This window comes from Lithobates pipiens, unplaced genomic scaffold, assembly GCF_037356315.1.
Source record: "Lithobates pipiens isolate NorthernLeopardFrog02 unplaced genomic scaffold, aLitPip1_a1.2 Scaffold_1, whole genome shotgun sequence".
NCBI classification, from domain to species: Eukaryota; Metazoa; Chordata; class Amphibia; order Anura; family Ranidae; genus Lithobates; species Lithobates pipiens.
In genome coordinates, this window is record NW_027507685.1 from 238,544,317 (window position 1) to 238,616,405 (window position 72,089).

Below are 72,089 nucleotides of genomic sequence, written 5' to 3' on the forward strand. Positions count from 1 at the left end.
AGGCGTAGCAGCTGGGCACACCAGAACGAATCGGTGCATAAAAGAATGCGACAGGATTCGAATTGGAGCTTAATAAGTGACAGAAATGATATGCCATGACAGAGACAAGATTCAACGACTGGACCGATGGTTACAACAAAGAATCCGTCTCTGGAGCATGTACTGAAATGAGGCGTAGCAGCTGGGCACACCAGAACGAATCGGTGCATAAAAGAATGCGACAGGATTCGAATTGGAGCGTAATAAGTGACAGAAATGATATGCCATGACAGAGACAAAATTCAAGGACTGGACTGATGGTTACAACAAAGAATCCGTCTCTGGAGCATGTACTGAAATGAGGCGTAGCAGCTGGGCACACCAGAACGAATCGGTGCATAAAAGAATGCGACAGGATTCGAATTGGAGCGTAATAAGTGACAGAAATGGTATGCCATGACAAAGACTAGAATCAAGGACCGTGCCTGAACCTGCGAGTGATTCAGTCTCTGGAGCATGTACAGAAATGAGGCCGAACCCTGGGGCACTTCGAAGCGAATCGGTGCATCAGAGATGCGACAGGATTCGCACCGGAGCGCGGTAAGTGACAGAAATGATGAAATGATTTAGAATGGTAGAAATGAATTGATCTGACATAACAGACTGAAATGATTTGAAATGAGATGAAAATGACAGACATAACTCAAACAGCATAAAATGATTGAAATGGCATGCAATCATTTGAATTTGGAACGGTCCGACCGGTTTACGGCTTGAAAACAACGTGAAATTGCCATTGTCCGGACTGCTTGATTTAACGTAACGAGCAGTCGGCTGTGATTACGAAACGATTCGATCGATTCGAATATATAGAAATGATCGGGGAGTCGTTCGGCTTAGACCTACGAAACGAAGTGCATGATGTGGCACGATTGACATGTCCCGAAAAGGTGAAAACGACTTCTTTCGAAAGAAGGGGTAGTGACATGAGGTAACGCGTACGAGTGCCACGGCTTAAAACGTTCGTGAAATGAAAGTGAGAGGTTCGTGAGTTCAGGGTATCTCGTTTACGCAACATTGTAACACGTGAAATGAAAAGGGTGCCGAAGCCCTACCTGCGACAGCCGGCCCAGACGTGTTGTACGACAACAGAAAATTAGTTGAGTATAGCGACACTCGGACGGCAAACACACGGACGCTGACGAACGACAAGGCGACTTGACAACACGAACACGACCGGGACAACACGGGAACTCACGAACACGACTCACTACGTTTGGTCTCGAGGATGGTCGGCCCTTGATTTCTGACGTAACAGATATCGCGCACCGGAACCGACGAGGAAGATAGGCGAACGGGCTGGTTATATACTCCACCGGGCTCCTCCCATAATTTCAGGCCACCATACTGGCCTTTCTATATATATATATATATATATATATATATATATATATATATATATATATATATATATACAGTTTCTCACATTCTCACATAAGTAAGTACACCCCTCACATTTTTGTAAATATTTGATTCTATCTTTTCATGTGACAACACTGGAGAAATGACACTTTGCTACAATGTAAAGTAGTGAGTGTACAGCTTGTATAACAGTGTAAATTTCCTGTCCCCTCAAAATAACTCAACACACATCCATTAATGTCTAAACCACTGGCAACAAAAGTGAGCAATATACTGCCATTAGTTATTAGATTAAAATCAGAGTAAAGCCAGGATTAAGAACCATTTTATGTGATAGTAATTAATCAAAATTATACTGAGCGTATTTTATATTAGTCCGGTTACCAGAATACTTAAAGATATATATTCTTCTCACCCAAAATACAAATAAATACACATTATGAAAATTGAATGTCTTATTTAAGGCTGAATATATATTTTATTAACCATTTTGCAATAAAAGTAATTGGGGGTACAGAATAGAGAAAAAAAGGGGGGGAAGTGGGGGGTAGTAGTAAACAATTACAACCACTCAAATAGTACATGTCGTATGAACAATCAAATGCAATTAACAATGCAGAAAGGTGCAATCGTTATCCTGAACCTGTAACATATCCAAGTAATTGGACATAGTATGCTGTATAACCCAGAGATATGGGGAGGGAGGGAGGGGAAGAGGGTATGAGGGAGGGTAAGGTTGCAAAGTTAGGATTGAAAACATGTTCATAACCATAGGCCAGGTAGAATAGCATAACGTTCCTGACAATGAGTAGGTATACAGCTCATGTAACCAATAACAACCAGTAAAGCACATTGTTAGGCCCTAAAGAACAAGGGAGGGGGGGAGAAGGTAAGTACTGTGGGGAAAGGGGGGGCGGAAGAGGGGAAAGAAAAGAAGAAAGATGAGGGGGGAAGGGGAGGTGCACAGTAGATTCAGCTAGTGAACACGAGATGAGCAACACATGTCTCAGAACAGTCGGTATATATAAAGGATAAGGGCACCACGATCGCCCGGCTCAGATGTGGAGACGATTACGTATGTTCTCCCAATGTTACCTGTAGCCCACACGACGTCACCACTCTCCGCCCAATCGTGGCGAAAGGATTGTTCAAGGGATCTTAAGATTGTTAAGAAATAATTCCGTCTGAGAGTGGTGCCGCCAAACAGACCACAACATAGTAAACTTATCATAAGTATCGTCCGCCTTCGCCTGCAACTCCTCCATGAGCATGATGTCATTAAGGTTATCCACCCAAATTGAAATAGATGGAGCAGAATCTCTCTTCCAGCACAAGGAAATGGTGTGGCGAGCTGCTGAAAGAAAGAATCTCAAAAGACTCCCTTTCTGGGACCGAATTGTCCCTGGAAGAATGGACAGGAGAGCAGACAAAGGCGAAGGAGGCAGCGAGGTCTGGTATACTTCATTATAAATTTCGTATATTTTATTCCAAAATGGGCGAACCTTTTCACAGTCCCACCATGTGTGAATATAAGAACCTTGTGCTCCATGGCAGCGCCAACACATGTTTGAGGTTAAAGGGAACATCCTGTGTACCGAGACTGGGACCCTGTACCACCTCGAAAGCAATTTATAGTTCTTCTCTTGGGAAAACCCTGACCTGGAGGAGTGATGAGTGTGAGTAAAGGAGGTGGTCCACTGTGTTGGAGAAATCTCTAAATTTAGGTCTCTAGACCATTTACTCGTATAGGCAGGGAGGGCGTCATATGAGCGAGATTGAACATCTTTGTAAATTAATGATAGAGTGTGTCTAGGGGTTTGAGCTATTTTGCAGAGATCCTCAAACAACGTTAGAGGTCTGTGTGTTCTGCCCGAAAGGTGAAGGTCTCTGCAGAGCTGATTTAGTGAAATCGTGGTCAGCCAGTCCGAAGGGGTAGCTGTCCGTGAGTCAGGAGGGGGACGGAAATGTCCAGTGGTAGGATGGACAAATTGGTTAGCTGTCGGCCAGCTGTCACGCTCGTAGTTCCCGCAGGACGTCTTGGCTGCCATAGAGGAGAGGGCCAGATTATCAAACAGGGGCGTTAACGGGCTGGGATCTGTGGATAAGGCATAAGGAGTAGCTTTAGTGTACCACAGCGCAAGGGCCGCCCTCGTTAGAGGGGAGAGCCCCTGCATCATGCGATACCTGGTGTTATACCCCCATAGCAAGGCACGGAGGTCCACCCCCGCCATATCCTGCTCAACTGAGGTGGAAGGTTTGATGCTCGATCTCGGAAACCAGTCTAGAAGGCGGGAAAATACCGCCGATGTATGATACAATTGGAAGTCCGGGAGGCCCGTACCCCCCCTAAGTTTAGGGGCACATAAAGTCTTGTGCTTAAGTCTGGGAGGGTGGTGTTGCCAAAGGAACTTGCTCACTAACGCCCGCAGTGTCCGGAAAAAAGACGCCGGTAAAAGGATGGGAAGAGTTTGAAACAAATATAATGCCTTCGGGAGGATATCCATTTTAATAACATTCATTCTCCCCCACCAGGAGAGCTTGAGGTTGTGCCAGCCCTCAAGGGAACGTCTAATAGAGGTCAGCAATGGGCTAAAATTCAGGGTATATACGTCATGATCGGCTGAAGGAATCTCTGTCCCAAGATATTTGATCGAGCGCGGCTGCCATTTAAAGGAGAACCGCTCCCGAACAAAGTTCAGATCTATTTAAAGCTTCCGTCTTGTTTAGGTTTAATTTAAAGTTACTATGAGTGCCAAACCGGGCAAGCTCCTCCAGAATGGCTGGGAGACTAATACGGGGCCGAGTGACATATAAGAGCAGATCATCTGCATAGAGTGACAGCTTACGGGGAGCCGAGGGGGTGTTGATCCCATGAATGGAGGGATTGTTTCGGATGGCTTGAGCCAAGTGTTCTACAGTAATTGCGAACAAAAGAGGCGACAGCGGGCATCCCTGCCTGGTGCCGTTCCGGATCCCGAAAGCCACCGACGATTCCCCATTAGCTAAGACCTTGGCAGACGGGCTCGTATATAGAGCCATGATTTTAGAGAGCATTCGTGGGCCTAAGCCTAGCTGTTGCAGGGAGGCCTGGAGGAATTTCCAGCTCACCCTGTCAAACGCCTTCTCGGCATCGCAGGCTAGAAGGCAGGCAGGGATATTGTGAAATTTAGCGTATGAAATAAGATGTAAAGTCTTAGTGGTGTTATCCCTAGCCTCTCGGCCCGGGATAAAGCCCACTTGGTCACTATGAATAATGGAAGGAAGCAGGGGAGCGAGGCGCGTTGCTAAAATTTTGGAGTAAAGCTTGAGGTCTGCGTTCAATAGGGATATGGGCCTATAGTTTCCACATTGCATGTGGTCCTTACCTGGTTTGGGTATGACAACTATCTGTGCCTGGAGAATTTGTAGTGAGAGGGGATGTGCGTCGTCTATGTCCTCAAATGTCTTGGCCAAAATCGGAGCTAGTTGGTGTGCGAATGTTTTATAGAACTGCGGGGAGTAACCGTCAGGGCCAGGGCTCTTGCCATTCTTCAGACCTTTAATCGCTGTTAGAAAATCAGATGTAGACAAAGGTAGTTCCAAATCTGCCCTATCAGTCAAAGAAATGGTGGGCAAGGCAGTGTCTTGAACATAACCGTTTAAATCGGACGAGGAGGTGGAGCACGGGGCACCCGAGGGGGGAAGATTATAGAGGGAGGAATAGAAGTCCCTGAACTCCGAGACAATCTCGGAGTTCCTGAACTTTTTCTGCTGAGCAGCCGATAAGATGCAAGGGATGGTTTGCTTCTGTGGTCTAGGATGGATAACTCGTGCTAAGTGCTTTCCGCATTTGTTAGCCTGTGAGTAGTGGGTATGGCGGCCCTTGTGGTATGCAGTGAGTGATCTATCCGAGAATATCTGAAGCAATTCCCGCCGTGCGTTAGAGAGCTCTGCTAAAGTCCGAGTGTCTAAAGAACGTTTATGGGAGGCCTCCAGGAGAGCTATCTGAGAGAAAAGCCGGCGGATCCCCTCTGTACGAGCTCGCTTCAATCTAGCACCGTGTTGGATAAAAATCCCGCGAATAACACATTTCAGGGCTTCCCACTTAGTCATACTACTAGTCTCGTCTTGGGCATGGTCTTTGGTGAAATCTGTGATTGCTTGAGAAATTGCCGCAACACATACCGTGTCAGTCAGTAAGTTGTCATTCAGCCTCCACGTACCACGACGGGGGCAGCGAGGGAGCTTCCCAAGTGTCAGGTGTACTGGAGCATGATCTGACCATAGTCGCATCCCAATCTCGCACTGAGGCTCAAAGTCCAGTAGGTTTTGGCTTAGGAGGATGTAATCAATCCTGCTATACGAGTTATGTGCAGGGGAGAAATAGGTATAGTCCCTGTCCGAAGGGTGCAACAATCTCCATGTATCTACCAAAGACATGTCAGCTAGGGCGGCCCTGATTTTGGTAAGTGAAGTGGGTGATAGGTGGGACTTACCGGTGGAGGAGTCCAGTCTCGGCACAAGGGGGACATTTAAGTCACCTCCCAGGATCAGGTTGGGAGTCCGGAAAGACTTAAGGCGCGCAGTCACGGAGCAGAGGAACTGAAGTTGGTTCTGATTGGGAAGATAAATATTGGCAACAGTGAGCACATTTTGTAAATACTGCAATTTCAAAAATAAAAACCGCCCTTTTGGGTCTATGTCGCTTTCGAGTACTTGTGGTGTAAAGGAACGATGAAAAGCAATCGAAACCCCTTTGGAACTTGCCAGGGGGTTAGTGCTATGGAACCAGGTTGTGTAATGTCTATCTGGAATGGATGGAACCTTATCAGATCGAAAATGAGTTTCTTGTAGTAAGAGAACTTGCGATCCAGCCTTGTGAAAGTGGTGTAGAATCTGTCTACGCTTTTCTGGGGTGTTAAAGCCTCTACAATTAAGAGAGGAAAACTTAAGGTCTAGAGCTGCGGCCATTGGGAGGAGAGGTGGGAGGAATGTGCCTGGGTGCTACTGAATGCAACTGAGCAGGTGAGTGTACTGATAAACTGTGCAACAGAGGTGAGGAAGAAAAGAGAAGAGGGAGAAGTCAAGAAGGGATAGGAGAGAAGAAGGTCAGAGCGCTGAGGCAGGAAAGTTCGTATGTGCTCCCCCAGAGGAGCCAGGGGTGCGAAGTGCAGAAGGGAGTGGGAGCCTAATTCCTGTAACAGCATGATACAATGCTTTCTAGGAAGCTGAGGATGCAAACTTATAGGGAGAGAACTCCCTCTAGTGTCCATAAGGGGGTAGAATCTATGAACACTACAGTGAAAAACTAACAAGTACAATAGTAACAAAGTCACAAAACGACTCTGTACACCCTAACGTGGGGATACGCAGTCAAACTGAACTCAAGGGCTCTGCCCCAACTGTAATTAACTGTGAAACTGGATGAGCTGATGTGTAGCACACAGCGCCTATAAATGCATGAATCAAATGATGGTCTGTGCAGAGGTAAACAGTAGGCTAGCCAACAAGGCAGCCTTCTTCCTGGAAGGACATAAAAAGTGCACGGCATCTATAACAATAGAGAGCAGGTGGATCTATCAAATACTCATTTACCATTAACCATAAGAAATCCAAATAGAGTAAAAAATTTAGTAAACGACATAAAGGTCCATTTAAGCTGTTCATAGACCCATTTAACCATCCCCCCACCCTCCCCCCCCCGCAGCTGTATAGTGTAACACAATATAGACCCAAGACAATAAGAGCCCAAGGCAATTGGAGAGGCTCGTAAGAGTTATAGCCGGGGGGGGGAGCGGCGGGGATTGATCCACACCAAAAAAGAAACAAAAAAGAAAAAAGAAAAAATGGGGAAAAAAGCAGGGAAGGAGTCAAATGAAGGACTTTCAAGTCTCGAAGTGCAGGGGAACAACCTGAGGCAAAGGTCTCCAGAGAGACATAGAAACAAAAATGTGGAAGTCAGACAACCACTTTACAGTGGGACTCAATGTGTTCAACCCGGAGGGGAGTTGGTGGTACGGGAGCGGGACCTCTTCTGCTTGGTTTGCGTTACCCAGGCTGAGGTGGTAGGTAGGCCAGGAGTGACGGCCGTCAGCGGCCAGTCCGGAATCCTGATCTGAGGTAGTTCAAAGGTGCCAAGAAAATTGGGTAGGTCTCCTAATGTGCGAAAGGTGGCAGATTTACCATCGTGGGATGCAAAAAGGTGGAACGGGAACCCCCAGCGAAACTTGACCTGTTTAGCATGCAAAGCGTCCGTTACTGGTTTCAGGGCTTTCCTCATTAGCAGCGTCTGCTTTGAGAGATCCGTCAGGAGCATAACCGGAGACCCCTTGAACAGAATGGAGTCCTGTGTGCGGGCAGCATGCATTATTTCAGCTTTGACGTTAAAGAAATGGACGCGGCAAATGACGTCTCTTGGGTGTGCAGGATTAGGATTGCGAGGGCCGAGGGATCTGTGAATCCTATCGATTTCGATCGGAGATTCCTTGGGTTTGTTCAGCAACTGATTAAACATGGCGGAGGCGGCCGACATTAGGTCTTTGTTTTCAATCGCCTCTGGGATACCGCGGATGCGGATATTGTTGCGGCGACTTCTGTTCTCCTGGTCATCAAGACCATAGAGCAAGTGCTGAATTTGATTGGTATGCTGCTGCAGGACATGGTCATGCTCTTTGAGTCTAAGTGCTGATTCTTCAACATGAATCTCAATGTCCTCTATGCGATGGCCTATGTCCTGGCGCAAATCCTTAATCTCCCTCTGATATGACCTCTCTAGTCTGCTGATGTATGCTTCAATGTCTCTTTTAGTAGGGAGAGCTTTAATGTAACTCTCCATGTCCCATCCTCTATGTTGTGTGCCAGGGGCCGGGGAAGGGCTCCTTGAATGTGCTGGGCTGTCAGGGCTCCCACTATGCCGCTCCGGGGACCCGGGAGAGGACTGGGGCGAGGAGGGCCGAGAGGCCTGTACCTTAGATGCGGCGTGCGCCGCGTGTGCTGCCGCCGAGCGGGTCGCCGCCATCTTGGATTCCGGCGCGGCCTTGCTGTTCGGTCCCCTCGCAGGGAAAAAACTGCCGATGTCCCCGGTTTTCTGGGACCCCGAGGTGCGGGGGGTGTTGGTGCCTCCCCTCCTGCTCATGGGGATGTTCGGTGTGGCGCGGTCTGGCGGCGCTATGTGCCGGATGGTGCGATGGAGCGGGAGCTGAGCTCTCACACGTCCTTCTCCTCCATGCGCTTGGCCACGCCCCCCGAATGTCTTATTTAAAAGATAGTTCAGAACACATTTTTCTGCTCTCAGACATGCCTAGTGGGTGATATTACCGTAAACTCACTAAAAAGTCAATCATTAGATTTTTCTTAAACCAATAGATAAGAAGCCATACCTTTTGGGCTAAGCCTATTATAATTTGATGATCTTATTGTCTGAGATAGTATATAGAAGAAGAAAGATACCATGAAGGGAGACTCAAGAACATTCCGAAACACCTGATTACCATCAATCATACACGCAGACACATACACCATTCATCTACTCACACTTGTACATTCATGAAGATTCCTGAACACCTTATGCTTTGGAACTAGGAGGTCACAAGAAGTAATTCCTCTTTGCTCCCGTACACACGCTCGGAGAATCCGTCGGAATGTGTCCTATCGGACCGTGTTGTCGGATAATCCGACTGTGTGTGGTATGCATTGGACTGTTTCCGTCGGAATATCCGTCGGACCAAATTTTCCAACTTGTTGGAAATATTTTCCGACCAACTGGTCCGATTGGACATACTCCGATCATGTGTAGAGAATTCCAATTGGACAAAGTGCCACGCATGCTCAGATCAAATTCCTACATCAAAACTATTGGCTACTAGCCTGAACGTAGTCCCATCGTAACGAAATTACGTCATCACGTTCTGAAAGATCGGATTTTTCGACAACTTTGTCCGACCGTGTCTATGCAACAGTTTCGGACACAATCCGACGGACAAAATCCAACGGATTTGGTTGGCAGAATGTCTGACCGTGTGTACGGGGGCTTTAAGAGTATTCATCTGTATCCAAACTGCTGGTTGTAAGCTGAATAGTGGAGCCTTGAGTGGAGTGTAAATATAAGTATTGCTTTTTGACTGCTGGGTTGCATTTTTAGGTTATTTTGGGGCTTTTCCTTGTAGCTTTTTAATACCCTTTTCTGACATTTTTTAAATAATGGGATTTTTATATACAGCTTACCTGTAAAATCCTTTTCTTGAGAGTACATCACGGGACACAGGAGCTTCATTACATAGTGGGTTATATAGGCACCTCTGGTGATTGGACACTGGTTGACCCTAATTAAGGAGAATTCCTCCCCTATATAACCCCTCCCATTTGGGAGGCACCTTAGTTTTGTAGCAAAGCAATAAGAAACCACGTAAAACCCAAGAGGGGCGGGAGCCCTGTGTCCCGTGATGTACTCTCAAGAAAAGTATATAAAAATCCCATTTTCTTGATCATACATCACGGGACACAGGAGCTTCATTACATAGTGGGATGTCCCATAGCAATGCTCAGATTGAGGGGAGGGAGACACAGATCATAAATATAGACCGCCAGGGACCTGAGGACCTAAACTGCAGCCTGCAGTACACTGCGCCCGAAGGCGATATCCTCTTGCCCTCTGACATCCACCTGATAGAATCTGGGGAATGTGTGGACTGATGACCAAGTCGCAGCCTTACAGATCTGAGCCAGGGAGGCCTGGGGATGCACTGCCCAAGAAGCACTGACAGCCCTAGTAGAGTGCGCTTTCACCTGAAAAGGAGGAATCTTCCCCTTTAAGCCATAGGCCTGAGAAATAACTTGTCTGATCCACCTTGAGAGAGTGGACTTTGACGCTGCCTGGCCCTTTCTAGGGCCTTCCGGCAGAATAAATAAACAATCAGTTTTCCTTATCTGAGAAGTTGCTTGAAGATAAACACTGATTGCTCTAACCACATCCAAAGTGTGTAAAGACTCTTCCTCTGTGGACTGAGGGTCCGGAAAAAAGGATGGTAGGATTACATCCTGATTCAAATGGAAACCCGAAACCACCTTAGGTAGAAAGGACCTGTTGGGACGCATGACCACCCGGTCCTTATGGATAATTAAATACGGCTCTTTACTGGAAAGAGCTGCCAACTCTGATACTCTTCTAGCCGTAGATATGGCTACTAAGAAGACCAGCTTTTTAGTCAGGAGAGCTAAAGAAGCCAGATGCAAAGGTTCAAATGGTTGCCCCTGTAAGGCTGAGAGAACCAAGTTCAGATCTCATGGGCATACCGGAGGTTTAACTGGCGGTTTTGTCCGCATAGCCCCCTGGATAAAAGCCCGTACCAGGGAATGTGATGCAAGCGGTTTTTGAAAAAATACCGACAGGGCCGAAACCTGCACTTTAATAGTGCTTATGGCCAAATTCATTTCTAGGCCTGACTGGAGAAAGGCCAAGATTCTGTTAATGACATACTTTCTAGGATGCCACTTCCTGAGTTCACACCAGGAAACATATGTCCTCCAGATTTTGTAATAAATAAGCCTGGAGGCCGGCTTTCTGGCATTGACCAGAGTAGAAAGGACTGGCCCCGAAATGCCACGGTCTCTCAGAATGTGGGTCCCAGCAGCCAAACCGTCAAATTCAGACTGCGTAAAGCAGGATGGTAGATTGGACCCTGTGAGAGCAGATCTGGCCGGAGAGGGAGGGTCCATGGCCTGCCTACTGCCAACTTCATGATTTCTGCATACCATGGTCGCCTGGGCCAAGCCGAGGCCACCAAAAGGACCGACTTCGTCTCCCTCTTGACCCTTCCCAGGAACCGCGACAGCAGCGGGCTCGGGGGGAAGGCATAGATCAGATTGTACTGATCCCAGGGAACCGTCAAAGCATCTGACCCCTGAGCAAGTGCATCTCTTGTCCTTGACACAAATTTGTCCAGTTTCCTGTTGAACCTGGACGCAAACAGATCTACGTCTGGGGTACCCCACTTGTGACATATGTTCTGAAACACATCGGGGTGCAGAGCCCATTCTCCTGGGCACAACTGCTGGCGGCTGAGAAAATCCGCCTGCCAATTCTCCACTCCTGGGATGAAGACTGCAGAAAGACACGGAACATGCTTTTCTGCCCAGACAAGTATGCGATCCACCTCCTTTTGGGCCACCAGACTTCTGGTACCGCCCTGGTGATTGATGTAAGCCACTGCGGTGGCATTGTCGGACTGAACCCGATCCGGGAAACCTTGCAGTCTGTAAAACCACTCTATGAGTGCCATGTAAACTGCCCGAATCTCCAAGATATTTATGGGCAGTAGACTTTCGGTCGCAGACCATTTCCCCTGCGAGCACGTTCCCTCCAATACAGCTCCCCAGCCTGTCAGGCTGGCATCTGTTGTGATAATCTTCCATGAGAGAGGAAGAAAAGTTTTGCCCTTCAGCAAATTCCTGGTTTGTAACCACCAGACAAGACTTTTGCGTGTCCCGGGGGATAGACGCATAGGAAGATCCAGGGATTGGGGCTTCCTGTTCCAAGCCGCAAGGATGCATCCTTGCAGAGGCCTTGAGTGGAACTGGGCGAATGGGACGGCCTCGAAGGAGGCGACCATCTTCCGTAATAGTCTCATGCACAACCGAATGGAGGAAGATCTTCTGCCCAGAATCAGGCGCACCAGATCTCCAATGGCCAAGGCCTTTAGCCTCGGAAGAAACACCCTGCCTTGAGCGGTGTCGATAATCATACCTAGGTATTCCAACCTGGTAGTCGGTTGTAGGGATGACTTTTCTAGGTTTATGATCCAACCTAGGCGTTCTAGATGTTCTAGCGTTTTGGTGATGCTGCGACATAGGAACGCTGCAGTTTTCTCCATGAGAAGCAAGTCGTCTAGATAAGCCATGACGGCTATGCCCTGAACTCTTAAGATTGCTAAGAGAGGGTCCAGAATCTTTGTGAAGACTCGAGGGGCTGTAGCAAACCTGAACGGCAAGGCCACAAATTGAAAATGGCGCCGCTCTACCGCGAACCTTAGAAATCTTTGGTGTGTGGGAAAAATTGGCACATGGAGATATGCATCCTTGATATCTAATGATGCCATGAATTCTCCCCCTTGCAGGGAGGAGACCACAGTGCGGATTGACTGCATTCGGAAGGTCTGGATGTGTAAAAACCGGTTTAGGTCTTTCAGATCCAGGATAGGTCTGACACTTCCATTTGGTTTTGGAACGGTGAAGAGATTTGAGTAAAACCCTGAACCCTGATCTTTCGGGCTCACTTCTACTATCACACCCTGGGATAGTAACTGATCAAAGGCCAGAAATAGCGGTTTTTGCTTTACTGGATGCTTTACTGGATCCCTGGGGATCCTTGACCTTAGGAAACGAGAAGGTGGAATCTCCTGAAACTCTAGCTTGTAGCCCAGAGATACTGAAGAGATCACCCACTTGTCCTGGATCTCTTCCTGCCAGGCGCCTGCAAACTGCAGGAGCCTTCCCCCCACTCTGCTGAGCGGGGGCGCCCCTTCACAAGGAAGTTTTGGGGCTCTGCTTGGCAGCCCCCAAGTCTTTTTCTGTCCCTGGGCTCGGCCTTGAGCCTTTCTAGCAGCGGAGGACTGAGAAGGCCGTCGCCACTGTTTAGAGCTTGATGCTTAGGGAGAAAGAGCACGCCTAAATGAAGGACGCTTGCTCTTTTTGACTGGAAGGAGAGTAGATTTTTGGACGAATTTATCTAATTCTTCCCCAAACGCTCCCCTTTAAACGGGAACCCAGTCGAATGCTTTTTGCATGACAGCTCAGCAGCCCAATTCTTTAGCCATAGGGCCCTTCGCATGTGGACCAACATGAGAGACAAACGTGATGCTTGTTGGACGGAATCCAAAATCGCATCAATTATGAAACACAGGATGTGAGGCAATTCTGCATAATTTCCTACTTCCTCACTGGGAAGGAGCCCAAGCATCTGTTTAACTTGTTCCTTGAGGAACTGACACAACCCCACGGCTGCGACTGTAGGTTGCACCACAGTGCCAGCCATGGAAAAGGAGGCTTTTAATAAGGTTTCCAGCTTTTTATCAGTTGGATCCTTGAATACCTGCGCATTATCCAAAGGACAAGTTAGGTTCTTATTCACACAAGAAACAGCCGCATCGACAGATGGGACCCCCCACTTCTTGGTGAAACTTTCCTCCACAGGATAATGTATGGAAAACCTCTTGGGAGGAGTAAACAGTTTATCGGGATGTCCCCAATCCTCATACATCAATTTATCCATTAAAGGATGAATTGGGAAGGAATAAGCAGTCTGTGGGGCTTTCCTGACTCCCAGGGAAGAAACAGAGGATGTAGCGACTTCAGCAGCAGGCATTCTGAATGTGGTACGCACCAATTCAGTATAATACTGCACCTGCTTTCTGAGTGCCTGGGAGGAGGGAACTATCTCCTCTTCCTCTGACTCGTCCGACTGCTCATGATCCCTATCCAAAGATAGGGATCCCTCCCCATTTTCAGAAGAACCATCCAAGAGAGGGATTTCAGCAGAGGGAGGGGATCTACCCCTTTTCCTGCTATCTTTTAGGGAAGCAGAAATAAAATTCATGATTCTCCCTTCAAAACCCTCCAATGTAGCCCTAAGGGAGTCCTCAGTGACATAAACCGGGGCTGCGACATTAGGAAAGGCTGCAAAACCTGACCTGACCTTATTACCTCCCCCTGAGACCCTCTTACGAGGAGACATAGTACTAGGCTACAAAGCAGAGGTACTAGTACAAGTGCGATCACTGTTGCGCTTAAAGTCTCACAATAATAAATATATGCTTAAACTGCACAACCTGATGCTGAGTAGGTGTCTTAAGGTTTGCCTGGATCCAATCCCCACGGATGCTTACTGCCCACAGCTCCTGTGTCTCCAATTACAGTCCCCTGATGCTCTGGGCTTTTAAAAACTGCCGCCTGGCGTCTGAGCAGTACAGCGCCATGCACACTGACGTGCACGGCTTGCAACCACACCCCCCTCCTCCATTAGGCCGGGAGCGCGCCCGGCACGCGTGCACGCGCCCGCGCGCGTGCACGAGGACCGCGGAATCCGGGGGGGAGAGGAGAACCCAAAATGGAGCAGCGTGGGACCCCTGAACTGCGTGGGACCCCTGTTTACCTTCTTTGTGGCAGGGACTGCAATGGAGACGTGAGTTAGCTGGAGAAACAGGCTTTCACTTGAGCGTGTGTATTGAAAGGCATGTAAGTATGCATCAGGCTGCTCTTACTCCCTCTAGTGGTGGAAACCAGGTAAGACATACAACTACTCACAATGAAGATTCATATATTAAATATACAGGATGACTTCCCTTACCTGTCCCCGCCGCAGGAATTGCTGAACCAGACAAATTCCAGCCTTCACCCATTGTTAGGGTTAATCCTGTGTCTAGGGTGATCCTTTCAACCTCTCAGACCTTAGATCCAATGTATTGTATAAATTCAGAGTACTCTGGAATCAATTCTCAAAGGACAAATAAAATCACACACACACCATGGCGTCCTTCGAGAACTAATTGTATTGGGATATTACAAAGCAAATAATATAGAGTATTTTACGTCATACAGAATAAGACATGCGCAGTAGACATCAAGACGATTACAGCTGGTCAAGACAACAACGCTATTGTTCTTTGTTCTAAGCTAGCTGAATTAATAAAAGAAAAGATACATCATTTCTTTTGTAGCAAAAAGATGCTGAGAAACAGTGTGAAGGTTATAGATAAGTGTGTGAGAACACACGGGTTAGAAGAATCTCATGTTGAGACAGTTATCTGAGAAGTTAAAGGGGTGTTCAAACTGTACATATTGTGAAATGGAAACTTGTGAATATTAAGATGGCTGACAGAAACAAGATGGATGCTTAGCATAACCTTTCAACCCCCTCTTTAAGTCATGAAATGACTTCTACAGATCCGCAGCCTCCTGAAATTTACGGTTCTTGCTACGTTTGTTATATTCTTTTACATAAAGCTGCAGATATTGTGTATATGCGTGAGAAGGTTCGTCTGGTGTAGTACACTTGCTAATACAAAGTATAATAAGCTTGAAAATCAAGTAGCCTATCAATCCTAACAATAGTACTATGATAATCATAATCACTATGTCCTTTAACCATGAAAACATTCCACCTAAACCCAAACTAGAAAAGGGGTTCCATCCATAATTACCTATGTCCCTTGCTTGTTTCATTAATTCATTTACCTGTGTTCGGTGTTGATTAATAACATCATAGTAGTCTGGGATTTCCAGGCTGGTATTGTGAAACCATGTACAGCATTCATAATCTTGGGTCATTTCGCATAAACCTGTCAGAGCTGCACTCATGCTTTCAATAGCTAATTCGTGTAACTCTAGTTGTCTTCTAATTGCTTTGAGCTCGACATTGAGTAGTCCTATATCTTGGGAGTTTTTTTCCATAACATCATTTATTAAACTAGTGTAGTTATTTAATTTGTCCATCATGGTTATGCCCCATCCTGTCCAGGATGGAAACCATGTCCATAATTTATCTGAAGTAGAAAACATAGGTGGGGCTTCTCTCTTGTATTTATAAGTTAACCTATGTACTGGACTTGAAGTAACTTGTATGTGATGTTCCTGATTCTGGCCTAGGGCTGACATGACTGGTACCAACTGTGCTAAATAACACCATCCTTTCACTCCTGCGGGGATCCATGGGTAACAAATTTTAGCACAGCATACATATGTATTGTTTCCCAATGAAAAACTTCTTAGAGAACGACGTTGGGGCTCAGTTCCAGCCTCAAATGCAGCACAAACAAGTTTACTCACAAGTATCCCAGAGGTTGTGTTCCTGTATGTAGTAAGTTCACTAATGGTGTTGTTAAGGGATTGATTTTTGTAACTACACATATGACCTATGATAATGTTACTGGTGTGGAAGGGAATACCCTTTGAAATGTTAAATACAGACTTGGAACACATACCTATTCCGTTGGATGTATTGCCTAACTGAACACACCACTCAGGTTCATGTGTCTTTCCTAAAGTGTAAAACATAATACTCTGATTGCGGTACCCTTCCGAGACATTCTTAATACTTAAGACTAGAGTATTTTCCAATAATGACTTGAGGTTCAGAGGGACAGCTAAGAGTGGGATTTTAGCAGTTTCTGGGTGCAACTTACTACAAATCCAGCATTTTTCATATCCTGACTTTCTAGCGTAAGCATATTTAAATTTTAACAGTAACATTTTTCCAGAAAAACTTGTTTCTTTGATCAATTCATTAGAGACATCTCTTTTACTGCGATTTCTGAGGTGAAAGTCAGTATGGTTGGTGTGTATTTCGCTTTTACCACATATGAGTTTCAAGGCACCTAAGTCTTCAGGATGAAAAATACAGTTAGTTATTATCCACACTGGGACAAAGATCAGAAGTAGAAACATCACCAGAAGGCAAAAGGCCTTCCCAGAAGTCTGTGGTGAAATGAGTGACATCACTGTCCTTTATGTCTGTGCTTGTCTTTTGAGGACTTAAAACACCTGCTTCACCTCTTTTCAGCCTTTCTTGAATTCCTGGGCTTAGATCAACCTTCTTTACTCTGCTGGCATGGATCCAAGTAGGACTTTCCTCTGTAAGGATGGCGGTCCTGGTGACGGCTACCACTTTGGTCACTGGTCCGAATGGAACCTCTTGCGGCTTTCGACCTTTCTGAAGCCTCTGGACCACAACTTGATCACCGACCTGGAACGGGTGGGTTGGTATCTGTGAAGAAGAAGGAGAGGTGCGAGCAACTCTTCTTTCAACAATATCAAGAGTTTCAATCAGTTTTTTTACATATTCCTCCTGTATTTGCTCCAAATCACCTTTCTCTACCATCAAGGGATGATTAGCCCACGGTGTGGGGAATGGCCTACCCATGAGTACCTCAAAGGGGGAATAACCCGTCACACTGTGAGGGGTCATTCTGATTTCAGCTAATACAGCTGGGAGAACTTTTTTCCACTTGCCAAAATTCCCACCCGTAGCTTTCCTTATCCTGTCTTTAATTGTTCTATTCATTCTTTCTACAATTCCTGAACTCTGTGGATGGTAGGGGAGGTGAAATTTCCAGTCTATTTTTAGTACTTTTACAAGATCTTGGCATATTTTAGCTGTGAACGCTGGGCCATTGTCTGAATTTATTTGCAATGGACATCCCCATCTAGGAATAATTTCCTGTGTGAGGATCTTCACTACAGTTTGTGCGTTTTCATTGTTGGTGACAAAAATTTCGGGCCAGCGTGACATTATGTCCACGATAACCAAAAGATATTGTTGTTTCTTTCCTTCTTTGGGCATATGTGTAAAGTCTATCTGTAAATGGGTAAACGGTGTTGTTGGGTACTCAAGATGTTTATGCTTTGATTTCTTTGGGTTTGTTGGATTGTTCCTAATGCAAGTGACACATCTCCTTACAAAAGCTTTGACTAGATTAGGTAATCCTGCAATGAAAAAATCTGCATCTAGAAGTTCACATGTGGCATGCCATCCCTTGTGACCCAGTCCATGGTATTGTGCAATGAACAGGGGGGCGCTAGCAACAGGAATACACGGCTTCCCCTCTTTGAAGATTAATCCTGTTTTAGGATCCTTTTGTATCATCCCATCACAGTTCCATTGCGCAATATCATCAGGGGTGGCAAAAGCCTGCAGTTCTGTGAGCCAATGTGTCTCTTTCAGGGAACATGGCTGAGGTGTCAGCATGGGCATTTGAATGTTTGCCTTTTGTGTAGATGCAGCTTCTTTAGCTATTCTGTCAGCTAGTGCATTACCTTTGGCTATATCAGTCATTTGGCCTGTATGTGTCTTACAGTGCATGATAGCTAGTTTTGAAGGCAACTGAATTGCATCTAGCAATGCTGTGACTAGGTCAGAGTGTGAGATGCTCTTTCTATCTGCTGCCACATATCCTCTGCGAAGCCATATCACACCATGGTCCCAAACCACACCATGAGCATACCTGGAATCAGTGTAAATGTTTACCTCTTTTCCTGCAAACAGCTGGCATGCACGGGTTAATGCTATCAATTCAGCAGCTTGTGCAGACTGATAGGGTATTGGATTGGCCTCGAGGACAGTATCAGGCAGTTGGACAACAGCATATCCTGCATGATAGACATTATCACTCGGTCTGCTGCAAGAGCCATCAACAAAAACTGTTTGTGCAGTAGGAATTGGTACTGAAAGCATATCTGCTCTAGGTGAAGTGTCCTGATGTATTGATTGTGTACAGTCATGAGGTGGTGGTAAGTCATCCTGTTCTCCTTTAAGACCTAATAAGGCATTCAAAATTGGAGCTGGGCCAGAGTTTATGTTTGAACTTTTTATTTTCAGGTTTGGATTGGACAGGAGGATGACTTCATACCCACTCAATCTTTGTGCTGACATATGCTGAGTATGTAAAGTTTTGAGGAGTGTGGTAACGCTGTGTGAGGTGTATAAAGTAGTGTTATGGCCCAAGGTAAATGGTGCTGCCAACTCTGCGACCATAGAACAAGAAGCCAACGCTCTGAGGCAAGCAGGCATGCCTTGCACCTGTACTGGAACCACCTTTGAGAAAAAAGCTACAGGGCGCAGTCTCCCACCATGTTCCTGGGCCAGTACTCCCGCCATGGTTCTGCAATTTTCCCTAGCAAACAAGTGAAACATTTTGCTAAAATCAGGGAGGCCGAGGCTCGGGCTGGTAACCATTGCACTTTTCAACATGGTAAAAGCATTTAACATTTCATCAGACCATTTTACAATATCAGACATTTCAGAGAGGGTTGCTTGTCTCAATATATTGTCATAGAAAGAACAGTCAGGTATCCATTGGCGGCAGTAACCAATCATTCCAAGAAAGGTTAGCAGGTCTTTCTTGGTAAGTGGGCGGGGCAGACCCACTATAGCAACAATTCTTTTGTGACTGACTTTCCTAACTCCCGGAGACAGCACAAACCCTAGGTACTCAACCTCCTGTTTACACCATTGTAATTTTTTCTTAGACACTTTGTGACCACACGTATGTAACCATTTCAATAAGGATAGGCTATCAGCTCGGCAGTCCTCCTCTGAAGAACTACAAATCAAAAGATCATCAACATATTGCAACAGTACAGAACCATGAGGGGCAGTCCAAGGCCTGAGGGTGGCTTGGAGTACTATAGAATAGACCACAGGTGAGTCTATATATCCCTGGGGCATTCTACACCAGGTAAACTGGCGATTGTGTTGGTCAATCGACACAGTAAAAGCAAAGAGTGGCCTTGTCTCCTTGTCTACAAGGACAGAGAAAAAAGCATTCTTTAAATCAATCACAGTAAAACATTTGGCTGTTGCTGGAATGGAGGACAGCAGAGATGGAACATCAGGTACAATGGGTGCTATTGGGACTATGAGGTCATTTATGGCCCTCAAGTCCTGTACAAATCTGAAGGAGCCATCCGGCTTCTTTACAGGGTTAACAGGTGTGTTGTATGGAGAAATAATTTCCTCCAGGATTCCATCCTGCAGAAACTTTTTCACCATTGGCACTATGCCATCCATCTTTTCTTTAGAGAGTGGATACTGTTTGTGATAGATAGGAAATGCACCTTCTTTGAGAGTGGCCTTGTATGGTGTGCATGAAATAAGTCCTACATCCAGATCTGATGTAGACCAGACCTGGGGGTCTATATCCTCAAAATCTTCTTCACTATTTTGTTGTGACAGCATCAATGAACCTGGTTTGCATGCTACTATAGTGATTTTATCTGAGGAAATGTCTAGACCTCCTTCTGAGTTGGTTCTAATTGTGATTCCTAGTGGCCCAAACAAGTCTCTTCCCAACAAATTTACAGGACACCTTGGTATTATCCTGAAAGAATGTGTGCATATGGTGTACCCTTCATCATCTTCTATTGGTAGGGGTGGAGTCCTATATGTTTTTGTCAGTATCCCATTAATTCCCAAAGAGGGTTCCGCTGGTTCCCATTTGCCTCTGAAATGATCTTCACAAATAGTACTCCTAGTGGCCCCGCTATCAACAAGATAGGGGAGGAGTCTCCCATTTATTGAAATAGCAACCATTGGACTGTCAGTGAAATCATCTGAGACAAAAGGAAAAGCTGGGACACTACCCTCCGGGCAACATCATTGTTGTTGATTTCCCCATTTGATTGGAAATGTTGGACCTTGTTGGATGGATGCCTGTGGTTGTTGTGTCTGGTTAGGGACAGAACTGGAATCGGGAGTCTGAGAAGGGGTGGGGTGAGGACACTGACTTACCCAGTGATCCTCAGCACCGCAATTGAAACATCCATTGTTTCTAGAGCGACTCATCCCTCTTCCATTTCTGCCTCTAAATCTGCCTCTAAAATTTCCTCTGCCTCTAAAGTTCCCCTTATTCCCTTGGAAATTTTGTGAGGCAGGAGACGGCTTTGGTATTTCAAAACAGCCCGCTGCATCTTTCTGTGAAAGCGCTTCACCAAAGTTAGTTCTAGAAAGTGTTGACCATTCAGTAATCATTTGTTTGACTGGGACCACTAAATGGGGTTTGAGATTACCCAGGAAAGTCTGGATCAATAATGGATCCATAGTTGGCACAACACCCAAACCGGCTTCTTGTATCCACACATCATTGAATCTTTTCCAAAATTCAAGAACTGATTCTCCTGTCTTCTGTTTGCATGATATGGCGATGGGCAATGAAGATTTTGTTTTAAAAACTTCTAGCATGTGAGTTGTTATTTCAGCCCACATATCATCTCTCCCTTGTTCTGTGTTAAGCTTGTAATCGGATGCAGCTGTTCCTGCCGGTTCTATAGTAGATATAGTTCCGACCTTGGCCCAATTCCAAGCTGTATCTGTCCCCACAACACCCTCAATAATTAACCTCATATCTTCCTGTGTGTAGTTTCTGCCTTTACAAGCCCTTTTTAGGTAAGCAAGAGTGGCTGGTGCAGAGACAGTGGGTTTAGGACAGTTCTTAACTATGCGATTTATGTCTTCAATTTCTATAACCTTTTTTAATAGGCTGTTACCTACAGTCATGAAGGGCAGCTGCTGAGTTGCAGTAGCCGCTTCTTGCTGTTTTCGCTGTATCCTTTGAGTTCTAGTCTCGATTTGTTTTCCTGATGGACTTATTATGTCAGTTGTATCAGATCTGTCAGTAACGCTAGTAATAAGGGACCTTCCCGTTGCTTCATTATCCTTACCTTCCTCATCCGATTTTTCCTCTGCATCTCGTACTGTGGATGTAACTACGGCTGCTCTGTCCTGTTGCTGTGATTGTTGTGGAGGTGGTGCCTGTGGTCTTTGGGGAGGACTATGTCTGGGGTTGTTGGTTTGTGTAACATGGTAACCTGCTAACAAATCTAAGTCCTCAGGTCTCAGACTTGGGTATAAACCTTTCGGGGCATTGGTGGTTGTGGTAACATTATAGGGCAGGGGCAGGGTGATGGCGAAGTGTCCATGATTCAGAGATTTCTCTAACTCATGTTTCTTCTCCGAAGCTGGATCTTTATCCTGCATTTTGGGAGGTTTAGTATTCTTATTTGTTCTATCATACCAATAAGGAGCGTATGTCAACCAGTTTTCCCCTCCCTTTCGCATATAGTCCTTGTCCCATTGGGGATCCGGACCATAATATGGCCATGCGTCTCTGTCATTTAGACAGAGGCCTTTAATCATGTCCATATGAAAGGGGTCATTTGCGCCATCCCGGGGAAAGGGACTGCAACTGCCTAGACCCTCTGTCCATCCTGCCAAATTATCTACCCAAGGGTTAATTAGGTAGTGTTCTGTACCACACACTCTGGCAACAAAATCTTTACAGCTTTCACCTACATTTGGCAATGGAATTTTCCCTTGTGTTTTTCCCATTATTGACTACCACCTAGTGGTGTAAGTTAGACAATACCTCAATTATTTACACAATAAAGAAAATAGATTTGGAACAAGCTCGAGAGTTTTTGGACATACAATAAACAAACAATCTTGCTCATGGACCTGCTGTCTTGCCTCAGACAAGCTTAATCCTTCTATGAAATTAACTTTGCAATGTAGATTAATTCTTAAAACTTCGATTTTTGGATTACCTTCCCTAAAATATGGACCTCTGCCCAAATTGTGCCAGTACCCTCCAGGAACACTACTAATCAAGTATTCCCTTTGGTTCCTGAAGCAAAACAGCAGTCCACATACACACTCGGGGCACTTCATTCAGCGTGATACTTTTAAAGCAAAGCAGTTATACAATCATACACAAAGTTTACACAATACTTTGATCGTCAGTCACCAGTTCTGTACCGAACAGAACGAAAACTCTAGAGTACTCTGTAAATTTTCCTAGGTCCCCAAAACCTATTCTTTTAAGGTCACCAAAACCTTTTCTTTTAAGGTCACCAAAACCTTTACAAGTGTCCCCAAAACACTATATGACCTCCAAGGTCATGACCGGTCAACTTATGTATACTTATGAGAGGTTCTATAACCCAACAGCAATCTCTGTGGGATGGAAGCCAAGTCACACACCTGACACCTGGACTGCGGCAAGTCAATTTCACTCAATAAGAATAGAATTCACTTACCGAGCCGTTAGTAGCTTTCCAAGTTTGTTAAGGGTTAACATCCATCCCGAGACGAGCCCCCAGTTCTGTTAGGGTTAATCCTGTGTCTAGGGTGATCCTTTCAACCTCTCAGACCTTAGATCCAATGTATTGTATAAATTCAGAGTACTCTGGAATCAATTCTCAAAGGACAAATAAAATCACACACACACCATGGCGTCCTTCGAGAACTAATTGTATTGGGATATTACAAAGCAAATAATATAGAGTATTTTACGTCATACAGAATAAGACATGCGCAGTAGACATCAAGACGATTACAGCTGGTCAAGACAACAACGCTATTGTTCTTTGTTCTAAGCTAGCTGAATTAATAAAAGAAAAGATACATAATTTCTTTTGTAGCAAAAAGATGCTGAGAAACAGTGTGAAGGTTATAGATAAGTGTGTGAGAACACACGGGTTAGAAGAATCTCATGTTGAGACAGTTATCTGAGAAGTTAAAGGGGTGTTCAAACTGTACATATTGTGAAATGGAAACTTGTGAATATTAAGATGGCTGACAGAAACAAGATGGATGCTTAGCATAACCTTTCACCCATCACGGCGGGTATTGTTAGCCAACCTTCAGGTATATCTGGGGCTCTTACTCAGAAGAACCTCCCACCTGGGCCATTTAGAAAGCTCTGCCAGAAACTTTCGTGCGCTCTGAATAAACAGTACACCAAGTCTGGTTTTCCCAGAGCCCAGTCTTCCAATGGAGAGGACTTACAGGCAAAACCTCGCTTCTTCAGCAGACGAGGCCCGGGTACCATACCATCTTGGGAGTCAAATATCGGCCCGAGGTATGGATCCGGTTTGTTGTAGCCCTTCGGGCCTCGCAGGGACCTGCATAGAGCTAAAGTTTTACGTGACCATCACCTAGACACTGGCAAAAAAGCTGAGGTGCCTCCCAAATGGGAGGGGTTATATAGGGGAGGAATTCTCCTTAATTAGGGTCAACCAGTGTCCAATCTCCAGAGGTGCCTATATAACCCACTCAGTAATGAAGCTCCTGTGTCCCGTGATGTATGATCAAGAAAGTTTTTTTTCTTTTTTCTTTCCTTCCTTCAGCCTACTAATTAAGGGGAGGGTTTAATTGGGCACAGGTGCTTGAGGTCTATATAAGTTTGTGTAGAACTCATTTGAGCCTGCTCATCTTGAGTATGTGAGAACTCTGTCTATGTGGAACTGGCCCAAGTGGTGAGTTAAAAACCAGAGTTTAAAACAGGAGGTTATAACAGGGGTCATAGTACCTGTGTAGTGTGAGTACCTGAATGTTGTCTGAGTAGTGTGTGTGTATCGTTAGTACTTGTGTATTGTTGGTGCACGCTGGTCTGTGAGTACCTGTGTACTGTTTTGTTGAGTATTAGTGTAAGGAAGCTAGTTGGTAGGTAATTTGGACTGGGTATAATCTCTAATGCTCATTAAATTAATATGTACGATGACTGGCGGGTGTGGAGAGGCGACTCGGTGTACATCTTGCGGCATGTATACATTCCTTTATCATCTGATCAAGGGTGAATACTGCTGTGCAAAATGTAAGCACATTGTTTCCCTGGAAGCCCAGGTTCTGAATCGGGGGAAGCAACTGTCAGCACTGAGAGGACCCTCCACCCTAAATGAGAGCCAGGAACGTACACGGCAGGTGCCAGCAGGGGCCAGCACAGAGGTGGGTGGAGACAAAGAGGTGCAGGCACTAGTAGAGAGTAGATGGGTGACAGTCAGGAAGGGTAGAGGGGCAAGTGCCAGGGAGGCCGATCCAGGGCTGGAGCATCCCAATAAGTACGCTCCATTGAGTGACATTGGTGATCCCAGTCAGGGACCAGCACTGCTGGAGCTGAGGGATTCTCCTAGCTGCCAGGAGAAGAACTCCTCCAGTGAGAGTGGGGGGAGCGAAGGGAAAGGATGGACTTGTGTCTTTTTTCAACCTGACTAACTATGTAACTATCTTGAAAGCCACAGCAGCCATTCTAAAAACTCTGGTAACCAGCAATTCAGACCAATAGCTGTTTTGGAATGGGTAATTACGTTGTCTTGATTTTATCTTATATTCATTTGTGTTCTCTTAAATATTGATCTATTGCTTATATTACAATTGATAATTTTTCTCCCAAATCAATAACCGCCTTGTAGATTTTTCTCTAAAGATTCAATTTTATATATAATTTTCATTTTGTATAGTTTCCATTTTATGACATAACAAACGTCTAATTTTATTTCACGCTGTTAACCACTTACATACGTGCAGTATAGTAACGGTTAAATTTGGGAAATATAGACGTTCTGTCTAATTGTCATTTTACAAGGCTATTGATTCAATAGGGGAGTTTATCACTGTTGTACCACATCAAAAGGTACTACACTCCAATTTAGCAAGTGTTTCAATTAACATTCAAGATTTTATGTAACTAATTTGGTATTTTAATTGTATGTGACATTTGTTTGTGTCAACCAATATATAGAACTATTTTTTATGATTACATGTCTGGTGAATAAATTTCAGATTTTTAGACTGTGGTCATAATGGATTGAATGTGTATCTTAAAAATATCATCTTTAAAAATTACTTAATCATAAATACTGTGCAGGAAAACTTTCCTTAATAAGCACAACAAGTGGAACAAAAACCCTTGTTTCAAATTGGAGACTTTACAACATCTTAAAAATGCCGGTGGGCTGGCAGTTCCTAGTCCAAGGCTATATTTTTTTGCTTCCCAACTACAGCATCTTGCTGGATGGGAGTCTGAACAGAGATCCCTCCCCGCCCGACGATTATTCTCTTTTACATTTAAGGGTCGGTTTCTACTCGATATCCATGATGGTGCAAGAGGGAGTGTCTCGCTTGATGATATGCCTTCTTGTATGTTAATCTGTAAAGTATGGGATACATTTAAAAGAATGCTGATTGTTTCATACCCTACCAGATACACTCCTATATGGGAAAATTATAAACTTCCTCAAATTTTGGCTCTTAGAGGCTTTCAGAGATAGGGAAAATTAGGAACAACAACTTTAGCTCAGCTGTATCAGAATGGTATACTTAAATCCTTTGAGGATTTGAGGGGGGGTTTCTCTGTAGAAACCAATTAGTTTAACCAATTTCTTCAACTATGACATGCTCTACATGCTCAGTTTTCTTCTGCTAAGGTATTTTTTCCCTCTATCCCTGTTTTAGAAAAAATAGTACAGGCAGGGTCCATAAAAGGTCTTACTTCGGTTACTTATAGGGTATTGTTGGAAGGGTTCCTGTTGAACTTTCTTATCCGCTCTCGGGCTGGCTGGGAGAAAGATATTGGTCCCATCTCTGAGGAGATCTGGGACGATGTTCTCCAGTCCCCGTCTACGGTGTCTCTTTCTCCATCACACAGATTGACCCAGATTTTTAATTCTTCATAGGGTCTATAGAGCTCCACAGTTTTTCTGTGCAAATGGACTGAAATCTGAGCCAGCCTGTGCTAGATGTGGTAACACAGGTACGCTAATGCAGATTTTATGTAACGCATTCGGTATTTTAATTGTATGTGACGTTTGTTTATGTCAACCAATATATAGAACTATTTTGTATGATTACATGTCTGGTGAATAAACTTCAGATTTTTAGACTATGGTCATAATGGATTGAATCTGTATCTTAAAAAATATCATCTTTAAAAATGACTTAATCATAAATACTGTGCAGGAAAACTTGCAGGAAAAATAAGCACAACAGGTGGAACAAAAACCCTTGTTTCAAATTGGAGACTTTACAACATCTTAAAAATGCCGGTGGGCTGGCAGTTCCTAATCCAAGACTATATTTTTTTGCTTCCCAACTACAGCATCTTGCTGGATGGGAGTCTGAACAGAAATCCCTTCCCGCCCGATGATTATTCTCTTTTACATTTAAGGGTCGGTTTCTACTCAATGTCCTTGATGGTGCAAGAGGGGGTGTCTCGCTTGCTGATAAGCCTACTTGTATGTTAATCTGTAAAGTATGGGATACAGTTAAAAGAATGCTTGGTTAACTGGTTGGTATAGGACTCCTGCAAGGCTTAAGTAGAATTTTCCCTGGAACATCAGACAGATGCTGGAGATGCCGGGAGGAAAGGGGCACACTCCTACATGTTTTTTGGTCATGCCCAATTTTAACACAATTTTGGTCAGAGGTCAAGGATATTGCCCAGAAATTCTCTGAGCGGCAAATTCCGGATGACCTGGCGTTCTTCCTCCTCCACAACTCAGCTGCCCCAATTAAATATTACCAAAAATCAATCATCAGACACCTTCTGGATGCGGCCAAAACATGCATCCCACTGAAGTGGAAATCCGAACAATCCCCGTCTATCAGGATGTGGCTTCGGAAGGTACAATAAATTAATAAATTTGAAGACCTGATTCTAACAGCCCGACACCAACAAGAAAGATACTCCAAGATGTGGTCTGTCTGGAACATGTTTGTATACTCTGAGGAGGGTCGAGCCTTATTCGGCCGCACACCCTCTGAGTGACCTGACGGTTACACAACTCTTATGCCCCGTACACACGAGCGGACTTTTCGACATCCAAACTCCGACAGACTGAGTCCGGCGGACTATCCGATCGTGTGTGGGCTGCAACGGACTTTAGCGAAGCTAAAGTCTGACGGACTTTAGAAATGAAGCATGCTTTAAATTTTCCCGACGGAACTCCGCCGGACCTGGTCCCCTTTGAAAAATCCGCTCGTGTGTGTGCTACTCCGACGGACTAAAACCGACGCTAGGGCAGCTATTGGCTACTGTCTATGAACTTCCTACGTCGAATCCAGTCGTACGTCATCACGTTCGACTCCGTCGGAGTTTGGTGTGATGGTGTGTGGTCAAGTCCGTTCGGTCGAAAAGTCCGCCAGAACTCCGTCGGAACTCCAGCGGAACTCCGGCGGAACTCCTTTGGAGGTCTGTCAGACTTAATTCCTCTCGTGTGTACGGGGCATTAGGTCCTAGGGATCTCCTCTCCTACCCCCCCTCTCCCCACCCCATCCCTAAAGCCCCCCCTACCCCCTCCCTAAAGCTGCCCTCCTCTCTCCTTTATACCTTCCCTCTTTCTCTCTCTCTCTATCTGACTCTCCTGTCTGTAACTTCTCCCCTCTCTTTGTTTCTTCTCTCTCTTGGTTTATGGGCCTCCATGGCTGTGGCTGGCTCTAGTTACTCTCATATTTGTGTAATATAATATTAAAAATGAAGGGGGAGGGCCATGTGAGACTTCCATACTGTTCATTGCACCTTTTGCTGGAGTTGGACAGATGGCTGGTTTACTTTTCTCCTTGTATTGTTTTATATATGTTCTGTACACCCTGTTATGTTTGATGTTTTGTATCGGGGGTCCCTGGGCCTCTCCTTTTGTCTAAATAAATAAAATTTGTAAAACAAAAAAGAATGCTGGGTGTTTCATACCTACCAGATATACTCCGATATGGGAAAATTATAGACTTCCTTTTGGCTCTTAGAGGCTTTCAGAGACAGGGAAAATTAGGAATAACAACTTTAGCTCAGCTATATCAGAATGGTATACTTAAATCATTTGAGGATTTGAGGGGGGGTAGCTCTGTAGAAACCAATTGGTTTTACCAATTTCTTCAACTAAGACATGCTCTACATGCTCAGTTTTCTTCTGCTAAGGTATTTTTTCCCTCTATCCCTGGTTTAGACAAAATAGTACAGGCAGGGTCAATAAAAGGTCTTAGTTCGGTTACTTATAGGGTATTTTTGGAAGGGTTCCTGTTGAACTTTCCCATCTTCTCTCGGACTGGCTGGGAGAAAAACATCTCTGAGGAGATCTGGGACGATGTTCTTCAGTCCCTGTCTACGGTGTCTCTTTCTCCATTACACAGACTGACACAGATTTTTATTCTTCATAGAGTATATAGAACTCCACAGTTTCTCTGTGCAATTGGACTGAAATCTGAGCCAGCCTGTGCTAGATGTTGTAACACAGGTACGCTAATGCATCTTTTGTGGAGATGTTCAAAACTCAAAAGATACTGGGTGGAGGTGATTGGTATCTTGAACGGGATATTGGATATTACATTCTGGTTGAGCCGTTATATGTCTACTGTGTTATTGTGATACGTCTATTTACCTCCCCTATTGGTAACACTATAAGGCATGCACTTTTTGTTGTCCGTAGACAGGTTGCCCTTAAGTGGATCTCTCCTCGTTCACTGACTGTATCTGAGTGGATCGTAGATCTCAATAGGATTATTCTCTTTGAAAAACATACATACTCCCTAAGGAACTCCATGAAAAAGTTTGATGCTGGATATACTGGATACTGTTATTTTTTTTCCTTCTTTTTTTTTGTCATATATACTCCGAATGAGCGAGGGTTGGTGGGTAGGGGAGGTTTGTTGAAGGGAGGTGGTTTATGGAGTTTTGTTTTTATGGTTTGCTGTATTTTTTAATGTTGTTTCTATATTAAATAATAAAAAGGATTTTATTTTAAAAAAGTAAAATTTCTACAGATCACTAGATATAAGGCAATATCACCTCCAGATATTACTGTATATGTCCTATAATATCTTATATTATGGTAGAGCCTATTTCACCTGTAACAGGCTGCTTCAGCTGACCTGTACACTTCCATTACCTATGTTAACCACCTTTTGCCTTCACACTGCATAAACTGATGGTACTCATGTCTTCATACCCCAATGTACTCAGTGACTCAAAGCTGTAGAAATGTGGCAGTTACTTGCATTGCACTCCTTTAGTAACTTTAGACCAGGCAGGAACAACATTTCAAAAGCTTTACTAAAAAGTATGCAACATTACAGTCCAACATGCAAGAACAGTTCTTTTCCCTACATCCCTAATCCTAAATCAGGCTATTTTCTGCCCCGGCATAACTGCACAGGGAGAGTCCATGTGATTAAAGGGTCCATCAGTGGCATTCTCCAGTGGGGAAGAACCATGGGTCCCCATGGCCTCCTACATCGTGGCAGTTGCAAAGAAAGAGACAGACTCCCGCTCCTCAATCCTAAAGCTCCGGGCCCACAGCTCTCTCTCTTCTGACCATTGCCCCCATTTTATATCACAGGACCAGTGAGTCTGACCCAAAGAAAACCTGTCAAGCAGAAGAACCGGGAACAATATTAACCCTCACCCTCCCACCCTCGCACCTAATTAACTTAAATTCAACCTGCTTATATTCTGACCAACCTCTCTTCATACAATGGACTTAAAATACTTGAGTTGTCGCCATACAGCTGACTTCACCTCTTTATTTTTTAAACTGTAAATAAAAGGATTTAACATGGGGACCACAGCCGTGTTGAGCAAAGACAAAAGTTTACTGGACATAAAAGTGCCTCTTGGTGTGAAATATTGGCACACAATTGTTGTGTAGTGAAGAGCAACAACTGTTATGTGAGAGGAGCACGTGTAGAAAGCTTTAGATCTCCCTGTAGTAGACTTCATTCTCAATATGGTGGCAATGATAAATGAATAGGAGACGAAGGTGAGCAGAAAAGGGGTGAAGGTTGAAAGTAAAACCCCCTCTGTGAAAATCAACAGTTTCAAAATGGAGGTGTCACTGCAGGAAAGGTTCATCAGGGCTACCATATCACAGAAGAAGTGATCAATTGTGTTTGAAGAGTAGCAGGAGAATCTAGATACTATGACCATAGCAGGAAGCATCTGTAGAAGACTAAATGACCAGCAGAATATGGCCAAACTAACACAAACTCTACCATTCATGACAGCTGAATAATGCAATGGCTTGCAGATGGCAACATAACGGTCGTAGCTCATGGCTGTAAGCAATATAAACTCATTGCCTGATAACCATGAGAACATACATACCTGTGCTATACAGTCATTAAAAGGCACCACATTGTTTTTTATTACAAAGCTACTTAAGATCTTATGTAGTGTCACCGTTGCAGAAGAAATATTGAGAATGGACAGATTACATAGGAAAAAGTACATGGGAGTGTGAAGATGAGAATCCAGGCAAACTAGCAGAAGAATGATCCAATTGCCACCAAGAGTGATGTTGTAAATGAGGAGAACCAGATAGAAGGTCAGAACCTGAAGTATAGGCACATCCGAAATTCCTTTAAGAATGAAATATTTCACCATTGTCTCATTTTTTGTAATCATGTTTTACTTAATAGGCACGAAGGGAACAAAACTAATGACTAGAAATTGTAACAAATTATGTCTGGCAGTATATCTATTTTGGAAAAAAAAATGTTTGCCTTAATTTTTATGAGATAGCATCAGATTATATTAGCAGGTCAAGGTTGGTCCAGACAATGACAAGTTTTACTGCAGGAAATTCACCATTAGTTAGAAAAGCACATAGCTTTATTGATCAATTTCATGAAGAAAAAAATCTGAAAAACCCAGTAGTGTCTTCTTTTTATTAGTACCAGACGCAAGGCATAGAACAGGACTGTTAAATATGTATTCTGTAAAAAAAGTTAGATTACCAGTTAACAGCCCACACCTGTGGTAGAAACACCAGCAACGTCAGAACGCCTTTTGTAAAATAATATACGGTATCAGGTCAGGTGTAGACTGAAAACTGAGATCCAGTTTTTTTCATAACGAAGACATCACAATGTTTCAAATTAAGTGTATTTTAGTGCATAGAAAAAGTAATATATCAGGATACAAGAAATGAAACTCTTTGTGGTCTTTACAACAGATACAAAACATTAATCAAGGTAATGCAACATATAAAGACAAGTTCCCACTATCACAATTGTGTTATCACAACAATGTATATAAGGGTAGAGTCCACAGAGTAATCCTTGCAACTGTATGATCACTTCACATTGACACAAATAGGAGTGTTATTATCACGTATACATGCCTAATAAAAACAGTATATTAGGTTATAATGTCTGCAGAATATACCCCTGCTATTAAGTGATGGCAGCTTTGCCTATTTATAGGTTCTTGCTGTAGGTGAGCGTTTTATATTCTCCTGAAAACCTGTAAACAAGTCCTTAATTGACTATATTCTCCAAAGACCACCTTTGATTGCTAGCAATTATTTATGTAATTCCCAAACTATACTAATTGTTTTTCGGACTCTAAACCATCTATAGTTACAGTATTAAACAATATATGATGTACTGAGATGACCTGGAGAAGTAAATGATGGCCATCAAAGCATGAATGGTTATCAAAGAATTTACTCAGCAGCGCACCCACTTGGAAATAGTAAACTGCAGAAGGTTTTAATGCAATCCTGGTTTTGCAAAACTAAAGGCAAACAAATCTTGTACTGTAGAAAATATAAACAATGCAATGTGTGCAGCCGTCCGATTGCTTCCATGCACCCTCATAATTTGCATTTCATAAACCGTTGCACTAATATCATGCAAGAAAAAAAAAACGACAACTTTTTTATTTTCTAGGGTGTCTGCTTTCAGAAAATATATAATGTTTTAGGGTTTTAAGTAATATTCAGGCAATGATTTTTCAGGAGACTGGACAACCCCTTCCAGTCCAGGACATTTTTCAGTTTACAGCACTATCACACTTTGAATGACAATTACTCAGTTATGGAACATTGTACCCAAACAAATTTGATATAATTTATTTTGGGACAGAAAGAGATTTGTTTTGGTGATATTTAATCACCACAGTTCTTTTTGTTTTTTTTACTTTTTACTATATAAAGAAAAAAGGACTGATATTTATGAAGAAAGAAAACAGTTTTTAAAAAGTTTAAAACTGAAATTTATTTATTTTGCCAACACATTTGTACTTTTTTCAGGCACTACCTATTTCAATTTCTGCAGCCTTTTTTGTCAAATCCGTGCCCTTTTTACTAAATTTATATGGGCGAATAAACGACCGAGGATTAGTAGATGCCTCGTTATGTTACCCAAGTGCTTTGACGGAGTAGTTGTCCCGGATGCATTTAAATATTATCAAGCTGCCCATCTTGGCAGAATAATTGATTGGTGAAAACACACAGATTTTAATCTCTGGACAGACATAGAACAACAGTTTAGTCCCGTACCCTTGCGTAGAACATCTTGGTGTTACGCAGACCTACTGGCCTCTCTTAAAACGCATCCCATTATAGACCCCACGCTGCGAATTGGCTTTAGGATTTGCCGGAGTTCTCTTCTATAGAATCACAGTCATTCCCCATTCTGGGGAACCCTAGTTTTCTTCCAGGTATAGAACCAGGTGCGTTTAACAGTCTCTTGGAGAAGGGCTGTCTTCATTGATGCAACTGGGGGGATGGTATGAAATAAACTTCTGGCAGGTGTTGCAGTTATGCCATTTTTTTGAATCTTTAGGACCACTGATAAATTATCAATGTCAACAAAAAACATTTGAATCATATTGTGATGAAAAGGAACCTCTCTCTCGGACTATTTCCAAGATGTATGCTTTGTTAATTGCTCCCTCAGATGACTTTGTGATGCCTGGCCTTAGTAAATGGGAAAGAGATCTCAATAAGATCTTTACACTAACTAGCTTAGCATCAGAATATTATCCATCTCTCATTAAACTCATCTATCTGTATGCAAATTCAGGAATCTGATTATAAATTATTGATGCGTCGGTATTATACCCCGTCAATTCTTTGCAAATTTTTTTTCAAAGGCATCGGATGGCTATTGGCGATGTAAAGAGGAACAGGGGACTTTATTTCACATCTTCTGGTCTTGTCCAACGATTAGACAGTATTGGTCGGAGGTACAGGGTAGTTCTCAAAAATTCACAGACCTTCTAATACTAGAAGACCCTGCTTTTTTTCTTGCTTCACTCTTCACAAATTCTGCTACAGATATATATTGCTATGAGGCTGAACAGGGTCAGAAGTATAAATACCATGGAGGACCTAGTGCTTTCCGCTCAAGACAGAAAAAAACAATATACTAAAATGTGGTCATCTTGGGATTTGTTTGTATATTCAGAAGAGGGGAAGAGGTTACTAAAGAGTTGTTTGGGGGAGTTAGTTCCCTCCGCCTTTGTTCCCATCAATACACGCAGGTAATCCATGTCCTCTGAGAATTGTTGTTTATGTTCTCTATGTTTTTTTTTTGGTTCTGTTTTGTTTTGTTTCTTTTTCTTTTCTCAGTTTAAAAAATATATATATATGAAAAGGAGAATTGAAGAGTCCATTAGGGTAAATCCTAATGCATTAGTGGTAGTTATTTCGAAAATATGAAAACAAGAAGAGGCTAGAATATTATGTATATAGTTGTGGAATATTAAGCTACCCTAAAAGGTATCCGTACTATAAGAGATTGTGTATGTATTTTGTGGAAATTGATGTCTTAATGGACTCCCAGATCTTCTAAAGAATTAAATTTAAAAATAAAGTTTAAAACTTTGCAAATGTACACACCACTCCTCCACCGCCCCTGTCCGAAATCCAAGAAGCATCTTCAGGCTTCTTGGATTTATGCCCCTAGGATAATTTATCTAGTTTCCTGACTACACATTTTTGGAGGCCCTGGAGCACCAGAACAGTAGAAATACCCTAAGGCCGCGTACACACGCGCGGACTGTTCGCCCAACCTTGTTCGGCAAACAGTTTCATCAAACAGTCCGCTCAAAATTTGCATGAGCGGACTTGCCCACACACGAGCGGACTGTTTGACGAACAAGGTTGGGCAAACAGTTCGCTCAACTTTTGAAATGAACGGACTCGCCCACGTAAGGCGGAGGCAAGTCCGCCCATTTCGAGTGCGTGTACAGGTAGGCGAGGCCCGCGAAGGAGACGTCGCGGGCTCCGCCGCCTGGAATGGGCTTAAAGGGGAACCCCAACGCCGAAAAAAATCGGCGTGGGGGTTCCCCCCAAGTCCACACCAGACCCTTGTCCGAGCACGCTACCCGGCCGGCCAGGAAAGGGGGGCGAGCGAGCGCGCCCCCCCTCCTGAGCCGTACCAGGCCGCGTGCCCTCAACATGGGGGGGTGCCTTGGGGAAGGGGGGGCCGCGCGGCCCCCCCACCCCAAAGCACCTTGTCCCCATGTTGATGAGGACAAGGGCCTCTTCCCGACAACCCTGGCCGTTGGTTGTCGGGGTCTGCGGGCGGGGGGCTTATCGGAATCCGGGAGCCCCCTTTAAGAAGGGGGCCCCCGGATACCGGCCCCCCACCCTATGTGAATGAGTATGGGGTACAATGTACCCCTACCCATTCACCTGTGAAATAAAGTACAATAAAACACACAACACAGAGAAAAAGTATTTTATTGCACAGCCGGGGGTCTTCCGTCTTCGGGGGTCTTCTCGCCGGACTCCTCCGCTATGTGTGTGTAGCTCTTTTGCCAGCGGAGGAGTCCGGCTTTCTTCCTCCCCGCCGCCGGCCTCTTCTCCCGACTTCGGGGGTCTTGTCCCCCTCTTCGGTTCTTCTGCCGGGCCACCGCGCCTGGTCCGGTGGCCCGGTCTTCTGTCGCCGCCTTCGGTTCTTCTGTCGCCGCCTTCGGTTCTTCTGCCGGGCCACCGCGCCTTCTTGTAGCTCTTTTACAGGCGGTGGCCCGGTCTTCTGTCGCCGTCGCCGTCGCCGCCTTCCGTTCGTGTTCTTCTTCTTGTTCTTCTTGTTCTTCTCCAGGCGATGTTGACACGTCGCTCCCTCCGGCCGGAATGCCAGAGCCGCCCTGCGCTGTGACTTATATAGTGACAATGGGGCGGGGTCACATGGTATATGTCACATGGGTTGGTCACATGGGTTGATGTCACATGGGGACTATGACATCGTAAGGGGGCGGGGTCACCATGTGACCAACCCATGTGACATATACCATGTGACCCCGCCCCATTGTCACTATATAAGTCACAGCGCAGGGCGGCTCTGGCATTCCGGCCGGAGGGAGCGACGTGTCAACATCGCCTGGAGAAGAACAAGAAGAACAAGAAGAAGAACACGAACGGAAGGCGGCGACGGCGACAGAAGACCGGGCCACCGCCTGTAAAAGAGCTACAAGAAGGCGCGGTGGCCCGGCAGAAGAACCGAAGGCGGCGACAGAAGAACCGAAGGCGGCGACAGAAGACCGGGCCACCGGACCAGGCGCGGTGGCCCGGCAGAAGAACCGAAGAGGGGGACAAGACCCCCGAAGTCGGGAGAAGAGGCTGGCGGCGGGGAGGAAGAAAGCCGGACTCCTCCGCTGGCAAAAGAGCTACACACACATAGCGGAGGAGTCCGGCGAGAAGACCCCCGAAGACGGAAGACCCCCGGCTGTGCAATAAAATACTTTTTCTCTGTGTTGTGTGTTTTATTGTACTTTATTTCACAGGTGAATGGGTAGGGGTACATTGTACCCCATACTCATTCACATAGGGTGGGGGGCCGGTATCCGGGGGCCCCCTTCTTAAAGGGGGCTCCCGGATTCCGATAAGCCCCCCGCCCGCAGACCCCGACAACCAACGGCCAGGGTTGTCGGGAAGAGGCCCTTGTCCTCATCAACATGGGGACAAGGTGCTTTGGGGTGGGGGGGCCGCGCGGCCCCCCCTTCCCCAAGGCACCCCCCATGTTGAGGGCACGCGGCCTGGTACGGCTCAGGAGGGGGGGCGCGCTCGCTCGCCCCCCTTTCCTGGCCGGCCGGGTAGCGTGCTCGGACAAGGGTCTGGTGTGGACTTGGGGGGAACCCCCACGCCGATTTTTTTCGGCGTTGGGGTTCCCCTTTAAGCCCATTCCAGGCGGCGGAGCCCGCGACGTTTCCTTCGCGGGCCCCGCCTACCTGTACACGCGCTCGAAATGGGCGGACTTTACGAGCGGGAACAGTCCGCTCATTTCGAAAGTACAGCGGACAGGCCCACACACGGGCGGACTGTTCGCTCAAACACAGTTTCAGCGGACAGTTTTTCGGAATTTCCGAAAGACCTTGTCCGTCCAACTGTCCGCTGAAACTGTCCAGCTGTTCAGCGGACAAGGTTGGGCGAACAGTCCGCCCGTGTGTACGCGGCCTTAGGCATTTTTTAAGAGACATGCTGAGTCTTTTGAAGACTTCATTTTTTTTTGCCACAAGATTGTGAATAATATGGAAAGAGAGTGAAAATTATTTTTTTTTTTTTTCACTTTAGTAAGATATTTTTCACACACAGCATAGGCATACTTTGAATATTTTTCCAGGGCTTCTCTCCATTGGGTATGGGTTGTAGGAGGCCCACTGGAAGGTGTCGTGGAGTCTTACTCTGAGCACACACGGAACAGGCAGCTACGAAGGCAGTTACATTAGCCCATAGACTAGGCCATCAGAATTGTTGGAAAATGGCCCAAATGAGTTGATTCTTCCCAGGATGGCCAGCTGCCTTGGGAGAATGGTAAGTCTGCAGCATGGCAGTACAGAGACTCTCCGGGACAAAGCAGCGGTCACAAGGTTTCTCAGGAGGAGCATGGACCTGAGCAGCAAGAATTTTGTCACCCAAAGGAGAAGTAAGACTGGTGTGAACAATAGCCAGGATACGATCAGGAGGAATCACAGGAACCGGAACCAACTCCGACTTGGAAGTGGAGGAAAATTGTTGTGACAGGGCATCAGCCCTTACATTCTTAGTACCGGGTAAGAATGAGACAATGTAATTAAAATTCGACAAGAAAAGAGCCCATTGCGCCCTTCTGGGAGAGAGGCACTTAGCCTCAGACAAGAATGTGAGATTCTTATGGTCAGTAAGAATGAGAACTGGCACAGTGGTACCTTCAAGGAGATGTCTCCATTCTTTCAGGGCTAAAATGATCGCCAACAGCTCTCTGTCACCAATCTCGTAAATTGCACTCAGCAGGTGACAATTTCTTGGAAAAGTAGCCACACAGATGTATAGCGCTCTCAGAGTTAGGACGTTGAGACAGAAGGGTGCCAACTCCAGTCTCAGAAGCATCAACTTCTAGGATAAAAGGCAACGTGGGATCAGGATGTGCCAACACAGGAGCAGCCTTGAGAGTCTCAAAGGCCTTAATGGACTCCGGAGACCAACTCTTACCATCCTTTCTGGTCATATCAGTCAGGGGCTTGACCAGAGACGAGAAGTTACAAATAAACTTCCGATAATAGTTGGCAAAGCCCGGGGAATGCTGCAGAGGACATAAACCCACGGGTCGAGGCCACTGTAGAACTGTCAAAAGTTTCTCTGGGTTCATAGAAAAAACAGCAGTGGAAATTACATAGCCCAGGAATATAACCTGTTCACGATGGAACTTGCACTTCTCCAGTTCACAATAGAGATTGTTCTCTCTTAGTTTCTGAAGCACACGACAGACATCTGTGTGGTGGCTCTCCAGGGACTTGGAAAATATGAGGATATCATCGCGATAAACCGCCACACATAACTGCAACAAATCTCAGAGGACATCGTTAATAAATTCCTGGAAAACTGTCGGGGCATTACAAAGGCCAAAAAGGCATTACCAGGTACTCATAATGGCTTGTTCTGGTATTGTCACGTACCTAGTAGTTGAGCCTGGAATGCAGGGAGCGACCCCTCGTATCCCCTGGTTACTGAACCCCTGGAGGTGGAGACAGGTATTCAATAGCTCAGAGGGCACAAGTGCCTGGTAGGTAGTACTGGTCCGGATAATCAGCTGGGCAACGACAGCAAGTTGGCAGAGCAGGAGGTGCTTGACTGTAGCAGGCGGGCACAAGTGCGGTGAGCAGACGTCCGGTAACACAGGAACTCAGACGGGCAACAGGAACGGCAGAGTCGGGTACAGGCCGGGTCAGCAGGAATCGGTCAGCAAAGGTACAGAGGATGAGGCAGAGACGTGGTCAGACAAGCAGAGGTCGTAGGCAGGCAGCAACGGATCAGAGTCAAGAAACAAGCCGGATATCAGGAACCAAGATAACGGATACAGATACTGGTAGCAAGATCACGGACACGCTGTAGACTGGACAGCACGGATAGAAGGGAGCCAGTGACTAAAGAAGGCCTTAGGGCGCCAAACGGACGTACAACGGGTCAGCGCGCCCTCGCACGTACACGTGCACCCGTTCGTGACCTGCGTGCGTGTGTGCGCGCGTTCGCGTCGACGCGAAATCGTTCGTTCGCTTTAGCGCGCGTCCAAGGGGAATGACGGACTCTCCACGACAGGTTCCGACGGGTAAGACTCCTGTGTTTGGCCGAAACGTCAGAGTGATCGTGACAGGTATTAAACACAGTTTTCCAATCGACGCCCTCCTTAATCTGCATGAGATTGTATGCCCCTCTCAAATCTAGCTTTGTGAAAACGGTTGCTCCCTTGAGGCGGGCAAATAACTCTGTAATCAATGGTATCGGGTAGGCATTCTTAATCGTGACACGATTGAGACCCCTATAATCAGTACAAGGTCTCAGTTCACTGCTCTTCTTCTTCACAAAGAAGAAACCAGCACCAGCAGGAGACGAGGATTTGCGGATGAAACCTCGAGAAAGTGCGTCTGCAACATACTCCTCCATGGCCTTATCCTCCAAGACCGACAAAGGGTAAACCTGGCAATGAGGGGGTATGGCACCAGGTTGAAGGTCAATTGCCCAATCATAAGACCGGTGTGGAGGCAAACTACCGGCTTGGCCTTTTTTAAAGAGATCTCTAAAATCGTGGTACTCCTTCGGCAGGGAGGTGAGTGACGAAGTGCACAGGACCTTGGATACCTTCAGGAATCATGTCTCACTGCATTGTGGTGACCAGAAGAGAACCTCAGTACAAAGCCAATCAAAAGAGGGGTTGTGCCTCTGTAACCAAGGCTAACCAATAACCAGCGAAAACCTGGGTGAGGAAATAACTTGGAATTGGATTATCTCATGGTGAAGAGCCACTACGGCCATGGACAACGGAAACGTCTCATGAGTCACATGGGCAGGCTGTAGAGGTCTCCCGTCAAGAGCCTCAATGGCAAGTGGAGTGTCACGCAGCTGGAGCGGAATCGAGTGCTGCGATACAAAGGCAGCATCAATGAACAGGCCTGCAGCCCCAGAGTCAATTAGAGCCTGTATCTCGATGGACGACTCAGCCCAAGAAAGTGTGACCGAAACCAAGGGCTTATCCTTTTGGATAACTGGGGATGAAAAAACGCCACCTAAGGTCTGTCCATGACAGGGCCTCAGGGTTCGGGCGTTTCCTGGATGGGTAGGTCAAAAAGTGACCTGCCTGGCCACAATAAAGGCACAATCTCTCCCTCCTCCTAAAGGCTCTCTCATCCGCAGAGGTGAGGGAGGCATGGGTGGGACTGCAAAGCTCGGAGGCAAATGTACAGGAGGCTTCCGCAAGCGCTCTTTCAAAGAAAGTCTTTCTCTGAAACATGAGTCAATGAGGATGGCAAACAAGATCAAGCTCTCCAGCTCAGTGGGTATATCTCGGGCTGCTATCTCATCCTTGATGGAATCTGAGAGACCATGAATAAAAAGCAGCCACGAGGGCCTTATTGTTCCAAGCAACCTCTGCTGCCAGAGTATGGAATTCAATGGCGTAGTCGGCAACAGTTCTCGAACTCTGTTTGATGGACATGAGGCACTTGGCAGCAGAAGCGGAATGTCAAAAACCCTTTTAAAGGAGGCCACAAAGTCAGGGTAACTCAAGACAACAGTTTTTTTCATCTCCCATAGAGGGTTTGCCCAGGCCAGGGCTCTCTCAAAAAGCAAAGATATCACGAAACCTACTTTTCTTCTGTCCGTGGGAAACGCCCGGAGCAGCATCTCAAAGTAAATCTCAACCTGGTTGAAAAACCCTCTGCATTGAACTGGATCGCCCCCAACCGCTAGGGAAGCGGAGCGGAACCAGTCATACCTCTTATAGAGGTAATACTCGAGGCGGGTGCCTGCACATAGATTGGCGCAGCAGCAGGGATGGCCTGCAAGTCAGGTTGTACAAGAGCAGCCACAGTGGGGGATTCCAGGTGAGACATGCGACTCAGGAGTGTTTGTAACGCTATGGCAAACTGATCCATGCGGTGATCTTGCTCATCCAATCAGGAAAAAATATTACAGACGAGTGGATTAACTGTATCTTCTGAATTCATGGCCTTCGCCTACTGTGAGAAACCATGAACCAGACCGAGACAGAAGTACAATTAAATCACACTTGTTTATTATTAAAAATTAAAAAGGTAAATAGAGTAAGCGTAGTCAAAGCATAGCCAGAGTCCAGTAACTGGATTGAGTAGTCAGCCAGGCCAGAGTTCAGTAACAAAATCGGGTAATCAGCCAGGCCAGAAGTCAGGAATCCAAGTAGAGGAACAGCAAGCAGGATAAGGAGCCAGAAGGGATGTCAGCAAGCCAGTTTTTAAACAGGAAGGCAGGAAATGGTTTCTTGTGGTGTGACTAAGGCGAAGGCAGAGATGAAGTGAGCTGGACAGCTTTAAGTAGACAGGTCAGATGAGCATGATCAGGAACAGCTGGGTAACTGTGGAGAGAGATGAGAGCTGGCAATTAGCCGACAGCTGAGCAGCCAGCCCAGAGAAGGAAGGGCTAAGCCAGCCCTGACACCCACTCTCTTTACTAAGAAGGGGTGAAGGGCAGGAGAGGGGGGCATGAAGAGATAGAATTAGGATGATGTTGTTAAACTGCTTAACCTATGACGAGGGTTAAATACTCCAGAAAAGGGGTACAAGGTACTAAATGAAATTGGAAGGTACTCTGCAAACATTATATTTTTACAAGAAACTCATATAGCACAAAATACAAATGTAAAACTATACTCAATATTCTATCCAATATCGGACTATGGAGACTCCCCTACAAGAAGAGCGAAAAGGGTAGCAATAGGAATGGCAAAAGATGTAAGCTTTGTATTGGAAGATGGGAAAGTAGATCCAGAAGGACATTAACTATTTTTGAAAGGAAACTTACAGGGGATGGAGTGTACACTGGCTAGTGTTCACTACAAAAGCTATTTGAAAGAGATCTTGAATTTAAATAATGGACTTTATAAAAGGCAATATAGTCTTGGCAGGAGACTTTAACTTTTGTTTGGATCCGCAAATAGACAGTAAGTCAAATGCACAGGGGACTGGAAATTACCAACTAAGAATGATAAAGAAAAAATGACATCAATGCCAGTTGGTGGATGTATGGAGGGCCCAACATCCAAGGGCAAGAAACTATTCATTCCATTCCTCAGTGTATAATACATACTCAAGGTTAGATTATATTCTGGTGGAGCATAGACTTTTGGAGACAGTAGTTAATTCATCCAATGAAATAACAACACTCTCAGATCAGGCCCCAGTAATTGTGGAGTTGAGGCCCAAGGGGACCCAGAATAGGATAAATAAATAGAGATTGACTGAAGATCTGACACAATATAGATGTGGAAACAAAAATAAAAATAAATAAATAGAACAAAATGTTAGGAACTTCCCTTGTGATCAGTAAAAACTCCAGATGTATTTGAGAAGCAAACAATTTATTTCTGATGTGGCCCACAACAGGGAGACATGCTTACAGGACAAGCTGCAGAAAAAAGTCCCAACAAAAGAATATCTCTCTCTCTCTCTCATACCCTACAAGAATAACACCTCTATGCTTCTATTGGCTGAGGGAACATAAATAACGTTGTCATGGCACAGGATGGCACTTTATTTGCTATTCATGTTCCGTACATTCTAAGGCGGCGTACACACGGGCGGATTGTCTGCCCAACTAAGTTCGTCAGACAATCCGACAGACAGTCCGCTCAAACTTTTGAATGAACGGACTTGCCCACACACGGCACTTTTTGAGCGGACTAATACGGCAGACTAAGTTCGCCGTACTAAGTCCGCCCAACTTTTGAAATGAACGGACTCGCCCACACACGCGGAGGAAAGTCCGCTCATTTCGAGCGCGTGTCAAGGTAGGCGGAGCCCGCGACGGAGACGTCGCGGGCCCCGCCACCTGGAATGGACTTAAAGGGGAACCCCAACGCTGAAAAAAATCGATGTGGGGATCCCCCCAAAGTCCACAACAGACCCTTGTCCGAGCACGCTACCCGGCCGGCCAGGAAAGGGGGGCGAGCGAGCGCCCCCCCCTCCTGAGCCGTACCAGGCCGCGTGCCCTCAACATGGGGGGTGCCTTGGAGAGGGGGGGGCCGCGCGGCCCCCCCCACCCCAAAGCACCTTGTCCCCATGTTGATGAGGACAAGGGCCTCTTCCCGACAACCCTGGCCGTTGGTTGTCGGGGTCTGCGGGCGGGGGGCTTATCGGAATCCGGAAGCCCCCTTTAATAAGGGGCCCCCGGATACCGGCCCCCCAGCCTATGTGAATGAGTATGGGGTACAATGTACCCCTACCCATTCACTTGTAAAATAAAAGTACCAAAAAAAAAACACAACACACGAGATAAAATATTTTATTGCACAGCTCCGGGGGTCTTCCGTCTTCAGGGGTCTTGTCCCCCTCTTCGGTTCTTCTGCCGGGCCACCGCGCCTTCTTATAGCTCTTTTAGAGGCGGTGGCCCGGTCTTCTGTCGCCGCTGTCGCCGCCTTCCGTTCTTCTTCTTCTTCTTCTTCTTCTTCTTCTCCAGGAGATGTTGACATGACACTCTCTCCGGCCGGAATGCCAGAGCCGCGCTGCGCGGCCACTTATATAGTGACAATGGGGCGGTGTCACATGGTATATTTCACATGGGTTGGTCACATGGGTTGATGTCACATGGGGACTATGACATCGTAAGGGGGCGGGGTCACCATGTGACCAGCCCATGTGACATATACCATGTGACACCGCCCCATTGTCACTATATAAGTGGCGCGGCCAGAGAGATCGTCGTGGAAGAAGAAGAAGAAGAAGAAGAAGAAGAAGAAGAAGAAGAAGAAGAAGACCGGACCACCGCCTCTAAAAGAGCTATAAGAAGGCGCGGTGGCCCGGCAGAAGAACCGAAGAGGGGGACAAGACCCCCGAAGTCGGGAGAAGAGGCCGGCGGCGGGGAGGAAGAAAGCCGGACTCCTCCGCTAGCAAAAGAGCTGCAAGAAGATAGCGGAGGAGTCCGGCGAGAAAACCCCCGAAGACGGAAGACCCCCGGAGCTGTGCAATAAAATATTTTAACCCTGTGTTGTGTTTTTTTTTGTACTTTTTTCACAGGTGAATGGGTAGGGGTACATTGTACCCCATACTCATTCACATAGGGTGGGGGGCCGGTATCCGTGGGCCCCCTTATTAAAGGTGGCTCCCGGATTCCGATAAGCCCCCCGCCCGCAGACCCCGACAACCAACGGCCAGGGTTGTCGGGAAGAGGCCCTTGTCCTCATTAACATGGGGACAAGGTGCTTTGGGGTGGGGGGGCCGTCCCCCTTCCCCAAGGCACCCCCCATGTTGAGGGCACGCGGCCTGGTACGGCTCGGGGGGGGTGCTCGCTCGCCCCCCTTTCCTGGCCGGCCGGGTAGCGTGCTCGGACAAGGGTCTGTTGTGGACTTGGGGGGACCCCCACGCCGATTTGTTTTGGCGTTGGGGTTCCCCTTTAAGTCCATACCAGGCGGCAGGGCCCGCGACGTCTCCTTTGCGGGCCCCGCCTACCTGGAGACGTGCTCGAAATGAGCAGACTTTTCTCCGGGCGGGAAGAGTCCGCTCATTTCGAAAGTACAGTGGACTGGCACACACACGGGCGGACTGTCCGCTCAAACCAAGTTTGGACGGACAGTTTTACGGAAATTCCGTAAGACTTTGTTCGTCAGACAGTCCGCTGAAAAAGTCCGCTGAAGCCCACACACGAGCGGACTGTCCGCTCAAATGTGTTTCGGCAGACTAAGTTGGGCAGACAGTCCGCCCGTGTGTACGCGGCCTTAGGCTATCATATTAAATTAAATCTAATCATCATACCTACTATGGAGTTAATTAAGACAAAACAATACAATGAGTTAATACAATAATGTGCTCAGAAGTAAGCTTTTTAACAAATCAGTCTCAGGACTATTGTTTTTCTAATAGTCACACAATAAACATTTAAAACTTTTCTAACATTCCCTCCTCTTTGTGTGACTATTTTATCTCAACACATTTCAATGATGGTCCCTGTGTTATACACTTTCGGACTGTATGTCATTAAGTTGAGCTTCAATGTCCACATAGGTCTCCTCAGAGGTAGAGAGGGTTTGATACATTGTTCTTGAGACTGCAATGAGTTTTTGTGAAAGTCCTCGAATACAGGGAATGCAGCAGCATCCGCAAGTAACCAAAACAGCCAAAGCCACAGCGATTGAGATCAAACATGATGTGATAAATCCAGTCCATTTACCGAACCATCCTTCAAGCCAAGTTGTGAATGGATCATTAATACCTGAGTTTTCCGCCAATTCATTCGATAGCGCAGTCAGTCCTTCCAAGGCTCTGGTCACGGTCCCTCCAGGAGCTGTATTGTTAGGGATAAAGGTACAACACATGCTACCAAACATTTTGCATACCCTCCTCTTTCAGATAAGACTAGATCTAAAACCATTGGGTTCTGCCAGGCCATTAGAGATGTGGGGGCCAACTATTCTGCTAGACCCTTCACAGCATCCCTAGTATAGTTTACAAATCGTTGTTGGTTATAATATATATAATTAATCCAGTCAACATTTTTATTTATAGTCACCCACCAGAGAAGAGACTCAAACCCAGCTGTCACCTGATTCCTGGCTTTAAACTCATCCGGCACCCCGCAAAGAACCCCAATCTCATCTATGTAGATCTGAGAGTCAAATGACCCCAAGGGAGAGGTGTCCCTCCGATACTGTCGGTGACTCTTAGTCCACGGGTATTCTGACAGGATTCTCAGGGGCATAGCCAGCTGGACCATAGCGCAATCCCCTTGGGCATTGGCTGGTAGTCTAGCTCGCAGTTTCTTATCCCCACACATCCACCAGACATCAGCTCTCTGAATGTCATGTCCAACCCAGTCACCGTTGTCCGTGTTAATCCTCTCCACACAGTAGTCATCAGGTAGTGACCCAAGATCCACCGCGCTACGGGTCCCTGGGAGTGCAAAACAAGTAAGGTTGCCCGGATAAGCGGTAACCGCTGGAGGTATCTGAGGTCTCTGTACTGGGGGAAACAACAAACTCAATGTGTGACAAGTAGAATTTGTTTCAGGTTTATAGCTCTTATTATACAATTGCAACATACATTTTAAACCTTCTGGATCTGTATTGTGATCTAGAGGAAAAGGAACTGTTGCTAAATGTGGTCTGGCTCCGGCACAAACCAAACAGTTTTCCTTTTTCAGAGTTCTAACCGTGTACCTCAACCATTCTAACCACTCATTTTTTTCTTGGTCGCCCGTCTCCAAAGCTATGGCATCTTCTATTGTTACGTTAGTGAATCTTATAGTTATACTCAGAACTTCTATTTTAGTATGGCCTTCTTCTTTCCCTTCTGAGTCTACCTTTTCCTGTTGTCTAGTTTTATTAGGTGGTAATACCTCAAGGAAAAAAATGTTCCTGAGGGGTCAGTTCCTGACACCCATGCTCCCATGGAATACAACCGCTGATCTTCCTTCCTCGGCTCCTTTAATGTTATTAATAGTTGGTTACAGTTCTTACTATTGTGAAGGGGAAGTTGGCCGCTTTTGTGATTATGAGTCTCTCCTTTATACCACTCTTTTTAGCCCCTGGTTGATTATACCCCCAATCTTGATGCGCTGTAGTCCACAGGGCCTCATCCCATGCTTGACATCCTGCCTTATTCCAGAGCCAGCAGATATATTTATCTGCCCATAGAAGTCCTCTAGCCCCAGTTGTATCCCCACAATCTGCAATCTGACAGAAGTCTACCAGTATAGTGCTAGTTATTCCCTCTATAAAGTTTTAGATTTAATGCTTTTCCTGTTCTTTCCTAATTCAAAGGTTCCTCTACTCTTCCATAATGTATAACCCCTCTTATGGATGCCTCTCCTAGAGTCACCAGTAACCCAAGGATAATTACTGTCCCTTTCATCCTAACCAGCTACAGAGTTCCAGCGGATAGGATATGGGAATTTGGAAGGGGAGGGAGACTTCACCGGTTTGAGACAAGTCCCACCTTGTGTGAGACCTCCCTTTGCAGCCGGATTTTCTGAACCTCTGGTAGCCATCTGGCCCTATTCTGCCTGTAAAACCTTTTTACAATGGGACTGGTGAATCCAGGTAGACCTCTCTGCAATCCTTATCACAGTAGGGGTAGTTAAAAGGACTTTGAAAGGACCATCCCACCTTGGGGAGTACCACTGCTTTTTTCTTATTACTTTTTATTGAGACCCAATCTCCCACATGCACCTTTTCATCTTCTTTTGGGGGTGTGATATACATACTGGTCACAGCTACTAGTAGGCAATACATCCAATTATTTTTACCTATTTCTTCCATAGCTTTTCTCAGTTTGCTTTTTAGAATGCCATTATGTCTTTCTACCAATCCAGCTGATTGGGAATGATAGGCACAATGGTATTTCTCTTTAATTCTCATCACTTCTGTCAAATGTTGTATATTGTTTAATTACAAAATGGGGTCCATTATCACTGTAAATCCTTTCAGGGATTCCAAATCTAGGAATAATATCTCTTAGTAATGCTTTGGCTACAGTCTGTGCATCTGCACTTCCTGTCGGGAATATCTCCACCCTTTGGTCAGGGTGCCTAGGTACCAAACAATATTTCTTCCTTTCACATTTGTCTAATTCAATAAAATCCATGCAAATGTGTTGGAATGGATATTGCGGTGTAGGGAACTTCCCTTTCTGTGGTCTTATACCTCCCTGAGCATTGTGTCTTGCACATATAAGACATTGAGAGCAAAAAGTTTTTTAAGTAATTTGTGAATCCCTAGGCTGTACATACTTTATTTAACATCTCAGTCATCCCCCTGTTTGACACATGCGTTACTCCATGTGTCAATACTGCTGCATACCTAAATAAAGATTTTGGTAATATCGGTTTCCCTTCAGGTGATGTGTAAATATCATCAATTATTGTGCAACCCTTTGTTTTCCAATATTGTTTTTCCCCAGGGGGTGGGGGGCATTTTGCTGCATATCAGTAAGGACTGTATGATCTATCACTATGATTTCTCGTCATTATTTTATGTGTTTCTTGTGCCGCTATTTTGGCAGCTACATCTGCCCTTTTGTTTCCCTTTGAGATGGGGTCCGTATATTTTGTGTGTGCTTGACATTTACAGATTGCAAGCTTTTTTGGTAACTGTATTGCATCTAGGAGTTCTAAAATGAAGTCCGTATGTGAAATTGGTTTACCACTGGAGGTGACCATCCCCCTGTTTTTCCATTGTTGTGCAAAAACATGTACTGTTGAAAAGGCATATTGACTGTCAGTGTATATGGTTACAGATTTTCCTTCTGACAGTATACATGCTCTTGTCAGTTCTACAAGTTCTGCAACTTGTGCTGATTAATGTTTTGGTAGTGGCCCTGCTTCCAAAATCTCATCCTGTGTCACTACTGCATATCCTGTTGCATTTGTGCCATCTGGATTTTTCTTACTAGAACCATCAACAAAAAGTATCATGTCAGGGTTAGATAACGGTATATCTTTCAGATCACTTTGTGGCAGTACCTTTTCAGTGATGGCAGCAGCGCAGTCATGTTTTATGACCATCAGTAGGAAGTAGTAGTAGTGTGGATGGTTTTAATGTAGTACACCTCTGTATTGTTAAGTGAGGTTGTGTCAAGAGTATTGTCATGCAGGAAAGGTGTCATGCTGGGCTCAAATGTGATACCTTTTGTTGTAACAGGATAACAGACACTGCATGTGGTACCTTTTCAGTTAGTAAAGTTGAATAAAGACACCAGTCCATCCGGTTCAGCCTGAGTGAGTGTCCAGCCCCTACCCCTGTACACCCACATCGTTCTCCACCCCCAAGGATCCAACGTCCCCATTCATATACCAGGGCCAACCCGGGACAGAAGCCAATCAACCCACCTGCATGTCCCCGGAGTGCGGGAGGAACCCAGAGCACCCAGAGGAAACCACGCAGGCACAGGGAGTACATGCAAACTCCAGGCAGGCAGCGCCATGATTGGGATTCGAACCAGCGACCCCCTTAACTGCTAGGCGAGAGTGCTAACCACTACACCACTGATGCTACCAGTGCTTGTACACAGGGTGGAAGTACTCTCGTTGCACTAATTGTCTAATTCTGTAAAGTAATCCTTCCTCTAAAACCACCTGTGCCTCTTCCTGTATGAGACCCCTCTGATTCTGCCTCAGCAGTGTACTCTTCTGCATCCTCCTCTCCTTCATCACCTTGCACAAAAACCTTTACTTTCACATTCTTTTTTGCCTTTGTTTTCAAATACTTCTCAGAATGCTTAGCATATTGTAAAACATCTAAAACTGATGCAGTTCGGTAAGTAACCATGTTTTTAACAATGTAATCCTTATGATCCTGTTTCAATCCATTAAAAAAAAAAAAACAATCTTTAGCTGTTGTTAATATGCACTATACACATCCTCAGCTTCGGGGAGCCCGGAGAACACTCTAAAAATCTCTCGTAATTTATTTAGGTAGTCACTGACACTTTCCTTGTCTTCTTGTACTGTCATATTTTTTTTTTGCCAATCAGTCCGTTGTACCCATCTAAGATGGCATCTGTTCAATAAGGCAGTCAACCTGTTCCCTAAGTCTGGGCTTTCTGGAGGCAATGGATCCCCCCCGTCCCTGTGCATTTGCTGGGGCACCCAGTGCATGAGTTATGGCGTCAGTTAATGTTTCAAGGATCGATCTGTTCATCTCCAGGACTGAACTACTGTCTGGAGAGATTGAGGAAGTGGAGTTGGGGTTTTGTTCAGAGGAGGTTCCTTTGACAGGGGTGGATGTCACAGGGAAGGTGTTACTCTGGGCAGTTACTTGCACCTGAGTAGGAGGTGGTCTCTGGGTATAGCAGATGAGATCATCCTCTTTGTCCACTAGGGACAATTGGGCTTGGCATTTTTCCTTTGTTCTTCCTTCCACCCTAATTCTAGCATGCTGAAGCCAATACTCCGCCATTTCCAACCCATACCTTTTTTGAACTTTGGGTCCTGACAATTTAAGCTTATCCACAGGGCCCCAAAATAGAACTTTCTTTCTTTTTAATTTTATTTTTTTAGTATTCTGATTCAGAACTTAGCCTTTTGACTTTATAAATGTACCCAAATATAAACAGCATTGCATCATTAACACTTCACAGTTGAAAGTCTGTGAATTCTAAAAATAACTCCAATCCAATATAAATATTTACTTTAAGGCTATTATTCAGACTTTCTTTCCCACCAAAAGTCCTAATATTTTCACAGATGCACAAATTGACCTCTGTCAGGCAATCTGCATTTTCTTGTTTCCGAGAAACAGCTTCTTGACCATCATAGTAATGAAAACATTCTCAGCCTTTTTTTTCTTTTCTTTTCACATTCATCAAGCCACCTGATAATAATTCTACAACATTCTATTCACTCCAAAGTGCAATCTACCTTTTCCCAGCTATCCAAACTATAAACAATTTCTGCCACTTGCTTACTGTAACACCATGGCATGCTAAAATAATAAAGCAACCTGGTGTCATCAGTGTACCTTCTTTTTCTTTTATGCTAAGTTTCAATATTTACAATATAACCCTTCTGTATTGTCATAGCTAATCAAGGGTTAACTTTTACAACTTCTGGCAGGAGCAATCCTTACATAAGGGGAGGGGGAGGGGGAGAGAGTTCAGTGCCTTGGCTTCTTATCTTCTTAGAAATACACAGCACAAAAACATGTAAATGAACAAAGCAATACAAGAGAAAAAAACATCAGCACTCCCCACACTATCGAGAGAATCAAAAAGGGTTAAACATGAACAAAGATAAAGTAAACACACACAGAAGAAAGTTAGCTTTGCGATCCTTTTAGATCACTTAACTAAACAGCGCTTAAATAGTCAGGCATTCAACCTCTGACATTCGGTATACCTCAAATCTTTTTGTTATCTGTCCGGACAGCGGGCAACGTAATTTTTTACCTTAGACAACGTCCCCAAGTGTCTCTGTCTACGAGCACTGGACCACCTAGAATATTATAGGATCAATACCAATGTCGGCAATTACAACACATTAAACCAGAAGCAAAGAGAAAGAGAAGAAAAGACTCTTAGAAAGAATTAAGAATAATTTAAATTATCTTACCTCTCAAACACCTGGACTGGATCACACAAGGTTCGGAAACAGACAGTGGATTTCAGATCTTTGGCCCCGCCCCTTTTTCACCAAATAACATTGAATGGGGGGACTGTAATTCTTCAGTGAGCTTCAAAGTCCAATACTCACCGAAGTTTTGTCGGGCCGTCTGACCTGAAAACCAGCGTGTTGCTTCCGGCTCGAAAGACCAAAAATGTTAGGAACTTCCCTTGTGATCAGTAAAAACTCCAGATGTATTTGAGAAGCAAACAATTTATTTCTGATGTGGCCCACAACAGGGAGACATGCTTACAGGACAAGCTGCAGAAAAAAGTCCCAACAAAAGAATATCTCTCTCTCTCTCTCTCATACCCTACAAGAATAACACCTCTATGCTTCTATTGGCTGAGGGAACATAAATAACGCTGTCATGGCACAGGATGGCACTTTATTTGCTATTCATGTTCCGTACATTCTTAGGCTATCATATTAAGTTAAATCTAATCATCCTACCTACTATGGAGTTAATTAAGACAAAACAATACAATGAGTTAATACAATAATGTGCTCAGAAGTAAGCTTTTTAACAAATCAGTCTCAGGACTATTGTTTTTCTAATAGTCACACAATAAACATTTAAAACTTTTCTAACAAATATTTTCTGTTTAATGGGTCCCTGGAGGTCTCAAAGGCTACAATATGGGAAGCGCATAAGGCATATATCAGGGGTATACTGATTTCTATAGGAGCCAGGAAAAAGAAGGAAAGATCAAGAGACATGGAAAGGACAATAAAAGAAATACATGAATTGGAACAGACGCATAAAAAGAGTCTAGATGTTGAAATACATCAAAAATTAACAACTAAAAAAGATCATCTAAGAGACTTGTTGCAACAGGGAACAAGAAAAGTTTTTAATAAACTGGTGAAAGACAGATATAAATGGGGGAATAAACCAGGAAAATATCTTGCCAAAACTATAAAATATTAAAAATATTAAAATTATATAGAAAAGATAAGATACAGTAAAGGAGAAATGGTATAAGAAACATCAGTAATTGGAAAAGTTTTCCAAAGTTAATATAGTGCTCTCTATTCATATGGGAGAAGGAGACACGAGAAGTAAAAAAAAAAAGAGACAAAAAATACAGGAATATTTAAAAAAAAGCAAAACTACCAAAAGTTTCAATGGAAAAACTACAGGCCTTGGAAGACCAAATAACATATGAGGAGATCAGAACAGCAATAAATAATAAAGCAGTAGGGAAGAGCCTGGGGTCTGATGTATTTACAATAAGATATTATAAAAAATCTAAGGAACAACAATTACCAAAATTATGTCAATATCTGAATGACTTGGGCCAAGGGGGAGGAGGTGAGGAGAGAGTCCCTGTGGGCATATGTTACGGTTACACTATGTTCCAACTATAGACCAATAGCATTGTTAAATTCTGATACTAAACTTTATTGCTAAAGTGCTAGCATCAATATTAAAGAAGTTAATGCCGGAGTGAATCCATGTGGACCAAATGGGGTTTATACTGGGAAGAGAAAGATAATGGGATAAGAACATTGTTATTGTTACAAAAGGAAAGAAGTGGGAAATCCCCAGTACTAATCCTGTCAATAGATGTGGAAAAGGCTTTTGACAGGGTAGACTGGGGATTCATGATGGAAATGATAGAAAACTTGCGAATAAGACCAAAAATGACCCAATGGATTAAAAACCGATACAATCACCCCACAGCGTTGGTTAAAGTTACTGGGAGAATGTCATCACCTTTTGAGATGTTCAATGGAACAAGACAAGGATGCCCACTGTCGCCCCTCCTGTATGTACAGTACTTTCATTGGAACGTTTTCTGGTAACTATATGGAACAGTGCAGGCATGGGGGGGGGCAAGGATAGGAAATGAAGAACATAAGTTGTCAGCATATACCGATAACATCTTGTTTTATATATCTAAACCTAGATTAACACTTATTAACTTCATGGGGGACATGTTAAACCTCTTTTAAACCTTTTCAGTTACTTGGGGCATAACCTTTATCAGATCATATCGAAGTTTTCTCATACATATACCATCTCGGAGGTTTGGGATTCAAAGATAGAGTGGTTTACTTTACATCTCTAGCTACCTAGTACCTTCCTGACCCACAATACTTGCATTTATTCCTTTGAAATTTTTTTTATCATATCTAGGTTTCCCTTTTAATATCAGGTAAGAGCCTATAACATCTAGGCCCCCCTTGCTTTTTTTATTTTTTATCACATCACCCTTCTTTTGCACACTTATTATTTACTGTACAAATATGAGTCTGCTCTGCTACCCCAGTGAGTACCAGTAGGTCATCCCCACAGGCTCCCCAGGTTTCTTCCCCCATTGGACCAACATGCTAAGTCTTAGCCCTTGTACACACGGTCGGACATTCCAACAACAAAATCCGTCAGATTTTTTCCGACGTATTTTGTCCGAAATTGGTGTTGCATACACACGGTCGGACAAAGTTGTCAGAAAATCCAATCATTCAGAACGTGATGACGTTCGGACTACATTCAGGCTCGTAGCCAACAGCTTTGGTCTCGTAATTTGATCTGAGCATGCGTGGCAATTTGTCCGATTGGAATTCTCTACAAACGATCAGACAAAGTCCGAACGGATCATGTTGTTGAAAATTTTTATAGCCAAGCTCTCAAACTTTCTCCGTTGGATATTTAGACGGAAACAGTCCGATGGAGCCCACACACTGTTGGATTATCCGACAACACAGTCCGATCGGACATTTTCCATCAGAATATCCGACCGTGTGTACAAGGGCTAACAGTTGGAAGGTAAAACAAATTCAGTATACATCTATATTATATATATGTTCTATAATCGATTTCTCAGCTTTCTTGGGTTTGCCCTTGGTTTATGAGATATTGCTGGACATCAAATAAACTGTATGCAATCTGAAATAAATGAAATAATAATGTACGATATTTCAAAGTCTTAAGTATATATGTTGAGATCGATTAATCTTGTGCGACGAATTTCCTTAATTAGATCTGAGTCAGCGTAATTCAAAAATGTGTATTTATTTGTACACATTTCAAATAGAAAAGAATATTTACAAAAATAGTAAAATAATATCTTACTTTCTTTCTTTCAATATATCAAATCATGTCTCATTTAAAATTGTCTTATGAAAAGTTATTTCCAGGTAACTTCTATTGTCTAAAATGGCGGAATAACCCTTTGTATGCTGGAAGGCTGTGTGCAAGACATGTGTCTTTCTTCTATCTTGCTTGATCTTAAAAAGCACATCTGCCTCGTTGTGTGAGCAGGATCCAACAGAGCGAGCCAGTCTGCTGAATATACTATATTAACAGCTCTAATCTCCCGCCCGAAAGATAACTCCACCTTTACAAAGGTGGGGGCTAAGGAGAACACAGCTCCACATTCTAATGACAGGATGTAAGGGGGAAGGGTGACTCTATGCAAACTTTCACTTACATTTAAGAAAAGCTTATATAAAATATACAATATTCCTCAAAATCCTGACAGGTTTTAAATATTTACTTCTTCAATTATCGCAAGTCATAACATAGAAATTATTGATTCAAAGGTTCCTTTCACACAATATGGAAATATTATATTCTGAATAAAGTATAATAAAGCCAATTAAAATTTAGATATTAAGAATATAACATTCCCCTCTGAAATATGAATACTAATCATATTTTTCAGATTAAAAATTCATTCATCACCATTCATGTCACATTCAAACAAGCTTTGATTCAATAACTCCAAATGTTTTGTCATGCACAATTGAATTCATACCTTCAAAACCCATTTTCCTCTTCAATTTACTTTGTAACAAATCATCTCCTTTCTTAATATCACTTCTAATTCGATAATATAATTTTTTCATTCTAAACATTAAACATAACTGGAATATAAGGAATAACATGATAATAATAAAAATAATTACAATAGGATGTGATAAAATATTTCCTGCTGCTGAAGTTATCGAAGTTTTTCCCCACATGGATACACTATTACTAAATCTTTTCCACCAATTACTTCCTGAAAATTCTGACCATTGATGTGATATTTCTTGCAAATTACCTTGTTCATGTTTAAACAATACTTCTGCATTCTGCAATTCCTTAGCCAAAGCTATTAATAAACCTTGATCCTTTTGAATTATATTTGCCCATTTTTCCCATGGAAATTCATCTATTTGAGAAATATTATACTGTGTAGGAAGAGCGCTAATATTTTTCATAAACATATTTGTTAAATTTGTTCTCAATCCATTAATACTTATTGCAACAATGTCTCCTTCTATACAATACAAACCTTGATTTAGGTTTTCTGTATTTGTACAAGAAGAGAAAAAAGTTTTAACCCTTTCTGTATCTGACATAATCTGAAAACAAACCTTCTTTTTATCTACACGAGTAATTAATTCAGAATTAATTATATTTTCAATTCTTGCTGGACATAATGTATGATTATGATAACAAGAATGAAATATGCTTTTATCTTGATTAGGTAAACATATAATTTTAGACTGGAATTGTAAACATGATGACAGATCTAATTGTTCTAATTCAGAATTTTCATTGTCAAATACAAAATCTGTATACTGTAATTTATAGTATAATAATTGTGTATTACTGACAGGTAATCCCAAAACAGTGATTGGAACCAAAATTTGTTCTTTTCCGGCTATTGGAATCATAGAAGAACTATAACATATGTCCTGCTTGCATCCTATCCATTTATTTACCCATAAATCTGTATGATTTATCGCATATAAATATTCTTTGGGCAAATACTGTAAAATGCCAAGAGGAGTTATTCCACTCTGAAATGCTTGCGCAATTATTTTAAAATTAGTGGAATATTCCGTTTGAATCTCTAAGCATGCTCTGGCTATATGAGAATGTTGTTCACTTCTCATCAAATCAAGAGTAATATTTTGAAGATGTAAAATAGATGGACCCATTATATTAGCAGTTTTAATTACCATATTTTCTAAAATCTGATTTAAATGTCTTTGTATTTTAATACCGTTACTTCCCACTAAACCAGCGGTTTCTAGATCAGACTTTAAAGTATTAATATCCATACTATTTGTTATACTCCCGATTGTGCCAATCCCTCCTAAAATACCTTCAACAATACCACGCTTATTTCTGTTATGATTTCTATTATTAATTCCAAACCATCTCTCAATACCCAATTCCATATTAACCAGATGCCCTTGACATTGTAGAAACCTTGTAGAAATTTTCCATTCTGAAACATTAAAGTTCCACAAAATAATGACAAATTTTCCTTCTCTCAAAAGAGTTCTGGATTGGAAATGGTTAATCTGAAAAGGGCTTGCAGAGAAACTTTTCTTATTAACACATGGAGTTTTCCTTGGAGACATAACAATAACACTTGCCTTTGCACATTTCACCGGATAATTTTCTATTGATATGCAACATTCATAAATGCCAGTATCATTCAAAGATACTCTCATTTGTTGATAAACAAATGTATCATTGATCCAATTCACACTACCAAAAATTCCTTTATGAATTATGACAGTAGAACTATAAAGAAAACTACCCAAAAACTCCTCATTCCTTTTCCAAGTCAACAATGAATTTTGAGGTAAAGATATTTTTGTATCACATATCAAATGCAAATTATCTTTATCTTCCATAATTTTCAAAGATTGTGGGAAAATATTAATTTCTGGAACAATCTTATCAACTATAAAGATATCAATTTTGACCCTTATTTCAGTAAATTTTCTTGTAACTTTAAAATCCCATGTTCTTACAACGTCTCCTTTTTCATCTCCAATGATGTCTAAATGTTCTGGATCTAATATTTTTACAAAACTTTGAAAAAGATAAAAATATTGATCTAATGGATAAAGTGATTTTCCAGATCTTGACATACTATTATCCACATCTCCTGACCAAATTGTTGACTCATTACCTTTTAAATATATAGACCAGAAACTCCTCAACAATATGTTACACTCAAAAGTTCCGGTTTTTTTATTTAGCCTATAAGATCCCTGCATTTTAACAAACTTTGTTTTGGATTCTATTTTAACTTTGATGTCAATATCATTGCTGTGAATGAAATACAATTGTAAACAACAAAGATATCCATCTCCAATACATAAAAATCCATACAAATCTTCTGCTGTATTAATATCAACATCTCTAAAATTATGATTTTTATCATATGCACTAATATCAATAACTCTATCATTTTTGTCCTTTGTAATGATATCAATGTTTTTATTTTTCAGTTCATCTGCATTGATATCAATGTCTACATCTCTCTTATTTCTGAATAACATATGATCTTTGTTGTGTAATTCTTCATTCCTGTTAGTCTTTATATAACTTGAGCAGTTCTTGATATATCTTATCACAAATAAAATTGTCACTAGGGAAAAGATGCATCCTGTAGTGATGATACACTTTCTCTCTTTAAAACTTTTCATTTGTTGTGCTGACATCTTTTGGAATACGCACTTTCTTCAGGTTCGATTTTTATTTTTAATTCCTGAAAAAATAAAGGCAGCATCATTATCTTGGAATATAAAATTTGTTATACCCACATTTTTCTTTCTACATACTTGTTTCACTGAACTGAGAAAGTATTTTTATTTGTACCCCTTGAACATCCCAAAATGTCCATGGACCTTCTCAATTACTTTTCCATGTTTCAACTCCTGAAACTCTGTGACGTGCATTTCACCATTTCTCTGGGCGTGACCTCACATGTAACAATTCTTTAATCATCTTTTATCTTTTCTGTCTTAGACTTGTGTCAACAATATCTAATTTTATCTTAAATAAACCTTTCTGTTCCTGGTCTACTTAATAGACCGCTTATCTTATACAACAGATAATTTTTGGTTTAACAACAAAATAACAAAATGTTACAAAAAACAATATCAATTGTAAAATATCAAAAATAGATTATTCTTACAATGAAGATTAAATCCGATATGTGCATGGATTTAATAACAATCCTTCATGATATATATATATAAATATATGTCTTATGTGTACTGGAATGAAACTTTCACTGGAATGTGTGTACTCCATTATTGTCTGTGTCCACTCCTAAAACAAAAAAAACAGCCCCCACCTTTTTTCCTTTCAAAGGTTCATCTGAGCAAGTTAGTGCTACAGAATGAGTATTTTCCCTCCCACCTTTCTAAAACAATGGGTGTCTCATTCTAAATTCCTAAGGGTTGCTATGAATAACCCTTTGTAAACATACACAAACCTTTTTACCTTATCAATATATATACATATTATTTCTTAATCTCTTAATCAAGAAACATTGTAATATAAAAACTTATATTTTTAGCTAACAAAGACACTTTTTATCATGAATTAACTTTCCTTCTCAAACTTAGAAATATGAGGAGGAACCATTTTGTATACCTTCTTCAACCAATTATGACTCCACGAGGCAACACAAACTCCATTTTACTTTCTTAACTGAAAATTTTTAGAGAAACCATTTTGTATCTCTTCTTCAACCAATTTTGACTCCACGAGGCAATACAAATGCCATTTTACTTTCTCTTTTAAACTCAAAAGGAGAATACTTTGTAGCATCAGAAATTGTGCTTCTTACATCCATTAAAAATAACTGGAACAACATCAACCCAAATATTTCCTTTGTCCAACAATATTTATCAATCCTAGATTTAATTATCCGATACATCCTCACAATAATACCTACAAACTGTGAATGTTACCACACATGAAATCTCTGTTCTATTCCCAAGATTTTACACATCCTCTGTCACTACTGAAGTTTGCTGATATATCCCAAACTAGAAAAACATGATTATTCAACATCTAAACAATAGTTAAAGCATCATCATTAGTGAATCCCACCTGTAGGTGCTGTGAACTATAAATACACAATAATCCTTTTTCGTCATGACACAAACTTATGGTCTAATGACCCAAATAATAACTTTGTGGCAACCTATGAGAAATAAAAAAGATCGTGACCTTTTTTTCCTCTGAAATTAAAGGAATATGTGTGTCCACTTTCTTCACAACATTAATTGATACCATTTCAGGTTGAATTTACTAACTTCCCATGCAAAGCTGTTTCCTTTACCAAAGAATCTGCTGTTCTATTACCTACAGATAACTCACTATCTTTTTTATGTGCTGAAATTTTTACAATAACATATGCAAAAGAATTACTCTGCAAGGTCAAAAACTGTTTCTAATGTCTCTTTCTGCACAAGAGTCTTATTGGATGAATCCACAAAACCTCTACATTTCCAAATATGTAACGTACAACATATGAACTATCACTATAAATCACTAGTGAACCTTTCTTCTCTTCCTTGTCAATACTCAATGCAGTTTTCATCAACAAATACAAACTCATCAATTTTCTCTGTCTCTCTTAGTTGTCTATTCATTCAATTGCTAATTGATTACCATGCTGACTGAATACAAACCTATTCTTTACTCTTCTTTTCAAGTGAACTAAACCTTTCAATGTTCAGCCAGAACAAAACAAAAATAAAAACTTAATACTCATGACAATGAAACATTGATAAAAAATAACAATCCAATAGATTATCCTTGAAAATATTAAAATTATATCAAAGTCCTCAATAATATTCCAAACGTCAAAATCAAATATTTTTAAACTCATATCAATCCTTTATTCATAACCAGTAAACATCAACCAGAAAATTCTTACCATATCTGCAGTTAATTTAAGGACTGCTGACTGTTTTCAGAGTGTTATATGCTACATAATTAAACCTTTCCTCTCTTAATGGACTATTTTCAGTTTGCAATCTTTGTCTTTGGGTCTTAGAAGAAAAATGAATTTGCTTATTAAGACCTCTATACCTCAGATTACTGTGCCAACGTACAGAATAAACCTCTTGACGCCTGGGCAAAATTTTCGGATAATACAACCTCTTTTGTGTATTATTATTATTCAACTTTTTATAGACTTTCCTCTGAGCATATGGCGATGAAAATCTACATTTCTGCTTAATATCAGTATTATTGAAGTCAACTGACTTCCCACTCTCATTGTCTGAGGAAATATTAACATTTGACTCATTACAGGATATGACGTTCACGTCTGCCTTAGTCACATGTTCACCATCCTCCATTTTTGAGCACTGAGCATGTGCAGGAATCTCAGCTTGCAATAATTGGGTCTTAAGCAAATTTAAAACATTCCCATGCACACAGCTTTCCAAAAAACCTATTTGATTTTCATTTTCTTTCAGAGATTGCAATAATGCATCAATTCAATTTTTTCAGTCAATAATTGTTCAGTATATTTCTTCTCCTGCTTTGCTGCAATTTCTATTGCATTCTCTAAATGTTCAATATACGTGCAAAAAGTTTCACAACTTGAACATCTAGGTTCAAAAAATACATTTTCAGTTACACTTTGACTTTGTTTTCCTGGCATATCAAACACCATATTATTATAACTTTTAACAAGTTTCATTACATTACGTACTTTTTTCTTTGTTTTAACTAATGAGAATCTATCCTTCTCAATGTCAGCATTTGCCTGAAAGCATTGATCATACATTCATTTCCATAAAACAGCATCAGAGACCTGTTTTGATAAACCTTTAAATTCTAATGTACTTTCATCAGCTAAAACAGCTACAAATTCCATATTACTTTTCTACTCACCAAATATAAAACTCGTCAATTTGTCCCGCTGTCCACCGTCTTTCAAGACTTCTGTAATCTGAAATTCTCCGGTCTTTCACAATCAATAAATCGATTTTCCTTCTAGGTTCTTTTTCAATCTTTGCGAAGTTTAATCTCTGTTCATCTCTTCCCCTCTGATCAAAGGATGGAAGTTGAAAAAAAAACTTCCGACTTATGATTGACTGGCTGCAGTTCGCCAATGAAATAAATGAAATAATAATGTACGATATTTCAAAGTCTTAAGTATATATGTTGAGATCGATTAATCTTGTGCGACGAATTTCCTTAATTAGATCTGAGTCAGCGTAATTCAAAAATGTGTATTTATTTGTACACATTTCAAATAGAAAAAAATATTTACAAAAATAGTACAATAATATCTTACTTTCTTTCTTTCAATATATCAAATCATGTCTCATTTAAAATTGTCTTATGAAAAGTTATTTCCAGGTAACTTCTATTGTCTAAAATGGCGGAATAACCCTTTGTATGCTGGAAGGCTGTGTGCAAGACATGTGTCTTTCTTCTATCTTGCTTGATCTTAAAAAGCACATCTGCCTCGTTGTGTGAGCAGGATTCAACAGAGCGAGCCAGTCTGCTGAATATACTATATTAACAGCTCTAATCTCCCGCCCGAAAGATAACTCCACCTTTACAAAGGTGGGGGCTAAGGAGAACACAGCTCCACATTCTAATGACAGGATGTAAGGGGGAAGGGTGACTCTATGCAAACTTTCACTTACATTTAAGAAAAGCTTATATAAAATATACAATATTCCTCAAAATCCTGACAGGTTTTAAATATTTACTTCTTCAATTATCGCAAGTCATAACATAGAAATTATTGATTCAAAGGTTCCTTTCACACAATATGGAAATATTATATTCTGAATAAAGTATAATAAAGCCAATTAAAATTTAGATATTAAGAATATAACACAATCCTGTTCTGTCATAGAGTTTTATGCTATATTATTCCCATTATAATACTATTTGGGCAATTGTGAATGCTCCACAAACACACACACTGTTTTAGAAATTACATATAAAGAATGTCAATATTTGTTAATACTGTTTTATAACGTTGTCAATATTGTATTGTTAGGTTACTATAATACTTTTATTGTGTTTGTGCTACTCTAAGCCCTTCTACACACGGTCGGAGATTCCAACGGAATGTGTCCGATCGGAACGTTTTGTCGGATATTCCGACTGTGTGTGGTCTCCATCGGACTGTTTCCGTTGGAGTATCCGACGGACCAAGTTTTCCAAAGTGGTAAAGGTAAAATTTTCTGACAAAATGCTCCGATCGGACATACTCCGATCATGTGTAGAGAATTCAAAGTGCCACGCATGCTCAGATCAAATTCCTACATCAAAGCTATTGGCTACTAGCCTAAACGTAGTCTCGTTGTAACGAAATAATGCCATCACGTTCTGAACGATCGGATTTTCCGACAACTTTGTCAGACCGTGTGTATGCAACAGTTTCGGGCAAAATCCGACGGATTTGGTTGTCGGAATGTCCGACCGTGTGTACAAGTTCTAAGGTCCTGACAAAGCCGGGTTTCCCATGAAATCCGGAGGCGATATATTTGATCCATCGCACCAGGATCAGCACATCCTGGACCAACATAACAGTAACTGTATCTTTACAACTGTAACATGTTTTTAATTACTAGATGAAAAATAAAGTTTGAATATATATTTTAAATTTGCGATATATATTTTTATTCATACCCTACAGAGGTACACACAAAGTCCCACCCCACTTTACCTTTACCCCTGATTTTGTATCTTTTCTTTGGGATGGTACCCATGTAGGGTTATGATTGTTCCACATTCACCCCCACCCTTGTGCACTCTCATTCAGAGAGTTACTTTTTACACTTTGCATTATATGCATTGTATTTGTGCTGTACTGTTTACATTGACATACTGAGCTGCTTTGTAATATTACATTTTTGGTCTGCCAATACAGTCTGCTTGTTCTCCTAAAAGGTGTTCCCAGCCAAGGTATTTTGGTGGTGTCAGCGGTGGTGAGGCTTTGCCTAGGGCTAGAGAGAGCAGAGGACTCAAAACTACTAGTGGCTCGAGTGGGGGTAGCGCTACATTACGAAGAATAACAGTTTGTTCTAAAAGGGCAGGTAATTCAGGGCATAAATTCTTGTAAGATCTCTAGGGTTTGAACTCCTAAATATATAAGTGTCTGGTCTTGGCAATGGAAAACTAATTTCTCCTCTAGCAAGCCTAGTTCCTCTGTTTTCATGGAAACATTTAGTACTCTAACACTTTAAAGCTACTCTTTGCTTCAAATCTAATTAATTCAGTTAAAATATAAGGGAAGGTAACTTATGGGTTTGAGATATATAGCAACATGTCTGCATATAGACCCAATTTGTGGTGTGTTTATCCTAAAATTATTGCACAGATGTCCGTTTTTTTATGAATGCCAACTGCCAGTTGCTCCATGGCAAGTATATAGAGACATGGAGAAAGTGGGCAACTTTAGTGAGCAACAAACAGATGCCCCTGTCCCACCTATAACTGGCCTTCACAGCAAGGAGAACATGTAAGGGCAACACATGAAAGACAAAACGAAAGAAAATTCTCAGCTCAACTTACCAACCAGTCTGCTTACCAACCGAATTAACCTGTCCAACAGTTAGCACACATTTGCAAACGCATGCGTAAGCTGCAAGGCCCCTTCATGACACCCTGTATTACTTGCAGTCCTAACCCTTCTAAATTTTAGAGTCTCCACAGTGGGAGTACATGCATGCTAATGGATAGATAAGGGGCAGGTTGGCCTGGAGGTAGCCCAATCCTCCTTAAAGGCACAGGGGCATATTGGGCACCCAGCACATAGCACATGGCAGCAAAGATGCTCAGTGTGTCCCCTGACCAAATCTACACCAGACAAGCTGGTCTGAATATTTCAAAAACGTCTGATCTACTGGGATTTTCACGCACAACCATCTCTCGGGTTTACAGAGAATGTTCTGAAAAAGATAACATTTCCAATGGGCAGGAGTTGTGTGGAGGAAAATGTCTTGTTGATGTCAGAGGTGAGAGGAGAATGGGCAGTTCTAGGTGATAGAAAGGCAAAAGTAACTCAAATAACCACTTGTTGGAACCAAGGTATGCAGAATACCATCTCTGAATGCACAACACATCGAGCCTTGAAGCAGATGGGCTACAGCCGCAGAAGACCACACCAGGTGCCACTCTTGTCAGCTAATAACAGGAAACTGAGGCTACAATTCACACACACTCATCAAAATTTGACAATAGAAGATTGGAAAAATCTTGCCTGGTCTGACATTTAGATGGTAGGGTCAAATCCATCCTACCTTGTGTAGCGGCCATAACCCTTGGCAGGGCGGCCTTGACTTTTGGGCTTACCGGTTACCTCCGCTTGTCTTGTTCTTCCACGTCTATGGGTTCCCATGGTTAGTACCCAACAACTTTGGATGCTGACACCATAAAAGTCCTTTAGAAAGGTTTTTATTTTTATTTGCAGGGGTAACATCCAAAAAACACAGTCTCATATGGGAACAGAGGGCAAGGGTGAAGAAACTCAGGCACCTTGAACTAATAATTAGCAGAAAGTCTCTAATACCATCCATAGAGTAGCCACTCGCAGCTGGGTGCTTCAAAGCTTAACAAATCTCTAGCTAGAGATTATGGCAGTCAGCACTTTGATCCAGAAACCTCTGACCTTGATAAATTTGTAATAGAAAGTGAACAGGAACCTTTTCTCAGTACCTGGAACGTTCTCTGTTTCCTTGGCAGTACTGGAAAAGCATGGTTCCATTAGTGTCCTTCACAACCCAACAACCAGGCACTTCTTAGGATGCCAGCTTGTTGGCCCTCCTCTGAAGAGTCCTCACCCGGTCACTTACACAAGCTGTGGTGCCCCTCCAAGCCGAGAGCACACCCGGACGCCTTGAATCCTCCCTCAGTTACTGCGCCTCGGACAAGCCGGTTCCGAGACTCGGGAACAGATGGATCTATTGGGGCTAGACAACCGAAGCATGTTGCGGAACGACACACGCTCACGTGACCGGGTCCCCTCGCGGAGCTACCCCGTTCCAGAACCAGGAACAGGCAGCTATCGCCTCACGAACGAACCCCGAACACGTGACCTCAACATCTTAAATACCCTTCCCCAGACTCCTCAGCGGGGCCAGGCGCACCCACTGATTGGCTCCGGGGAACACTGATACCCAAAGCGTTCAACCAGGCCTAGTTCTGGCCTGTCATGTGCACTTAACTGTACACAAGACCAGGCAGAACTCTAACACAGCCCAGCCAGACTGATGTCAAAGTTAAACCTACACAATCAACCCTTTACTGTTCTGAGGTAAAAAACTAAATTTGTACATGACAGACACCTTGTCCAAAGGGTGATCGCTACACTTGTATCAACGGTTTAGGCTGGTGGCGGTGTAATGTTGTGGGGGATAATTTCTTGGCACACTTTGGGCCCCTTAGTACCAATTGAGCATTGTTTAAATGGCACAGCCTACCTGAGTACTTTTGCTGACCATGTCCATCCCTTTATGACTACAGTGTACCCATCTTCCGATGGCTCCTTGCAGCAGGATAATGCACCATGTCACAAAGCTCAAAATCACAAAATGGTTCCTTGAACATGAGAATAAAGTCACTGTACCCCAATGGCCTCCACAGTCACCGGATCTCAATCCATAGTGCATTGCAGGGCTGGTACTGGTTTCAGGCCAGCAGTAAAGGAGCCCCTACTTGGGTCGGGTCCATTACCAGGCTACTCCTTGGCATCTAACTTTTTCTAGAAATAAAACGCAGTGCTTTAAAATATAAAGAAGTCTTTCAAAGATATCTGTAAAGATCCAAGGTATAGACAGCACCTCAGGTGTATATCAGATGTTCTTCTATGAGTGGTGAAAAGATCCTCCACCAACACTACAGCACACTGGGCCTCTTACCCCCAGAATTAGACCACCATGTTATAATTGGTCTAACAGTGCTCAGTCCTCCACCAGACATGGTCAAGATCCTAATAGACTTCACATAGGTTATGGCTAAATCTTGATATTCCCTCTAGGATTGCCTCTCCAAAGGTCAGATCACCATGTGTGTCAAAAGGAGAAAAAAAACGCCTCATGGTGTAGTATGTAAAAGTACTTTCAAGATTTATTAAAATATTCTGAAATACTCAGAAAGTATATGACCAATTTGAGCATGTCATTAACATCCTACAAAAATTTCCAACCAACAAGATGGCTGCGGTCCTCATGCGCAGCGATGTCACTCATCAAAGCTCTTAGCTTTCTACTTTTAATAAAGCACTTTAGCTGTGCCCTTTATGTTTGATTGTTATTGCAGTTGGAGATTTTACAGTCTTCAAAGGATGCCGTAGGACTGTGGAAATATAGTGCTCATGTCAATGTAAAGCTTTGTGTTATGGTCTTTAACTTTTGCTCTATTGTTTTTGGTTCATAGTTCTCCCAGTGTCCCCTCTTAGTACCACCTGGATGTCACTGGTTTTCCTGTACTTCTTTTTTACTTATTAATGTTCTTTGTATAGTTCTGCTCTCGGAAGTGCTCTCCTATAAGTCTAGGGTAGAGAGGCAGAGCCATGACACTCTAAGCTCCTGGTGCCCAACCTGTGGCCCAGGGGCCGCATGTGGCCCTTTGGTATATGATTTTCGGCCCTCGGACCTCAGCAGTCTGTATTGGGAACATTGATTAGGATAATAGCAGTGATGTCTACTAGCCTCATGTTACATTTTCCCAGTTTCTTTTTGGCTTCTGCAGCATATCCCCAACCAACAATGTATCGTGTCCTCAATCTCTGACCCTCATTTCCTCTATTAGGTCTTCAGTTTCTGATAGTCTTCTCAGGTATTACATATATTGAACATTATGTGTGGCCCTTTAATGATGTCGAGCCCCTTTAGCTCATGAGTTGACAACCACTGCTGTACGCTCAGAGGAAGTGGCTTAAATTACACTAGGCATCGTTCAGTTTGGAAGATCAGCCATTCAGCGTTGAGTCTGGGTTTTAACTACCTCCTTTGCCTATACGGCAGATGGGATCCCCTCTCATTCTGGGACAACGTCATATGACATTGACCCAATCTCACCACTCTCCCGCCCCCCGCGGAGGTGTGTATTGCGTTGACCTGGGACACTGCCCGACCCCATTTTTTGGTAAAGAGTCGATGACAAGGCTCTTTACCCATGTGATCAGCTGTGTCCAATAACCAAGGATGTGCCCATTATAGGCTTGTCTCACACTGATAATGTGTGAGGAGAGGAGTGCCGATCAGCGGCATCTCCTCACAGGGAAACTATACAGATAATCAGTGCCCTGATTATAAGTGCATCCCCAAAATTTCCCAGCAGTGATGCTAATTTGTGCCCATTAGTGATGCCAATCTGTGCCCATCAGTTATGCAAGTCAGTGCTGCATTTTAATGCCCATTAGTGCCACCCATCAGTGTCACCTATCAGTGGTCATCAATGCCATATATCAGTGTACATCAGTGTGGCATGTTAGTGAGGCCTCATCAGTACCTCATCATCAGTGCCCTTCAGGGCCGCCTCATCGGCACACATCAGTGAAGAAGAAAAATTACTTATTTACAAAATTTTCTAACAAAAGGACAGGTTTTTTTTCCACATTTTTGGTCTTTTTTTGTTTTCTTTAGAAAATGATGATTAAATACCACCAAAAGAAAGCTTGATTTGTGTGAAAAAAATTATAAAAATGTCATATGGGTCCAGTGTTGCATGATGGGTGCAGTGTTGTCATTCAAAGTGTGACAACGTTAAAGGTGAAAATTGGTCTGGGCAGGAAGGGGGTAAAAGTGCCCAGTATTAAAGCAGTTAAAAAAATAGAAATATTTTTTTTTTATGAATACATAAGGGCTGTAAAGTTTTTTTTTTTAAATCAGAAAAGGATTTTTATTGTATAAAATTATAAAAAAAAGTTAAAAAAACTGATCAAAAATACACCTCCGGTAATATATACATTAAATTGGTAATTATACATTTCAGAAATTAAACCAGTATACAGTATCTGTATATCACAGCTAGGTATATACTCTACAACTTCAATATAGGGTTCATTATTCACATATTTTATAAAAACATAAAACTGAAATAAAACTAAAACTAACTTATAAAGTATGTGCTATCCTTCAAGCAAGATCTGGTATATGGTACAGTTGACCGTTCTACCGCAGTATCTACCACCATTCTACAATCCCATTAATCTTAAAGATTTGCAGCTGGGGTCTCCACAACCCGCTTTCCTACATCTGGAGTAATCTATCACGGACTAACTGAGGCGGATGGGACTCTAGCCACTCCTGCCAGATTTTGGTGAATTTGCTATACGCACTCCTATGCTGATATGCATTTTTCTCTCTAATCAATATACCATTAACTCGTATCCATTGGTGTGACATAGGTGCCTGAGGTGAGAGCCAATACCACACCAGTATCAGTTTTCTAGCTAGATAAAATAGTCTAGTTAAGGCAATATATGTAGCAGGAGTATATAATTCCTCTTCCAGGCCCAAAGCAAACAAGTGACAGGGCTCAGTTGTAGCTGTAACTGATAAACACTAGTAATAACCCTGACAGCTTCCGGACAGTAATTTATAGTTTCTAGACATGTGCAATTCGTTTTGTTCCAAATTAGCTTTTTAATGAATTTTGACAAACCAGAAATATCCGAATGAACGAAATCCCGTTTAACCAACTTTCCCAAATATTCCTAAAATTAGAAAATTCGTAAATTCAAAAAAATGTGTAAATTCGTAAATTGAAAATCTTAAATAATAACTAATTAATAATAACTATTACTAACTATTAAATTATTGGTATTGTCATTTCCTTTCAAATTTGGCTGCTGGTGAATTATTCGAAATAACGAATGTCGTATCTGAACAAATGGAATGGAACAAATTAATAATAAATAATAATAAAAAGGTTTTGGATAATTCATAACTTTGGATAAATTTGTATTTGTTACGTTCACTAACAGGCAAATTTGAAAGGAAATTCCAATACATATAATTTAATAGTTAGTAATAGTTATTATTAGTAAGTTATTATTTCAGATTTTAGATTTTTCTGGCTTTTGGATTTTCGAAAATTTCCGAAAATTCGAATTTACAAATTTTTTAGAATTTGCTATTTTTTTACGAATTGCGGTCATAATGAATGACCTGAAAAATGAACAAAAAAAAATGAATAAAAACACATTTTTAGGCAGTACACATGTCTACTAATTTTGGACATTTCCAGAGCAGATGTATTAGAGCAATGGTCATCCACCCTGTTCTCAGGGCCCACTAACAGGCCAGGTTTGCAAGATAACTGGAATACATCACAAGTGATATCATTTGATACTCAGTGATTGCAGTATTCTAGTCTGCATCTCCCAAGGTAATACATAAATCCTGGCGTGTTAGTGGGCCCTGAGGACAGGGTTGATGACCACTGTATTAGAGAGTCTGGGTGTAATTGACATTTTGGACACAAGGGGGAATACTTCCTCCCCCACGTATGCAGCTGAATAGGAGTTCTGTAAACATGATGGAGGATAAATAAATGCGATAGATTCTGTGCTGCCGATACCGACACCAACAGATCAGCAGCCAGAATTTGTATCCAACTATCCCCATCCATAGGGCCAATATCTGATTCCCATTTTGCCCTGCTAGGTAACAAAACTGGGGCCCGTATATGAGATAGCAAACAGGCATATATACGGAAGATAATGCCCTTTTGTTTGCAATAAGCGAAAACCGAGTGGAGGATATCAGACTCAGCTAAATGCACGATTGAGTGTCAGCATCCTCATGGCATGTCTCATTTGTAAGTACATGTAGTAGCTATTAAGTAGTAGAGGGAACTCCTGTCGCAATTGGTCAAAAGTTTTCATGGTTGACCCATCAAACAATTGTGATTGAGATATTTAATTCCAGGCACCCTCCATATTGAATGACTTGGAATTTTTGCTAATTCGGGTTATGATCTATTACGCCAAATAAGGATACATTCCAAAAAACCTGTTATGTCCATTCTCTTCTTAAGCTCCTTCCAAAGTTTAATAAGTAGCTGCACAGTTGGGCAATCTGGCGAAACCCCGGGAGCCCCATTTCCATTTGGGACATTGCCGAATACTCCACAAGGGATTTAATCAACGAGGTCCTGGAGGGGTCCAATGTCCCCAGCAAGTCCCATCCAGAAATGTGCTGCAACTGTGCAGCCAGGAAGTATGTAAAGCAGGGGTCTCAAACTGGCGGCCCTCCAGTTGTTGCAAAACTACAAGTCCCATGAGGCATTGCAAGGCTGATAGTTACAAGCATGACTCCCACAGGCAGAGGCATGAATGCACTTGTAATTTTGCAACAGCTGGAGGGCCGCCAGTTTAAGACCCCTGATGTAAAGGAATGAGAAACAGCCTGTCCACCCTGGTCCTTGGGGTACTGTAGTATATTAACTGTATATTAACTGTATATTAACGCTCTGTATTGGGAATCTATGCAGTCAAACCAATAATGGGGTTTCCACACTGGAGCATTATGCAGGATATACAGTGATTGGGGAGCCCATACCATTTTAATACGATTACCCCTGCCCGTAACCGATAAAGGTAATTTACACCAACTAGTAGGCTTGTGCAATTAGTTTCGTAACAAATCAAAATTCGGCCGAATTTTACATCTTTTGGACATTCGGATGCATCGGAATGTCCGAATAAAAAAATAACGAATTACAACGAATTTGAAAGAAATTATAGCGGATATAACAAATGAATTCGACATGATTTGGTAATTCTTTAAAGATCTAATGAAACAAAAGGCCAGCTCAAAGTTAATCTTATAGTCTAATTAGTTGATTAATTTTGTGCTGGAGGATGGATTACTGGCAAAGTGCATTCCTGAGAACTGAGTGAGAAGGGTGTTGTATTGTATTTGAGCCGAGGAGAAGAGACGTTGTCATTGTGTGTGTTAAAAGATTCAATAAACAAACGACTTTCCAAACTACGAATCATTATCACGAATGTATATACATACATAAATATCGAATTTCAACTAATGCGAACGAAATTATAGCATATATAACAAATGAATTTGACATGATTCGAGATTCAGTATAACGAATATCAACACTCTACGAATAATAACCAATTATCCAAAAACGTATTAACGTAACATAATGAATATAACAGAACGAAATTATGTATTTTACGAATAACAACAAACCGAAACTAAACAAAATTTTCTGTTGCGCACAAGTCTACCAACTAGCACACTTGTGCTTAAACTTCTGCAGAATAAAAAAAAAAGGAGATTAAGGTTTGGTGTGACCCCTCTGACACCTCCATCCCTAATAATGCACAAAAAAGACAAGAGAAATAGCCCTGGGACTTTAGATGAGATGAGAGAGGTTTAGCCAAAGTTCACAGCGAACACTGAGACAAAATCATTTTATTTGTTTCAAAATGTTATGTAACGGAGTGGCAACAACAATGATTGTGAGTTACCCGGCATAATAGCCAATGCACACAACACAGAGGAAAGTAAATATACAAAGATTTATTTCAAGTGTTATACATCAATGAGCAACAATAAAACTTGAACATTGCTAGGTCAGTAAATACACATACACAATAAGAAAATAAAATGTCCATACATATAGACAGGTAAGTATGTAAATGTAATGCAGACATCAGCATGTGCTGGCATAAAACAAGCATCAATAAAGCCCTATGCATTTCGCGAGACCCTGCTCGCTTCTTCAGGGGCGGATGCATGAATGTTGTATCGAATGGCTGAGATAAATTGCCAAACGCTGGATATCAAGATGGTGGTCATGTAGTGCATCCAGCTCAGGAGCTGAGAAGGCGGAACAAACAAAAGCCACAACAGGGGAACATTCGGAGGATCAGCACGGTCTTGATAGGGGTGTTTCTCACTGTGGTCTCCACTTAGCTCCTTAAAATCATGTCTAGAAAATATCTCAATGGAGTGTATATCCAATGGTTGTCAGTTTGTTCTTAGAGATGTGACTGCTCTATCCAATCATCAAGTTGTGAATCAGAATCCCAGCTATACTGAGCATCCAGATATACCCACAAGGGCGCGAAGGCTACGCCCTCAGCATCATGTATGGGCGGTGACGCATGGGCGTCCATAAGACATGCACTGATGCCCGAAAAAGGTCATTTACACCAACTAGCACACTTGTGCTTAAACTTCTGCAGAATGGGTTTAAGATTCAAATTATTTTAGTCTCTAGTATCCCCCCATCACTACAATCCCTAAATGTTTGAAAGAGTGGACTACATTCCGCTGTAAAGTTTAATATTTGGTTGGAGTTCTAC

General features: G+C 42.8%; 1 protein-coding gene across 1 annotated transcript; it reads right to left on the minus strand.

Moving 5' to 3' along the window:
• Positions 1-30,115: 30,115 nt before the first annotated feature.
• Positions 30,116-31,874, minus strand: LOC143981239 (olfactory receptor 6C1-like). The gene has a single exon (XM_077479404.1). The coding sequence runs from the start codon at positions 31,092-31,094 to the stop codon at positions 30,159-30,161; it is 936 nt and encodes a 311-aa protein (XP_077335530.1). The 5' UTR covers positions 31,095-31,874; the 3' UTR covers positions 30,116-30,158.
• Positions 31,875-72,089: the final 40,215 nt, after the last annotated feature.

Bases quoted from the DNA above. Each gene is read 5' to 3' on its own strand.
- LOC143981239 (XM_077479404.1), bottom strand. From the start codon at position 31,094: ATGATTACAAAAAATGAGACAATGGTGAAATATTTCATTCTTAAAGGA.